Source organism: Giraffa tippelskirchi, chromosome 11 (genome assembly GCF_054371585.1).
Source record: "Giraffa tippelskirchi isolate mGirTip1 chromosome 11, T2T-mGirTip1v1.2.pri, whole genome shotgun sequence".
In the NCBI taxonomy this organism is placed as follows: domain Eukaryota; kingdom Metazoa; phylum Chordata; class Mammalia; order Artiodactyla; family Giraffidae; genus Giraffa; species Giraffa tippelskirchi.
In genome coordinates, this window is record NC_137285.1 from 149,861,799 (window position 1) to 149,922,746 (window position 60,948).

Here is a 60,948-nt window from a genome sequence, read left to right on the forward strand (position 1 = left end):
ATCGCGGACATCATAAAATCCAAATTCTTGGTCCCACCCCACCCCACCCTGCCTGACCTCCAGTAATTTTCACGAAGAACAGTCTTTCAGCTCCAACCCGCAGTTCCCAGCCCTTACACATTCCTTTACTTCGAATGCCCTTCCTCCAGGCAGAATTAGTAGCTCTCTCTCGCACCTATTAGGAGGCTTCCCAGTTGGCACTAGTGGTAAAGAACCTGCTTGCTGATGCAGAAGACACAAGAGATGCAAGTTCAATCCCTGCATCGGGAAGATCCCCCAGAGGAGGGCATGGCAACCCACACCAGTACTCTTGCCTGGAGAATGCCAAGGACAGAGGAGTCTGGTGGGCTACAGTCCATGGGGTTGCAAAGAGTTGGACACGACTGAAGTGACTGGTTGGAAGAGGGGTGTTTGCTACCACCAGTGCGTTCTCTTGGCAAAACTCTGTTAGCTTTTGCCCTGCTTCATTCTGTACTCCAAGCGTGAATTTGCCTGTTACTGCAGGTATTTCTTGACTTCCTATTTTTGCATTCCAGTCCCCTATAATGAAAAGGACATCTTTTTTGGGTGTTAGCTCTAGAAGGTCTTGTAGGTCTTCATAGAACCGTTCAACTTCAGCTTCTTCAGCATTACTGGTTGGGGCACAGACTTGGATTACCTTGATATTGAATGGTTTGCCTTGGAAACGAACAGAGCTCATTCTAGCATTTTTGACATTGCATCCAAGTACTGCCTTTCAGACTCTTTTGTTGACTCTGATGGCTACTCCGTTTCTTGTAAGGGATTCTTGCCCACAGTAGTAGATATAATGGCCATCAGAGTTAAATTCACCCATTCCAGTCCATTTTAGTTCTCTGATTCCTAAAATGTCAATGTTCGCTCCTGCCATCAACTGTTTGATCACTTCCAATTTGCCTTGATTCATGGACCTAACATTCCAGGTTCCTATGCAATATTGCTGTTTACAGCATCGGACTTCCATCACCAGTCACATCCACAACTGGGTATTGTTTTCGCTTTGGCTCCGTCTCTTCCTTCTTTCTGGAGTTATTTGTCCACTGATACAAACAAAGCTAGTGGACGTGATGGAATTCCAATTAAGCTATTTCAAATCCTAAAAGATGATGCTGTGAAAGTGCTGCACTCAATATGCCAGCAAACTTGGAAAACTCAGCAGTGGTCACAGGACTGAAAAAGGTCAGTTTTCATTCCAATGCCAAAGAAAGGCAATGTCAAAGAATGCTTAAACTATCCCACAATTGCACTCATCTCACACGCTAGCAAAGTAATGCTCAAAATTCTCCAAGCCAGGCTTCAACAGTACATGAACTGTGAACTTCCAGATGTTCATGCTGGATTTAGAAAAGGCAGAGGAACCAGAGATCAAATTGCCAACATCTGTTGGATCATTGAGAAAGCAAGAGAGTTCCAGAAAAACATCTACTTCTGCTTTATTGACTATGCCAAAGCCTTTGACTGTGTGGATCACAACAAAATGTGGAAAATTCTTCAAGAGATGGGAATACCAGACCACCTGACCTGCCTCCTGAGAAACCTGTATGCAGGTCAGGAAGCAACAGTTACAACTGGACATGGAACAACAGGCTGGTTCCAAACTGGGAAAGAAGTATGTCAAGGCTGTATATTGTCACCATGCTTATTTAACTTATATGCAGAGTACATCATGAGAAACGCTGGGCTGGATGAAGCACAAGCTGGAATCAAGGTTGCCGGGAGAAATACCAGTAACCTCAGATATGCAGATGACACCACCCTTATGGCAGAAAGTGAAGAACTAAAGAGCTTCTTGATGAAAGTGAAAGAGGAGAGTGAAAAAATTGGCTTAAAACTCAACATTCAGAAAACTAAGATCATGGCATCTGGTCCCATCACGTTATGGCAAATAGAGCGGTAAAGAACGGAAACAGTGAAAGACTTTATTTTGGGGGGCTCCAAAATCGCTGCAGATGGTGACTGCAGCCATGAAATTAAAAGACGCTTGCTCCTTGGAAGGAAAGTTATGAACAACCTAGACAGTATATTAAAAAGCAGAGACATTACTTTGCCAACAAAAGTCCCTCTAGTCAAGACTATGGTTTTTCCAGTAGTCATGTATGGATCTGAGAGGTGGACTATAAAGCTGAGCGCAGAAGAATTGATGCTTTTGAACTGTGGTGTTGGAGAAGAGTCTTGAGAGTCCCTTGGACTGCAAGGAGAGCCAACCAGTCCATCCTAAAGGAGATCAGTCCTGGGTGTTCACTGGAAGGACTGATGCTGAAGCTGAAACTCCAATACTTTGGCCACCTGATGCGAACAGCTGACTCGTTTGAAAAGCCCCTGATGCTGGGAAAGATTGAAGGCGGGAGGAGAAGGGGACGACAGAGGATGAGATGGTTGGATGGCATCACCGGCTCAATGGACATGGGTTTGGGCAGACTCCGGGAGCTGGTGACGGACAGGGAGGCCTGCGTGCTGCACTCCGTGGGGTCGCGGAGAGCCGGACACGCCTGCGCGCCTGCACGGAGGCTTGAGCGCCCCTCGGGCCGGGCGCGGGCCCTTTAAGGGCGGGGCGCGGCCCAGGTGAGGGCGGGCCGCGGGTCGGAGCCGCGCCCCCGGAGTCGCGTCGGGAGCGCGGGCGGGCCTCGCGGGGCCGCGGACGCTCCTCCTCGCCCGGCCGCCGCCTCTTCCGGCCGCTCACCTGGGCCCCGGCCCCGGCGCCAGGATGAAGGACCGGCTGGAGCAGCTGAAGGCCGTGAGTCCGGGGGCGGGCGGGCGGCTTCCTCCGGCCCCGGGTCCAGGCCTGCGCTCCCCGAGCGCGGACGCACGCAGCCCCCTCCCCGGGTCGCCTGCCGCCGGTGCGTCGCCGGGCTGCGCGCTCCCTGGACCCCCCCACCCCGTCCGGTTGGAAGGCGTCTCTCGAGAGCTCGGGCCCGCGGGGGCGTCCGGAGGGGCTCCCCGTGAAGGTCGGGGGCGACGCACCGCCTGCCCGCCGCTGCCTGCCTCCTCCGGGCGCCCCCTAGTCTCTCCCCTTGCGGGGCGCTGAGCCCGCTGCCCTCGCCCCCGAGAGAGCAGCTCCCGTGGGCGACCGCCCGACCGTGAGCTGATCTGGTCCAGCGGATGTCCAGCGCCTCGCCATCCAGCTGTCTGTAATTATTAATACCCCGCCCCGCGCCCCCCATCCGTGGGACCGCTGTGATCAGGGCCAAGGATCTGAAGGGAGTCCGCTTCCAGCCCTGCTGCATAAAAGCGGTGAAACCTTAAGCAACCTTCTCTTTTGAACCTGTCTCCTTATCTGTCAAAGGAAGGTTAATGGTACCTTAGAGACTTGTGTTGAGATCGGATGATGTAATCGGGCTTAGTATAGAGAAGGGTTAAAGCTTAGGTTTTTAAGTGCAATATTCATTGACTCATAGTAGTTATTTATTCTGAGTGTTCTCTGAGGGGCAAACCCAGTGCTAAGCTCTGGGGATTGGGTGACTCAAGGCTCTGTCTTAGGGGAATTTAAAATCTAGCCCTTGATGCAACGTCGTCGCATCTACTTGGGAGCTTGTCAGAGGCGCAGGCACTTAGGCCTCCCTCCAGAGCCAGGGAATCAGAATCTGATTATCCATAATCTCTCCAGGTGATCACCAGCACACTGAAGTCTGAGCAACAGGGGAAGGGCTAGGGCTGGGGTTGCCTCCCTGCTCCACTGCTTACCAGCTCTGCCCGTGATCTTGGAGCCCAAGTTTTGTCATCTGTGAAATGGGTAGTCGTGAGGACTAAGCCCAAGAGAGCACGCACAACCCTTCGTATGGTGCATGGTGCACCCGGGAGTAAGCAGTGGTGAATCTCACGCTAGTCACTGTCAAATCTCTTCGGAAAAGTGGAGACTTGGACAAGCGTGAGGGAGTGCTGGGCTGATGTCGCAGTTGTTTCTTTCCCCGCCCTCTCTGAGCTGAGACCTTCCTGACCCTTTCACCGGCTCTAGTAGGACTGCAGCAGAGGCGGGGGATGGGAGGGGGGTGGGACATGACCGAGGCCAGAGGACGGTCACTGGTCGTGGGAGTCAGCCGCCTTGCCTCCTCCAAACATCCCTGAAATCACAGAGCAGAAGTGGCTGCCTCTGTTTGTAAAAAGGAGGAAACTAGAGCTCAGTCTGGGGAGGACGGATGCCCTGGGTCATGGGACGGACGGGAGCCCGATCCAGGGAGGAGCCAGGCTCCTGACCTCTCCCTGAGCCCTTGCCCCGGAGGCAGAGAGCCAAGCCGAGCGTGGTGTTGAAGAGCCGCCTGTCCAGCACAGCGAGCAGTCATGGAGTGGTGCAGAGCTGGTCGGCAGGAGAGGCAGTGCCCTTCCTTAAGTGAGGAAGTCCATTTCCAGGGCAGGATGCCCTTTGAATAGACAGCAGAGAGCCTCATTTGAGCTCTGAGTCCCAAGTATAAATTCAGCTTGTTGGGGGGAACTCAAGCAAGTCCCTTTGCTTCTCCGAGCCTCAGTGTTACCGTCTATAAAATGGCGCCAATGCTCTCCCTTTTCCTCCCTTCCTCCCGGGAGCATGGCGGGAGTGAGATTGTAGATGGAGCTGTGAGGCTGGGGGAGCGGCCCTGAGCCCACAGGGCTGTTCCAGCCTCGTGGAGCAGGGAGATAGATGGTGGTGCCTTGCAAAGAGGACCGGGCTTGGGTTCAGAAGATTCTGACTGTGGCTTTACCGCCTGAGCTCCTTGGTGTCATTGCACCTCACTGCTCCTCTCACCCCCCTTTGTAACACAGGGAGTTCGGTGGATCTCCAAGTCCCTTCCAGCAATATTAACATTTTCCTTGAAGACTACTGTTAAGGTTTAGGTGGGTTTTGGCTTCTAGCTCACCTCCCCTAGCCTGCCCCTCCCTAACCACCCCCGGAGAAAGAGAGAGAGAGAGAGAGAGAGAGAGAGAGAGCGCCCCTTCAGGGCAACACTGTTACCATCTTCTCTGTCTGATTCCTTTTGTCATCCTTTGCTAACCTGCTCAAAGCCAGTTTCACCCTGAGCGGCAGTGCGATCTGTCAGCCGGGATCTTTCTAAACCCTGGGGCCAGCGGAGTGTTACCCCGCACCACCACCACCACCCCCACCCCCCACTCCGGGGCGTTAGGAGGAGAATTTGTGAAGCCGGGAGGCTGATGGGCAGACCTGATGACTCTAGAAAGCATTTTTTTTTTAAAGTTAGTCTGTGCTAGGCCTTTGTTGCCGCTTGAGCTCTCCTGGAGCTGCCGGCAGCGGCGGCCCCTCCCCCGCTGTGGCACGCGGGCTTCTCACGGCAGTGGCTTCTCTCACTGCAGACCATGAGCTCCAGGAGCTGCAGCATGTGGGTTCAGTATTGTGGCTCCCCGGCTTCTAGAACACAGGCTCAGTAGATGCGGTGCACGGGCTTCGTTGCTCTGAGGCCTGTGGGATCTTCCTGGGTCAGGGATGGAACCTGTGTCTCCTGCATTAGCAGGCGGATTCTTTACCCCAGAGCCACTCAGGGAAGCCCTTTGTGATGGTCAGAGCTGCCCAAGGCGGGGCCGGGCTGGTGGGACCTGGGTGGGAGGCTTGGTGGGATGCTGACTGTTGTAGGAATCTGAGCCTTCTTGGAGAGGGGCCACACAGGAGGAGACTCAGAGTCTCCATCAACCCTGAGGATGTGTGTTTCTAAAAGGGCTTCACTGGACGTCTGTCCCAAGGTCTCAGAATTGCACGGTAAAGTGGCTCACCGCACCCTCCCCTCACTGAGGGTCACTGAGGGTGAAATGAGATAATCCGTTATAATCACCCACTGCAGTCAACTCAGGTTCCCCAAACAGACCGGCCGGGAGCAGCATCTCCCTGAAGGGCGCCCCTTCCTGATGCTGCGGTCACCGGGCCGCGACTCACCCCCCGCGACTCACCCCGTCTCTTGCCCTTCTCCTGGCCGGCCGTCCCAGAAGCCTGCCCTTCCCTGACGTCAGGCTGGCTGGGAGCTGTGGTGCCCACGCCCAGCCTGTCTCACGAGGCTATTTCCTGCCGAGGTCTCAGCCGCTGAACTTTGGATCCGCTGAGTCCAGACCCTTTCCGTCTGGGAGCCTCTTGCCCGGCCGTGTTTCCATTCAGCCAGTGTTCAGCCAGCACCTTCTATGTCCCAGCTCTCCCAGAGGTGCCAGGGCGGGGTGGGAATTGATGCTGACAGGCACACTTTGCTGGGCCTCGGGGATCACAGTCAGTGAGGGAGACACACGAGGAACAGAAACCCCTGGAAGACCCCGTGGGCCAGTCCCTGGCATTGGGGCTTTAGGACCTGGGGGTTCTTCCCAGAAGAAGTGTCCTTGTTGAGACTGAAATCTACTCTCTTCAGAGGCTGGAGAGGCTCCTTAGAAGAAAGGCAAAGATCCTGGAATTTCTCACCCATTCTCCCTTTGGGCTTCACGGAGGCACCACGATTGGTGCTTTTTAACCTCTACCTGCCTCCTGAACTGCTGGGCATCCTGTGATGTAGAGTTTTTTATTTTTATTTTTGGCCATGCTATAAGGCGTGTGGGATCTTATTAATAATAGCTTCCCAACCAGGGATCAAACCCAGGTCACAGCAGTGAAAGCACCAGGTCTTAACCCCTGGACCGCCAGGGAATTCTAGGCAGAGTTCTCACACGAAGTCCTGGGCTGAAAGAACACGTGGTCGTATAGGGAAACCAAAGGGATATGGTCCATGAAAAGCGAGCCCCCAGCATCAAATGGAAACAGCAGCAGACTTTATTTTCTTGGGCTCCAAAATCACTGCAGATGGTGATCGCAGCCATGAAATTAAAAGGCGCTTACTCCTTGGAAGACAAGCTGTGACCAACCTAGGCAGCGTATTAAAAAGCAGAGACATCACTTTGTCGACAAAGGTTCTTACAGTCAAGGCTACGATTTTTCCAGTGGTCATGTATGGATGTGAGAGTTGGACTATAAAGGAAGCTGAGCGCAGAAGAATTGATGCTTTTGAACTTGTGGTGTTGGAGAAGACTCGTGAGAGTCCCTTGGACAGCAAGGAGATCCAACCAGTCCATCCTAAAGGAGATCAATCCTGGGTGTTCATTGGAAGGACTGATGTTGAAGCTGAAACTCCAATACTTTGGCCACCTGATGTGAAGAACTGACTCATTTGAAAAGATCCTGATGCTGGGAAAGATTGAAGGCATGAAGAGAAGGGGACAACAGAGGATGAGATGGTTGGATGGATTCCAAGACTCAATGGACATGAGTTTGAGCAAGCTCCGGGAGATAGTGAAGGACAGGGAAGCCTGGCGTGCTGCAGTCCACGGGGTCGCAAAGAGTCAGACACGACTGAGCGACTGAACAACAGCGACATCGAAGTCGATTATGCTCACAGATAGGCAGCAATGTGTGTAGTGGAGGTCACGGACTTTGGACGCATGTCCAGAGAGCTGGAAACATCTTGGGGTTTCCTGGATCCTCAACTGAGAGCCAATAAGGATGCGCTAATGAAATCAACACCTGAGGCCCTGAAGAGCAGACTGACGTGTTGTTCACTCTCTGTCCTGTCTTTTGTCCTGCAGGGCTTGTCCCTGGCCTCCTTCCGCATTTTTGAAGTTCCCCATGTGAGTTCCTCAGGAGCGCAGTCACATCGGTTGTACAACCATCAGAACAGGGGGCCGTGCTTCCCCTTTGAAGGTTTCTAACTGGTCGTGGTTCCTTCCTGCCTCCCCTGTCTCCCTGGCCGGATTCGCTCCCTGGGAGAGCTGTCCGGGGCTGGGAGAGCTGGCCCGGGGCTGGGAGAGCTGGCCCGGGGCTGGGAGAGCTGGCCGGGGCTGGGAGAGCTGGCCCGGGGCTGGGAGAGCTGGCCGGGGCTGGGAGAGCTGGCCCGGGGCTGGGAGAGCTGTCCGGGTTGAGCAGACGGTGGTGGAGCTGAGGTGGGAGTGACGGGGATTGCGAGGGATTACAGGCCCAGCAGCCAGCGGTCAGAGAGAGAATGTGGGGCTGGGGGAAGGCGATTAATTCTATTTTTACCCCCGTGAGTGGGGGTGGGGGACATGCTTGTGTGTGCTTTCCTCCCTCCCTTCAGGGCTCCCTTCCCCTTTCGGCAAAATTCCTGCCTGTCTTCCCAGGCTTACTCATTACAAGTAAGTTCCCTAAACACAGCCTGGGACCTGTCTCCCTGCCTGCCAGCATCCCTGGTGGGTTGCACGTTGCTTCAGAGCAAAATATTTCTCTTCTATTGTCAGCGGGTTTTTTCTTTTCTTTTTCTTACCATGGCGTGAGCTTGAAAGCACCTTCCATCTGTCTTTTACGAGTTGGGCTCTTGAGTCTCCTAAGTCCTGTTGTCTCTAAGATACATGGGTCTATGACTTGTTGGTGTCACCTCACCGTGTCAACTATGGTAACAATGGTCATTGATTGAGCTGCTGCTTACTGTTAGGAAGGACGTGTGTGTGTCTGATCCTCTCCACCGTGCAAGGCAAGGTGCTGTTCTATAGTATTCCCATCTTACAGGTGAGGGAACTGAGGCTCAGACTGGCTTGAGATCCGAGTGGTGAGATCAAGAATTGAATGAGTCCGCCTTGCTTACCTGTTACACTGTCTTTGATTGCCTCCCCAACTGCACTGTTTGCCCCTTGACGCGGTGGCAGATGGGACCCATACCCTTCCACGTGGTAAACGCTTGTCTGTTTACTGATCAGTAACATCTTGGCCCTTACACACCCCTTATTCTTCACTGGGACTTATTTTTCCGGCTCCATCCCCTTTGGCTTAGTGAAGCTTGACCCGCTTGAAGAGCAGCATTTACTCTGGAACCCGTAGATTTGCTAATGAAGCCAGAGGTCGCTGGTTCCACCTTTAAGGATGAGGATGGGTGAGTTCCAAGGCTCCTACCTGTACCTGAACTTCCAGCCCTACCCCTCATGGAGAGTTGTCCCCTTTCAGGAAGACCACAAAGGAGAAGCTGTGGGTATCACGGTGAGAATCCAGCCACCTCGTTCCTGCCCTGGAAAATCACACACATCCCTCAAGGCTCAGTTCCACTGTCACCGCCGCAGGGAAGGTTCCAGATCTGAGCTGACAGCATTCAGCAGGCCTTCCCGGAGCTTCCACTAACTCTTTATTTTTGTTGATATGTAAAAGCAGCCACGTAATGTTACAGTTTTAGAAGCTGCCTGCCAGTGAAGTCCTCTGTGAGAGCCCAGACCACACTCCCACAGCCCAGGAAGCTGTAAACCTGTGGTTTTTCCAGTAGTCATGTACGACTATGAGAGTTAGACCATAAGGAAGTCTGAGCATTGAAGAATCAATGCTTTCAAACTGTTCTGCTGGGTGAGACTCTTGAGAGTCCCTTGGACTGCAAGGAGATCCAACCAGTCCATCCTAAAGGAGATCAACCCTGAATACTCATTGGAAGGACTGATGTTGAAGCTGAAGCTCCAATCCTTTGGCCACCTGATGCAAAGGACTGACTCACCCTGATGCTGGAAAGATTGAAGGCAGGAGGAGAAGGGGACGACAGAAGATGAGATGGTTGGATGACATCACTGACTCAATGGACATGAGTCTGAGCAAGCTCTGGGAGTTGGTGATGGACGGGGAGGCCTGGCGTGCTGCAGTCCATGGGGTTGCAAAGAGTCGGACACGATTGAGCGACTGAGCTGCAACAACAGATGAACTTGCTGGGAGGTTGGGCAGTCCCGGGGGGCCTTATCTCCAGCCTTTTATATCAGGCCTCTTTGCAGCTTCCTCCCCTCTCTGCTGTTGGGTCAACTTGTTTCCTGGCACTGGGCCATTTCCATGGCAACGTTCCCCTGTCTGCGTGTGGAAACTCGAGTGAGGCTCACCCCCCACCTAAACAGATCAGTGGAGCGTACACTGTCTGGGTTTGTTTAGCTGCCTGGGTCAGGGAACCCGCAGGACGGCAGTGGGATTGCTTTTTGTAGAAATACGTGTTTTATGCTAGACTAATTTTAGACTGACAGAAGGTTACAAAGACAGTACAGAGTCCCGTCTACCAGGTTTCTTCCATTGCTAGCATCTTACGTTGTGATGGAACACGAGTCTAAAATGAAAAACTGACCTTGGTACATCGCTAGTCACTCAACTCCAGACATTTTGTGGATTCCACGTATTTTCCCACGGATGTTCCTTTCTCTGGTCTGGGATCCCACCCAGGATAACACACTGCGTTGAGCTGTCCTGTTTCCTCAGCATCCTCTGAGCTGTGACGGTTTCTCAGTCTTTGTTCATCACGACCTCTTTGATACAGCATCTGTGTGTTAGCGCTTTGGACGTGTATTTCTGGGGGACCAGCGCTGCGTGCTGTGGTTGGGGGGCGGCAGTTATGTTAAGACGCATCTCTCCAGGGTGATGACCACAGGGATCTGCGTCCAGCCGCCCGCTCTCTTCCTGGCTCCGGCACTCAGTCTTCAGGGTCTGGGGAGGCTGCTTGGCGTCTTTATGCTTTGGTTTTCTCAGCTGTAAGGTGGGGAGGGCCCCCAGAAGATTCTTGCAGAGATTAAACGCCTTGGTAAATTTAAGACCTGTCCCTTAGGCTCTGGTCTGATTTTTATTTAGTTATTTTTTGACCACACACTGTGGCATATGGGATCTTACTTCCCTGACCAGGGATCAAACCCGCAGCCCCTGCGCTGGAAGTGCAGAGTCTTATCTACCGGTCCACCAGGGAAGCCCCAGGCCCGTGTCTTAGAGTCCTCCTCACAGGTGGGGTGCCCAGGAACTGCCAGTATTCTTGGGCTCCCCTGGTGACTCAGCCAGTAGAGAATCTGCCTGCAATGCGGGAGACCTGGGTTTGATCCCTGGGTCGGGAAGATCCGCTGGAGAAGGGATAGGCTACCCACTCCAGCATTCCTGAGCTTCCCTGGTGGCTCAGACAGTAAAGAATCTGCCTGCAATGCAGGAGACCTGGATTTGATCCCTGGGTGGGGAAGACTCCCTGGAGAAGGGAAAGGCTACCTACTCCAGTATTCTGGCCTGGAGAATTCCATGGACTATATAGTCCATGGCGTCTCAAAGAGTCAGACACAACTGAGCGACTTTCACTTTCACAACCATTAGTGTGCAGTGTTCTAGGAGCATCCTGGGGGGACGGGCTTGGGGGACAGAGGCTGAAAGCAAGTTGGGGAGGAGGCTGAGGATGAGGGAGGCAGACAGTGTAAGTCCCTTCCTCTTTCCTGTATCCTTGGCAGCTGGATGCTGAGGGCTGTGGGGTGTTGATGGGGTTGGGAAGAGGGGAGGAAGCCAGGGAACCCTGGAGAAGCATAGGGTAGGGGAAGAGGAAGCAGAGGTTCACCTTTGAATCTCCCTGAATGCCCCTGGGGTGAGAGGACCGGCAGGAAAAAGGCATGGCCTTCCCACCCCAAATGCCTTCCTGCAGGCATCCTTTGCAGTTTCCCCGGAAGTCACCCAGCCATCCGGTCTCTAATGCTTCATCTTCCCAGGCTCCGCACCATCCTCACTGGGCGTTCGGTTCCTGGGACTGAGAGCTGTCATCTCCCCCCACGTGGTGACGGAATGGCCTGGGTGCCTCCTGTCTGAGACCATGAGGTTCTGGGGAGAGCAGGGTGCCTAGTGTGGTCTGTGGTATTGGGAGATGAGAGATGTTCAGTAAATACTGCTGGCTGAGTGAGCGGACAGATGGATCTGTGACTCCGGACGGGACCTTGTGGTGAATGAGAAGAATGTTGTGGGCGAGGCCCTTGGTTTTGAGACCCCGGATCTTTGTCTGAAATAATCCACTGTGATCCAGGGGTTGGACCATGCAGGGGTCCATTTGTTCCTGATTAGCCATGTGGTTCTGGGTGAATTAACCTCCCTGACCACAGATTGCTGTCGGTATAGATGGCGTCTACCCTCAGGGCGCTTTTGTCTTTTCCTCCTTCCTCTCTTTAGACGAACTTCCATCTCTCTTCTCTACTCCCGCTCTATATCTTGCTCAAGTCCTGCCAAACAAAAGCAGAGGAACGACGTGGCACGTGGGGGTGAGGCTTTGGTGAGTTTTGTGTCCAACAAATGGAGTGCAGGATCTTTTCAAGCTTCATAGACGATTAAAAAATACTGACCATGTGTTAACACACAAATAAAATGCTAAATTCCACAAAACATTAAGTCATATAGGACTTGTTCCCTGATGACGATGTAATAAAATTAGAAATTAACTATACAATAATAGCTCTCCTTAGGTTTACCCACTTTGAAGATTTAAATTCTTAATGTATTTAGAAAGAACTGATTCATTTGAAAAGACCCTGATACTGGGAAAGATTGAAGGTGGGAGGAGAAGGGGATGACAGGATGAGATGGTTGGATGGCATCACCGACTCGACGGACATGAGTTTGAGTAGGCTCTGGGAGTTGGTGATGGACAGGGAGGCCTGGCGTGCTGCAGGCCAGGGGGTCACAAAGAGTCGGACACGACTGAGCGACTGAACTGAACTGATTTAGAAAGTTTACCTACTTTTCTAAATAATTCATGGGTTCAAAAGAAACCAAAATGGAAATGACAAACTGTTTAGAAATGAATGATGAGTAGTAAAGGTCAACATTTGTGAGGATTAGCAGAAGCAAAATTTACAGAGAGCTCTATCTTTTTAAATGCGTATGTAGAGGGATGACTTCCTTCAAATAAATGAACCACATGTCAGTCCAGTCTAAGGGACCTGCTGTCACCTTCGGAGAACTGGCGATAGAGTTGCATCTCTAGCAGAAACTCATTTTGGAGAAAACTGAAAGCATGGCATGGCCTTGGGAGTTTAATCTGTACCCGCGTTGCTCTAAACACCTCACACACATTCACTAAGTTAATCCTCACAACAGCTCTGGGAGCAGACTGCTCGTGCCGCACGCAGGAAACTGAGCCTCAGAGAGGTTACGTCACTCGTTGAGGTCACACAGCTACTCAGGTGGCAGAGCTGGGCCTTCAACAGAGGCAGTCATATGTGTCTCTACAAACCCGCATGTTTGTGGGATTATGTACACTGGTATGTTTCTTTAAAAAATTAAAAATACTATTTATTTGGCTGCCCCAGGCCTTAGTTGCGGCAGGTGGGATCTGTTAATGTGGCGTGCGAATTCTTAGTTGCAGCCTGTGGGTCTGGCTCCCTGACCGGGGATCGAACCCGAGCCCCTCCCATTGGGAGCTCAGACTCAGCCACCGGGCCACCAGGGAAGTCCCTACACTGGTATCTTTTTCATTCCTGCACGTAGATGAGTCCACTTCAGTTTCACCGACTTTGCAGCGTCCCTGAAATAAGTGAGGGTGTGTTTCTGAGCCTGGGGAGGGCGTCTTCAGACAGAGTGTGGAGGGTAAGAGCCGGGGGCCACGGCTTCCATAGCCCTGCATTTGAGCCCTGACGCTGCTCCTTGTTAGCGGGGTCACCCGGGACTTAACCAAATGAAGCAGTCGTCTCAGCTGTAAAGGGGGTGTCATACGTGTCCCTCCTGGGGTTGCTGTGAGAAGCAAATATTCCATTTGAAACCACAAGAGCCCCGGCAACAAAATACCCTTATTATCGTCGTGACGGTGGACTGCCTAGAGCTCAGTCAGCTGGGACTGGGGCTCTTGTCCAGTTGTCCAGGGGCTCGCTGGCCTTGGGCTCATCTGGGAATGAGTTTATTCCTCAGCGTCTTCATTTCCAAATGCGGCCAGTTCTTGCCTCAGACTGTTCAGCCAGAACCACAGCTTGAAAGTGAGCGCGCGGCTCACCCAGGGTGTCGCTTGGTTTCCTCTTGACTCATCGGGCAGGGTGTTCGTGAAGAGGCAGGAAGGGGAACGGCCCCTCCGGGAGGCTTTCGGTTTAGGAGGGCGAAGGGGCGTTGATGGAGGTCCCTCAGACTCTCAGATGGGGAACAGAGAGCCCTGAGTGCCTGCTGAGAGCTGACACTTACTCAGACTTTCTGGCTCTTTTCACTGGAGGAGAGAGGCTGGAAAAACCAGCCCCTGGGCACAGGCAGGGGTGTGTGTGTGTGTTTTGAGTCCTTGGATGTGATGGTATTTGTCCTTGGGATCCACAACCCCTCATCCTGGAAAGGAGGCTGGGCGGGGGGTGAGGAGGTAGTAAGGACAAGGAGAATCACACGTCCTTGTCTCTTTGAACCAGATTTCGTGGGTGAAGATCTGGGTCTATAAACAAGAGTCTCCCAAGCACAGAGCTCTTTCCACGCAGAGAGGAGGAAGCCGCTTGGAGGGCCCGCCCTGCTGACCACAGTCCTTGCCCATCGGGACCAGACCTGCCTCCCCAGGTCGGACTGCAGGTCCCCCTTTATGTTATCATCTCCTTCACCCCAAAACTTTCCCGAGGGCGCCTGAGTCTCCCTCGGTCTGAGGCCCACTGCGGCAGGGGCGTCGGAGAGCCAGTAAACAGAGACCTCTGCATCTGGGGTGGCCTTTTTCCCGTCTGTTCCTTTGTCCCTTCCACCTTGATGCCCTGATCTGTAAGGATCCTTCAGGAGTTGCTGATGATTTGGATGTACACTGCAGCCATGCTTTACCTTGGAAAGGAGGGAGGGGCCTCCGTCGTCTTCCCGTTTTCTTTAGAAGGCTCCATTCACGTGCTCTGGGGGCTTCCTGCTGGCTAAGCGTGCCTCTTTCTTTCTTTCTCTCATTTTCTCTCTTTCTTCCTTTTTCTCTCTTGGCAACGGGCCTCGTTCTGCAAGTGAAATCGTGTATTCAACCTGTGTAAAAAGCAGATGAAGGTGCAGCTCTGCAGGTGGAAGAGGGGGTGCAGGCTTGACTCCCCCCGCCCGAATTCCCTGGGGGGTTTCTGAGGCATCCCCGAGGTCTCCTGGGGGTCCGCAAAGTCGCATTGGAAAGCTAAGCTCCTTACTTGGTGAGAAAACTGAGGCTTGGTGGGGACCAGTGCTGGCCCGAGGCCCCCACAGCGCCCCTGTCTCAGCCCCGCTGTCTGTGGGGCTGGGCCGCTGGGACCTGGCTGAAAGAGCAGCCAGGGGGTGGTGGCCACCTGGCACCTCCCAGGGGCTCCTCAGGTGGCAAACCCGCCAAGCAGGAGACGTGGGTTCGATCCCTGGATCGGGAGGAGCCCCCGGAGGAGGCCACGGCAACCCTCTCCAGTATCCTTGCCTGGAGAAGCCCACGGACAGAGGAGCCCGGCGGGGTGGCATGGAGGCGGACTCGACCCAGCGACTGAAACGGCAAGGGCTCTGCGGGTGGCAAACATTCCTCTGAGAGGAGCCGACGCAGGGGGACCACGGGCTGAGGCTGACAGAGGAGGCGGCTGAGAGATGCGGTCAGGCTGAGTAGTGGGATGGCGGGTAGCGCTGAGTCCTGGGTCCTCCTCCTTCGTCCTCCTCCCACTGTGTCCAGAGAGGGTGGCATGGCCCTGGCCATCCTCAGGGGGCTCGAGTGCCCGGGTGGGGGACAGACGTGAGCTCAGTGCCGCCCGAGTCACGGCCATGTCTCCGTCTTCTGGCAGGCGAGGAGCAGGAGGTCAGGGAAGAGGAAGTGGGTGGCGGGCGCGTGGTGCTCACAGGTGTTTTCAGCTGCGGCTGCTGTTGCAGCTGCTGTAACATTCCTGTTGCCACACGCCGCGATAACGATGCCCCAGTGCTCTTCCAGGCAGCACGCAGTCCCGCCGGCCAGAGGTAAGGCGCGTCACGTGCTTTGCTGGCCCTTGGCCCCTGTGAGAGCACGAATGTGTCTGCAGGGAAGGACCCCCGCCCAAGACCCGGTGGATCTGCTCTCAGGGGAACCCCGAGGGCAGTGTCACGTGGCTCAGAGACCTGGGCTGAGGGCCGCTTCCCGGAGTTGTCTCATCTGGACTGAGCTTTGTTGCTGTCGTTGTCTTTTCTGGGGGCAGCTCGATGCAGTGGGAAAAACTGTAGAAAAAACTTCTCGTCCTGGGAAGATGGGAGTCAAGGAACCTGGGTTCTATTCCCAGCTCTTCTGATAACTCATGATTTGGTCTTGGGCTTTGGTTTACCCATCTCTTAAGGAGGAGAACTTGATGATAGAATCTGTAGGGTTCCTTTCAGCTCTAACGTTCTATATCTTTTTTTTTTTGGTTCTTTCCTGTTTAAGAGTACTTAGATCCAGATAAAGGCTGCAGAGATGACTTTGCAGATCTTGTGTAAAGTTGTTTTATTGAGATGTTACCATGTGCCAGTATTGTGGTCATCTGATGCAGACAGCTGACTCATTGAAAAGTCCCTGAGGTTGGGAAAGATTGAGGGCAGAAGGAGGAGAGGGCATCAGAGGATGAGATGGCTGGACGGCATCACCAATGCGAGGGACATGAACTTGGGCAAACCTCAGGAGATGGTCAGGGACAGGGAGGCCTGGCATGCTGCAGTCCATGGGGTCACAAAGAGTCGGACAGGACTGAGCGACTGAACAGCAACAACAGCCATGTGCTGTTCACCATGTAAGGAACTTAAAACGATTATCTTATTTAATCCTCACAGAAGCCCTGGTGGACACTGTTGCTCCTGTTTTGCAGGTAAGGAAATTGAGGCTCAGAGATGTTGAGCCAAGTAAATAAGCCTCAGTGACTAGCATGAGGGGGGTTTCCCAGGTGGCTCAGTGGTAAAGATTCCAAACCTGCAGGAGATGTGGGTTTGATCCCTGGGTGGGGAAGATCCCCTGGAGAAGGGCTTTGCAACCCACTGCAGTGTTCTTGCCTGGGAAACCCCATGGACAGAGGAGCCTGGCGGGCTGCAGTCCACGGGGTCACAAAGAATCGGACACAACTGAGCACGCATGCACGACCAACGTGAGATGGAGTCACTCACAGAACCCTGCTGGTCCTGCTGCTGCAGAACTGATCTTGACTGAGCCTTATGTGAGCACTTCCTGTACGTTTAGACCACGCGTCCTTACGATGAGGTGAGGGGGAAACGGACACTTAGCAGGCACTGCTCCGTGCTGTGTGAAGCTTCCCACGGGTGAGCTCTTCCAAGCCTCTGAGAGTCACAGGGTGTGTGGTGTTATGACCACTTAGCAGCAGAAGAACTCAGAGCAGTCAGAGAACTTGTTGGAGGCCTCACAGCAGGTAAGTGACAATAACAGGCCTTGAACCGCAGCTGTGGGTGACCCAAGGCTGCTTTTTTCCCAGTTCGGGCATCCCCTCATTGGAGGCGCCTGCGCAAAGCCAGCAGGTAGGGGGGTCCCTGTCTGAAGGCCAGGGCTCTCATGCGTATCATGGCGGGGGGCTCACGCCTGCTTCCGTGCTCTGGGACACAGTCGTTCCCAGCTTCCAGAAACTTCTCTGAGTCCATCCCATGATGCAGCCTCACCTCACTTGCTTAGCACATTATTTGCCTGTTTGAATAAAACTGAGTGGGCACACTCGTGTGTCTTGTGTGTGAGTTACGTGTGTATTCACAAACCTGAGGTGTTTCCCCTCAGTGGGGGTCTCTATAAGACCTCCTAAAGAGGGACCTCTCAACAGGGGTGCACTACGTCACCTTCCCGCAGGAAGGTCGGGTTTCTGTTTTCTAGTGAGGATCTTGGAGATCCTTCTTGGGGGATGGAGCCCTCTGGAGTCCGCTGAGACGCCCAGGTATTGATGATAGTTGGTAAAAGCAGCATTTTATCTGAAACTTTAGAAACTGCTAGGTGGATCCAGGCTGCTGGTCTCAGCGGGAGTCAGTTATTAAACTAAGTTGATTCGGTTTTCGTTACGTCTACAGCGTATGGTATGTGCCCGGTGTACATTCGGAATAGGTTAATTAATGACAAGTAGAAGTGATTTCAGGGCTTCCCTGGTGGCTCAGAGGTAAAGAATCTGCCTGCAATGCAGGAGCCAAGGGTTCGATCCCTGGGTTGGGCAGATCCCCTGGAGAAGGAAATGGCAGCCCACTCCAGTATTCTTGCGTGGAGAATTCCGTGGACAGAGGTGCCTGACGGGCCACAGTCCATGGGGTTGCAAGAGTTGGACACAACTTAGCGATTAAACCACCACCACCACAGGTCATTTCATTTCAGACTTTTTTTCTCTTTGGCCTTGCCACGCGGCCTGCGAGATCTTCTCTGACCAGGGATTGAACGCGTGCCCGCTGTGCTGGGAGCACGGAGTCTTAACCACTGGACCACCAGGGAAGTCCAAGTACTAGTAATTTTAATTGCAAGTGACAGAAGCTGGTTCTGGCTAAACAAATAAAAAGCAGTATTACAAGAATACTGTTGAAAGAAGACCACAGAACATCTGTAGAACTTGCTCTGAGCCGAGGAGTGGCTTAGGGAAGGTGGAAATGAGGGTAGCATCTCTGTTGGGTGTTGCTAGAGGGCGATTTGGTTCTGTTCATTTCATGATTCAGAATCCTCAGGGAGCCTGGGTGGGCACTGAGAACTTTCCCAGAATCGTGGGGAAGGTGGAGGTTAGGTACCTGCCCGAAGGAAGGTGTTCTGGGCAGGCACACACTCCAAGTGTCCTCTCAGGCGAAGCCCACGGCAGCCCTGACCCTCTGGGAGTTCAGGTCAGTGCGGAAGGATCGGTGAGGGAAGGGGTGATTAATAGTGGGCGGGGTGGGACTGAAGAGGGTTTGCACGGAATGCATTGGGAGCTCAGGGTGGTTTTAAATGTTGCGAGGGGTGAGGATAGGGGAGTGTCAGATCAGGGAGACAGAGAAGTTTGTTTGAGATTGAATTTTAAAGGCTCAATGAAATTTGCCAGCTGGACAAATGCGTTTCAGGAAGAAGTCCTTGGATGACAGTTCAGCGAGATGAAAGCGTGGTGTATCCATTAACATGTTAGAGGCTCCAAGCGCCCAGAGACGCATCATAGAGAAGATACATGTGTACCTGTGGCTGATTGATGTAGAGATTTGACAGAAAACAAGATTCTGTAGAACAGTTCTCCTTGAGTTAAAAAAAAAGAAATGTGAGTGGCAGCCAGATCTTAGGGGGGCCGTGTGCTCTGTTAGGCTTTGGGACTTTTTTTTCCCCTTAGACCATTTTGGGGGCATTTCCCTCTCTTTTATTTTCCTTTTCTTGAACACAAAATCTTAAAGAATACAGAAGGAGGTGACAGTACCTGGTCAAACAATATCTAAATGCCTGACAGTACTTAACTGAATTCTTAAGGAATGACTTTAGTTTCAGGAAAGGGCCTGGGGTTTGCTCGGTAGGAAACATCCTACCTGGGCACAGGCCCACTAGGCTTTGGGACTTTTAATCCTGGGAAGTGAGCTCTCACGGAGAAGGATGAGCTCAGTCCCGAGTGTTAGGAAGATGCTCGCCGGGGCTGGAGCAGCGTCCTCGACGTCCAAGTCTTTGCACGAGGCTGTGACCCTCGCGTTGCTGAGGGCCACAGACACGCCAGAGAACGAGGTGACACGCACTCAGTCCTCACCTGGTCCGACTCTCTGCGACCCCAGGGACTGCAGCCCACCAGGCTCCTCTGCAGCCCACCAGGCTCCTCTGTCCACGGGGTTTTTCAGGCCTGAATACTGGTGTGGGTTGCCGTTTCCTCCTCCAGGGGATCTTCCCCACCCAGGGATTGAACCCGGGTCTCTTTCATTGCAGGCGGGTTCTTTACCCACTGAGCCCTCGGGGAAGCCTGAGATGACGCGGTCGGCAGTCAAAAGTGGCTCCCCTGAGGGCTGGAGAGCCCCCAATTTCAGGGGCAGTTCCAGGAACTCCGTCAGCCGTAGCCCATTCAGAGGATGGTGGCTGGGGAGAGGACAGGAGCCCTGGCGACCTTGCTTGCCCCTGGAGTCCCGTGTTGAGAATGGCACGTCTTGGCTTAGGAGGCCCCAGGCCCCTGAAGTGGGTGGAGAAGCTGGTATTGAGGGTTCACCCCCCTCACCGCCTCCACCCCCGGCAACCCCTTCCCCCCCGTGCCTAGAGATGGGGTGTTGTGTGCAATGCAGCAGTCGTCCGGGGGGACGTCTGGGAAGAACGCAGAAGCAGCTCGGGCCCTTTGGCGGGTGGGAATGGTGGCACTTCCTTTTGCTGCCACTTCGTGGTTCCGCAGGGGTGGTTGAATGAGGTTCAGAAAGCTGGGGTCCCGGGGGTTGCTGGAGGCTGCGGGGGGGGCTTCCTGTTTCCTGTGAACACGAGCTCTGACCGGGAGCTCTGGAGGTGCCGCTTCCTTTACAGCAGACAAAAAACAGGAAAATGTTTGCTTCCACTGTGAGGATTTGAAGCTGGTGCTTTGGAGGAATCGGGACTGTTCTAATATATATATCCCTGGTAGGGTAGGTCATGCATCTGAATGTTGTGGAGAACAGGTTAGAAATACCGGATCCAGATCTAAAGGACGGGCTGGAATCTGCTTGTCTCCAACACTTTAGTTGTGTGATTTTGGCCAAGTTACTTAACCTCTCTGTTTTAGGGTCTCCAACTGGAATAAGTTATAATAACAGCACCAATACCATCATTACCACCCCCCCAAAAAAAACATAATGTTTATTGAGTACTTACAGTATGCCAGGCACTGTGCAAAAGTGTTTTATATTCATCATCTCATTTGTTTTGTAACAAACCTGTGATTTGAGTGGTGTTATGATTAGCACTTTATAGATGAGGAAACCTAGGGTCGATTGATTGATTGGTGTTTTTCTTTTTTTCCCTCTTTCTATGTTTAATTGAAAGTCGCTCAATCGTGTCTGACTCTTTGATCCCATGGACTATACAGTCCATGGAATTCTCCAGGCCAGAACACTGGAGTGGGTAGCCTTTCTCTTCTCCAGGGGATCTTCCCAACCCAGGGATTGAACCGGGGTTTCCTGCATTGCAGGCGGATTCTTCACCAGCTGAGCTACCTGTAGTTGATTTCCAGTGTTGCATTAATTTCTGCTGCAGGGCAGTGATTCAGCTGCACACATATGCATTCTTTTGGGGAGCTAGGATTTAAACTCAGAGTATATGAGAGGTTGATGCATCACAGAGCTGCTCTGAGAGTTGAAGATCGTGTATGTCAGACGCACACTACAGATACAGCTCCTGGCGCTTGGCGAGCAGTCGCTGCTCTTGGTTTTTTCCGGTGGTTTTGGTCTCACCCCGTCCTTCTCGTCCCTCACAGAAGCAGCTGACGCAGGATGACGACGCTGATGAGGTCGAGATCGCTATTGACAACACAGCTTTCATGGACGAGTTCTTCTCCGAGGTGGGTGCCCTTCCGGTGTGTTTCTTCTGAATGGACATAAGGAAACACAACTTCCTTACTCAAGAATAAAGCCCGTAGGTCTTTCAGGGGTAGCAGAGGAAAGTCAGTCTTCTGCCAGGGTGGGGAGCCAGACCGAAAGGTTGCGAGGAGAGTCTCCTATTACTGGGCAGGACGTGGACTTTTGATCTTATGAGAAAGTCAGCAGAAGGCAAACTGTATACATCAAACAGATGCTGTGAGAGTCTGATGCTCATGGTAACAGTTTCATGATGTCCTTTCTTGCCTACAGTACAGAATTTAAGTAGTGAACCAGCCCAGGGGACCCAGCCATGAATGTAAGAAAAACAAAAAAAAATGCATTTCATTGCATTTTTAGGTCTGTAATTGGGATAGATCAGAATTGATGTTACCAAAAATCAGTGCCTTTGACTTAATTCTGGTAATAACTCACAAACCAAGAAACGGCCAGTTTATGTTTTTTGAAATTCAGCAGAGGCAGAAATGGGTGGCCTGTGTGCACAGATTCACATGGTCTTTGAGGGAGAGGGTCCTGCTGGAAGGTCCTCTGAGAGACGTGAGTGATGGAGAGCTTGGGTGGGGGAGCGCATGTATCACGGACAGAAACGCAGGCTTTGGAGCCAGGGAAGCTTGGGTTCGCATCTCAGCCCTGGGGACGTCCCCTGGCGGTCCGGTGGTTAAGATTTTACCTTCCAGTGCAGTGGGGCTGCGTTCGCCCCCTGGTTGGGCGGGGGGTGGGGGTGGGGGGGACACCTAAGATCCACATGCCGCATGACTGAAAAACCAAAACATGAAACAGAAGCAGTATTGTAACAAATTCAATAAAGACTTTAAAAATGATCCATATTAAAAAAAAAAAATCTCAGCCCTGCTCCTGACAGCCTCCATTCTTATGAACATTCCTCCACAGGCTTGCTTTCTTTATCTGTACATTGGGACTGATAATATAATTCCCCAGGGGACTATTAGGAGGATTAACTGGGTTCATGTTTCTGAAACGTTCATGTAGCACCTGCCATATACGTGTTTCAACCAAACCAAACCAAACCGCTGCCAGTTCCAGCGCTGCGGGGCCACCAGACCGGGGTTTCTTTATTCAGGCTTTTAACTGCTGCATCTAAAGACGTGTCGTGTTCTCTCCGCAGGGCAGGGGTGGGTTCTTCTTGGCCTCCGGGTTGTGGGTGTGGAAAAGCCACCGCCTAGCCCTTCTCTAAGCAGAGCGGAGCGGGCTCGATGGCTCCTGCCACTCATCTGTGAGGGTCAGCGCGGGTTTCAGCGTGAACGTGGGCGCGTGCACGCCTGATTGGGAAGTTGGCCCGGACTGTGCCCCACCCTTCCCGGGGGTGGGCCCGTCCCTTTGCTGGAGGAGTCATAATGAGATCAGACGATGCTTGAGTTATTTATGAGTCCAGTGTTGTTCTAGGTGTGGACCCTGGAAGGAAAAGCCCTTTCAGTTCGGTGCTGGGGGTGGACGTGAGGAGCTGTGTGACGCCACTGCAGCTCATCGCCCTGGTCTTGCCTCGGAGAACCAGTTACATTGACTTCTTCCCTAAGATCAGGACTTTCTGCAGTAACGGTGTCCTCCCTTTTCTCTTAACCCAGTAAGAGAGGACCCGAGAGGCACTGTTCCTTGGGAGATGGGCAGATGGGTGGGCCTTGGCTTCCACGACCCGGTCTGTGTCTACCCTCAAGCCTTTAAATAGCAGTTGACCTTGGGCAAGTTCCTGAACCCAGCTGGGCCTTAATCCCTGCTCTGGAAATCAGGAACAGCAGAACTTCCCTTTCAAGCCTGGCCCGAGGATCCCTTGAGATCACATGCGGATTGTACATCTGGAAAGCATTATCTGAGCCGCACATCGCCAGATGGAGGGTGGTTATTTTTGGAGACTTAACAAGGTCTCGGGGGCTGCCGCTTTTCTTTTGCTTTCTCTTTGTTAAATGCTTTTCTATCATAAAAAAAAAAAAGACCCCATCATAGTTAAAGTGGAGAAGGGGACAGCATGCTTGGCTGGAAAGAGCATGATTCTTTTGGACTTAATTCCTTATCTGCCGCTAACTGTGTGATCTTGGGCACGTGTCTTTTTTTTTTTAAACATTTTATTTTGTATGGGGGTATAGCTAATTAATGGGCTTCCCTGGTGGCTCAGAAGGTAAAGAATCTGCCGGCAGTGCAGGAGACTTGGTTCGATCCCTGGGTTGGGAAGATTTCCTGGAGAAGGAAATGGCAACCCACTCTAGTATTCTTGCCTAGAGAACCCTGTGGACAGAGGAGCCTGGTGGGCTGCTGTCCAGAGGGTCACACAGAGTCGGACATGACTGAAGCGACTTAGCATGTATGCATATACACAGGTACATATACATATGCATCACAAAGTCTACTTTAGAGAATGTGGTCCGGAAATACCCTCGAGGGTGGATTGCAGTGCTCTCCAGAGAGTGGGGTTTGGAGAAATGAGAAGGCCCCCCTCTTCGCATGTCTGGGGAGCACACTCAGCACCCCCTGCAGGATGGAGCAGAGGCGATTGCTTGTGAATGCACTCTTGTGATAACAGTACATGAGACTTTTATCTTTTGGACTTTTGGACTGCTTCCAGCAAGTAGGTCACCCTTGGTTATTTGCAAGGACTGACGGTGTGAATCACAGATGGTCAGAGAGGCATTTGCAAGGTGCAGATGCAGTCACAAGACTGGGAGGTTTTCAAAATGTACTTTGCCCTGTGAAACTCAAATGATTTCTCTTGCCTCCCAGTTATTACAGAAAAGAATTGACCCTTGGGTGTTGAGGCCTCACAGGCTGATTAAGCCAGGGTCTAGCAAATGATAAACCTCAGATTTTTGTCTAATTTGCAGTTGTCTGGATATTTTCCTCGTTCTTTTGTAGTGCATGGGGCTTTCTGTTCAGCTGGCAGAGAGTACAAAGTTTTAGAGAAAACAGGACCTACGTGAGAGATGGCGTCTGTTCTGATTGTATCTGCTTATATAACAAATCACTCTACCAGTTAGTGGGGTAGAATAACCTTTCTGTAATACTGATGGATTCTGTGGATTAGGAATTTAGGGGTTCAGACAAGGGCCCAGTGGAGGTTTTTATTTTTTTTCTTTCTGCCCCTGCTGTGTGACTTACGGGATCTCGGTTCCCTGGCCAGGGATTGAACCTGGGCCCCGGCAGTGAAAGCACTGAATCTTAACCACTAGACCACTGGGGAAGTCCCAGAGGTGGGTTATTTTTGCTGCACAGTTTCTGGGGTCTGGACTAGCCCGAGTCTGGAACCTCAGAGACTTTTAACTCAGGCATCTGGTGCCTGAAGGAGACACCAGGGTGTCTCAGAGGAGACCTGTATTTGACCTTTTTCTGTGGTTTGGGCTTCTCAGCACGCTGGACTCAGGGTCATTGGTTTGGTAGAGGTGGCTCAGGGCACCAAGGCAGGCCTGGCAGCTGTGGAAGTCACACCGCCCATCATTGTACTGTACGCTGTTGCTGAAGCAGTCATAAGCCTGCCTGATTCAAGAGAGGACTACACAGATAGCCGCTCCCAGTGAGGAGATGGAAGAGTTTGTGCCGTGACCAGTGGCCCATCGCTTACTGTTGTCTTTGTCTGGCTGCACCGGGTCTCAGCTGCCACACGCAGAGTCCTTCCCTGGAGTGCGTGGGCTCTTCGTTATGCTGTGCACACTTCTCAGTAGTTGTAGCACAACAGGCTGAGTTTCCTTGTGGCATGTGGGATCTGAGTTCCCCGACCAGGGATCAAACCCATGTCCCCAGCATTGGAAGGCAGATCCTTAACCACTGGGCCAGCAAGTGAGTCCCATGCCATGTTTTAAAACCACCAGAGTCACAGCTCCATATGGCATCAACCTACACCAGCATCACATCACATGAGGCCTGGGTTTGATCCCTGGGCTGGGAAGATTCCCTGGAGGAAGACATGGCAACCCACTCCAGTATTCTTGCCTGGAGACTCCCACCAATGGAGGAACCTGGTGGGCTACAGTCTATGGGGTTGCAAAGAGTCGAACACAACTGAGTGACTGAACACACACACACACACCAGCATCACAGGCAATGAGAAAAATTCAGGGAGGAAAACTACCCAAACCCTTCATGCTGACCTTCCTTGTGGCCCATTGGCTGGCAGTGGATCACATGGTCGTGGCCACTCTTCGCTTGGAGATCAGAAAAGTGAGAACTTGACTAAGGGGCAGGATTGTCAGGATTACCATCGAATGAGTCATGATCCATCCTCTAGACCTGGCAACACCGCTGCCCAAAGAAAATCAGTTCTGTTAACACGGAAGGGCAGGGCCGGCCGGGCACGGCTGTCGGGATGGCGGTGTGAGATGCCCAAACTTCTGTGGTCAATTGTGTTTGAGAAATACTTCATACTTTCCCATGGAGGTTGGAAATGCACATGAACTTGTTAAAGGTTCTAAGGAGCCCTACAATGAAGAAACCTGGTTAACTTACCTGTTGCAACATTTATTTTTTCATGGAACCCTTTCTGACATGTAACTTCTGCTAACGAGATGAATGAACTCATTGCCGAGAATGCTGTTGTAAACTTTTCTTTCTTGGATGTGCTTAAAAAGGGAGTGTCATTTTCGCAGTGGTTTATGGAGCAAGCTTGTCTCCAGAGTTACATGTATTCGTTTATTTATTCACTGAACAAACGTCTACTGAGGGACACCATGTGCTTAGCATAGTGATGCGGATCCATGTGAATGAGGGAACAAGACCAGAGGAGCCGTGGCTGCTTAGAGAAGCTTGGAGGTACACAGTCCTGTGACTTTTGTTGAAACAAAGATCCTCAGAGTGGGTGTAACTTGGAAATCTAGGTATTAAGTTGAATCTAGTAGGTTAAATACTCTTCACCTTGTTCTTGAAGTAGCACCTTCAGATGCCTAGTTGGGCTGGAAGGTTCTGTGTTTCTGGGCTCTCTGGATACGCGGGCGGGAAGCCCTCTTTGGTCGTTTGCCTCTTTGCTCTTGGCGTCATTAATTGCCCTTCCTGTGCTCTGCTCTGTATTGCAAGGAACTCCTTGCCCCAGGCCCCTTGCCAACTGGATTTTGGTGTGTCTGACCCAAGGGAGGCACCTCAGAAGATTAAAGGTGGTGGGAATGAGGTCACAGTTTTCCTCCCAGACAGATCTCCTCCGTGACCTCAGCTGTCACTCCATCGGCCCTGCCTCTGTGGTCCCCGTTCTGCTGGTCGACTCCACCATGGTCTGCCTCCACCAGAGGTGCCCTGGGGGCCATGCCTGCCTTTTTTGTCCCTCCAACCTGCTGTTGCTCATTTCCAGGATGCCTCACCGCCCTCTGTTTGGCTTCTTAGCTCTTGCATCTCTCTCTCTCTCTTTTTGGCTGCCTGGGTCTTTGATGCGGTGCACGCGGTTTCTCTGGTTGAGTTGCATGGCTTCTCTTGGGGTGTAAGAGCTCTGCAGTTGCGTGGCTTCTCTTGGGGTGGAAGGGCTCTGCAGTTGACACGGTGCACGGGTTCCCCTGGTTGAGTTGCATGGCTTCTCTTGGGGTGTAAGGGCTCTGCAGTTGCGTGGCTTCTCTTGGGGTGAAAGGCTCTGCAGTTGTGTGGCTTCTCTTGGGGTGGAAGGCTCTGCAGTTGAGTGGCTTCTCTCAGGGTGGAAGGCTCTGCAGCACACAGGCTCAGGAGATGGAGTGTGTGGGCTTAGTTGCCTTGTGGCGTGTGGGACCTTAGTTCCCTGACCAGGGATCAAACCCGCATCCCTGGCATTGGAGGTAGATTCTTAAACACTGGGCCACCAGGGAAGTCCCTCAGCTCTTGTTTGTCTGTGTCAAGAATTCCCTGTATTTTGTTACTTCAGTTAAAATAACTAGATAGATGTCTTATTTTCTTGACCGTATTTGGGTGGCACAAAGCCCAAGTACACTTAATTGATTTGACCCACAATACTAGTTGTCACAGGTCAGTCTAGCTCTGAGATCACACGTCTCTTGTCCTTCATAGAAGGAGGGTCGAAACACTACTCATAGTCTTGGTGAAACCCCCTGAAGGACTTGACTTCTGATGCTTGGCTGACTGAGACCTTTCTCTGTCCCTTGCTGTCAATGTTTGTTTGCTTCCCAAGGCAGAGAAGCAAACAAATCAAAGAGGACTTGCCTTCTAATACAAAGACTTTTGGGGATTATGTGATTTTTGAAGAAAAGGTGTATGCATTGGACAAAGGAAGAATAATTTATTTGACCCTTATGATCCCATTACTTTTGTTGCCTTAAAAAGGTGACATATAATAGATTTCAATAAATAAATATGAAAGATTTAACACCTAACTTAGAAGTATGATGGATGGTGGCGGTAGTTTAGTCATGTCCGATTCTTTGCAGCTTCATGGACTGCAGCCCGCCAGGCTCCTCTGTCCATGGGCTTTCCCAGGCAAGAACACTGAAGTGGATTGCCATGCCCTTCTCCAGGGGAATCTTCCTGATCCAGGGTTTGAACCCAGGTCTCCTGCATTGCAGGTGGACTCTTTACCATCCGAGTGCCCTAGGTAGAATAGACATAGCCTTACGCCCTACCCCACAGCACCTGCCCGTCTCCAGAGTAGTCCTTTCCCTACTTTTAGATTAGATTAGATTTCGCTGGCTAATTAGGTCCACTGGGAAGAGGCCAGCCATGCCGTGAAAATAATTCCCTCCTTTTAGTCAGAAGATGGTGATTAGTACAGTCCTTCTGGGTGGGGAGGGATTGGGTGCAGGACCCTGGTGGATACCAAATCCCTGGATGCTCAAGTCTCTTACATAAAATGGCATAGTATTTGCATATAATCTACACATAGCCGAATACTTTAAATCACTTTAAATCATCTCTAGATTACTTACAATGCCTAATACCAAGTAAATGATATGGAAATAGTTGCCAAATAGTTGGCAAATTTCAGTTTTGCTTTTTGGAACTTTCTGGAATTTTTTCCCCTTGAGTATTTCAGAACCTGAGGACACAGAGCGCGGACCATATACTGTGGTAATTGTGGTTAGTTCCGTGAGGCAGACACCCAACGTGAAGCGCAGTTGACTTGCTGTCCTTCGTGGATTTCCCTGGGTGGTTACTGACATCACAGAGCATTTTGTTAACATCGGGATCGCTGTGAGGCTTACAGCAGACCTGCTTGGAAAGGCTCAGCAGAGCACCGGGCATGCAGTACGTGTGCAGTAACTGCCGGCTGCCTTCATCTTTATCGTCAGCACTGGCCGGCGTTTACTGAGCACGTACTTTGCCATGTCTTATCTCATGAAATGCTCACACCAACTCTAGGAGGTGGGAGATAGGATAATCCTTGTTTCACAGCTGAGAGGACTGGGGCTCGGAGGGTAAGTGGCTTGTTGAGGGTCACAGAACTGCTAAGGGTGGAGCCAGAATGTGAACCTGGTCTGATCCTCACTTATTTTCTTAAACTGTGCTATCTAGATCACTCCACTCCTGACAAATCATTGAAAAGCACATTTAAAATAGTCTTTATTTTTCTTTATTTGGCCATGCCAGGTCTTAGCTGTGACACATGAACTCTTAGTTGTGGTGTGTGCGATTTGGGTCCCCAACCAGGGGTCGAACCTGGGTCCCCTGCATTGGGAGCTCAGAGTCTTAACCACTCAACCACCAGGGAAGTCCTAACAATACATTTCAGAGAGTAACATACAATAAGTGGGCACTGAGGATGTATCAGCTGCAAATTTAGCATGGTGATTGAAAAAAGAAAAATGTTTGGGTTGGTTCCCACGGTCAACAGCATTGCTTGAGCGCTCCTTGGAGAAAAGGTCTGTCCAGGGAGCCTTGGTTAGAGAACAAAGAGAGAAGGCCCGTGACGCCGGTCAGAGTCACTGAGGCGGCCTCACGGAGTGGCGAGCGGATTCCACACCTCCAGCTGACACAGGCTGGACACATGGACCTGGGAGACGATGAGCGAGGGAGGTGGTTCTTGCACCCTCACCTGGTCCGGGAGGCAGGGTTTGGATCTGAGAGGTGCCGCGTTCAAACCTCGGTGTCGCCTCTTTGTCGTTACGCCCTTGACAGACATCCTCGGTCTCGTTGGGCGGCAGCGTTCTCGTGCGTAAAAAGGGTAGCGATGGGGACCTCACTTAGAGTTCCTGCTCGCCCTGCCCTTCCCGGCCTTTGGTTATCTGCCAAATGCACAAAAAGGAAGTGAATTGCATGTACCTGTTACCATGTACTTCATGCTCCCGTGAAGTGCTCAGAAAGTCACCTTTGAGAAAAACTAACACGTCTAAGAAACACAGACACAAAGCTAGAAGAAGAACACAGAGCTCCGCGGTTGGCCAGCTGCCCGCCCTGAAGTCCTGAAGGTGTCCTGCGGTCCTTTGGTGAACTGGCTAAACCGCTGCATTACCTAGAGTCCCTGAAGCACCTCCAGCTGGGGAGGCTACCGAGGACAGAGGGAGAGGGCAGCTGCTGTGGGCGGAGGGTGGCTGGAGGTACCGGTGGAGGCCCCTGGCCTGGGAGCTTCTGCAGACAGGCTGAGGGCGGAGCCCGGGGTCCGGTTCTCCTGTCCGCTGGGCCGGGTGAGCCATGCACTGTCCCGTCTGCTCGGGTGTCTAGAGCGACTCTGAGCTTGGGGTCCGACAGTCTCATCCTACCAACTTCCTACCTTGTCTTCCTGCCACTGAACAGACTTTGAGTCAGGATACTCATCACGTTATGGAATAATAATATTCCAGGAGATATTTTTCGAGTCATCCAGTCCATTGAATGTGCGAAACCTTAGGCTTATGACTTTTTTTTAAAATTGGTGTGTAATTGCTTTACGATGTGGTATTAGTTTCTGCTGTACAACACGGTGGGTCAGCTGTCTGGGTCCACATGTCCCCTCCCTGCTGGGCCTCATCCCATCCCCCCGAGGCCGTCACAGAGCATCAGGCTGACCTCCCTGTGCCAAACACCACGTTTCCACTCGCTGTCTGTTTTACACGAGGTCGTGTATTTTTGTCCGTGCTGCTTTCCCAGTTCATCTCACCCTCTCCTTCCTCGCTCTGTCCACCTGTCCATTCTGTATGTCTGTGTCTCTGTTCCTGCCCTGCAAACAGGTTCATCTATACCAGTTTTTAGATTGCACATATATGCATAGACTTGGATCACTGTGATATTTGATGGTTTGCCTTGGAAACGAACAGAGATCATCCTGTCGTTTTTGAGATTGCATCCAAGTACTGCATTTCAGACTCTTTTATTGGCTGTGATGGCTACTCCATTTCTTCTAAGGGATTCTTGCCCACAGTGGTAGATAGAATGGTCATCTGAGTTAAATTCACCCATTCCAGTCCATCTTAGTTCACTGATTCCTAAAATGTCTATGTTCACTCTCACCATCTCCTGTTTGACCACTTCCACTTGCCTTGATTCATGGACCTAACGTTCCAGGTTCCTATGCAATGTTGCTCTTTACAGCATCGGACTTTACTTCCATCACCAGTCCCATCCACAGCTGGGTGTTGTTTTTGCTTTGTCTCCGTCTCTTCATTCTTTCTGGAGTCATTTCTCCACTGATCTCCAGCAGCATATTGGGCACCTACCGACCTGGGGTGGTCATCATTCAGTGTCCTATCTTTTTGCCTTTCATACTGTTCACGGGGTTCTCAAGGCAAGAATGCTGAAGTGGTTTGCCATGCCCTTCTCCAACGGACCACGTTTTGTCAGAACGCTCCACCGTGACCGGTCTGTCTTAGGTGGCCCTACACGGCATGGCTCATAGCTTCATTGAGTTAGACAAGGCTGTGGTCCATGGGATCAGATTGGCTAGTTTTCTGTGATTGTGGTTTTCAGTCTGTCTGCCCTCTGATGGAGAAGGATAAGAGGCTTATGGAAGCTTCCTGATGGGAGAGACTGACTGAGGGGGAAACTGGGTCTTGTTCTGATGGGCGGCAGAGTCCATCTGGGAATAAGGCACAGCTCCGAGTACTTGCTTTGTTTGTATTCACTTGGCTGCACCGGGTCTCGGTCGCAGCGTGCGGGAGCTTCTTCAGCGGCGGCGTGGAGACTCTTCGTTTCAGCCCGTGGGCTCTACTTCCCCGACCAGGGATTGGACCCAGGCCCCCCGCACGGGGAGCAGGGAGTCCTAGCCACTGGACCCCCCGGGAGGCCCCTGGGACTTTCTCGTGCACACCTGGCACAGCCAGGAGCCCCGGAAAGGAGCGGATATGGCTCCCGGCTCCAGCTCCCGGGTCCCGGTCGTCCGGTAAGCTGGTAAGGGGCGTTTCCCAGAGCACGTGTCGGCGGGGCGCTCCGCGGCTCCCGGCCCGGACGGTCGTTGCTTCGCTGTCTCCTCTCCTCTTCATCTGTTCCCTTCTCCTCCTCTCACTCTTCTCAGTGTTTCTCACTCTCCAGGTTTGTTCTTTCCCGTCCACTGTTTTCCTTTTCCTGTTTCCTTTCTCCCTGCCTCGCTCACTGTGGCTCCCGCTTCCGGAGCAGCAGAGGACCTGCCTGGTGTCCTGACCCTTCCCTCTGACGCTCCCTTGCTTTTCCTGGCTCTTCTTGACTCTGGCCGGGACCCTCCGTCCGAGGTGGGCAGGTGTCTCCTTCCCAGGCAGCAGTGGAGACGGCGCTTCGCGTACGGCTGTTGGCGTGCCTTTCTCTGACTGTGGGCGCGGTGCTCCCTGGGGTCGCTGGTCCTCAGAAGGCTTGCCCAGAGTCATCATCTCCTTCCACGAGCCCCGACTGTGGGCAGAGGGGAGCTCTGCTGACCGTTTCCTCTTGTTTGCGGCCAGGTTCTCCCTCCTGATGCCAAGGCTGTGGTCTCTCTCCTTACAGATTGAGGAGACGCGTGTCAACATTGACAAGATCTCCGAGCACGTGGAGGAAGCTAAGAGGCTCTACAGTGTCATCCTGTCTGCGCCCATCCCCGAGCCAAGTGAGTGCTGACGCAGAGCTCAGTCACCCACCGTGACCCTGGGCCGCCGGGCCGGGCCTCGGTTTCCCTCCGTGAGCAGCAGGGGCGGGGCGTGTTCCGTCACACTGCGTGCGTGCCGTGTCATCGCCCACCGTCCTTGAACCTCTCCTGGCTCACACTGCCTGGCTACTGTCACCTTTAAAAAAAAATTTTTTTTATAACATTTATTTATGTGTTAGGCTGCGCCAGCTCTTGGTTGCAGCATGCGGGATCTTTGCTCTTTGCTGCAGTGTGCAGACTCTTCAGTTGGGGCCTGGAGGATCTGGTTCCCTGACCGGGGATCGAACCCGGGCCCCCTCCATTGGGAACATGGAGTCTTAGCCACTGGACCCCCAGGGACGTCCCCGTCACCTCTGCTTTTCACGGCCCCCCGCTTGGCCAGACTCTCCTCTCCTTCCCAGCTGGCCCCTCCCTTGACTGGCGGGGACTTTCGCTGCTGCTGGCATCCCCGCCCCCGCTTCATGCAGCGTCCCCGACGCATCCCCGCCCCGGCTTCATCCCGCGTCCCCGCCCCCGCTTCGGGCTCTGGAAGGCGTACCTGTGCTGTTTCCTCTGCTTGAAACGCTTCCCTCGTCCCTCCTCTTTTTTCCACGAGGTGTTTTTATCCTGTAGGTCGAGGGCAGGGTGCCTGGAAAGATGCCTTTAAAAAATGAGCTCCCTGCGTTCTAATGATGGATGTCTGGGGAGCCCCTGGGGATATGTACTGCTCTGGGCGCCTGAGAAAGCACCGCACCTCCTCCGGCGATTGTCGTCGCTGACAAAGCATTCAGTCTCCTCTAACTGATCCTGCCGGCCTCTGTTTACCCAGAAACCAAGGACGACCTGGAGCAGCTCACGACCGAGATCAAGAAGAGGGCCAACACGGTCCGGAACAAACTGAAGGGTAAGGGGACTAAGGGAGCAGGCAGCCCTCTGACGTCGCACGCCGGGGTCCGGCCCTCCTGGGGCAAAACCGCCTCACGGGGTGACATCGCGCATGGCATCTTTGCTTGTGATCTGGGCACTGTCTCTGGAATGATGGATTATAGCCCCAGAATTTTGTCTGTGGTTGAGTGAGTTGAGAATTGAAGTCTGGGGACGGGAATGGAAGCGTGTTCTCAGCTGGCGAATGTCTGGGTGGCTCAGGCCTTTCCCTGGTCCCGTTCCCTCCCCCAGCACCTGCGTACATGTGAACGGTGATGTTAGTGATACGAAGGTGCCAGATAGGTTAGTCTGCAGGCATCTCCTGGGGACCAGGTGTATCACCTCCCATCACCCACTCCCACCCCTGAGTTTAGGGCAGTGTTCCGTGAACCACTGTCATAGATTGAGTTCATCTGGGAGCCCAGAATGTTCTTTAGATCCGTGGCTGCCATCTGCATTCTCGCCCCGCTTCCTGTCCTTGGTGGTGAGCGCGCTGTAGGTCAGGGAGAGAGAGCAGCTTTGCTGAGCCTCAGGTATCATTTCTTCGCCCGCTTCGAACCATACTGCCTGTTTTCATGGGGGTGGAGTGGAGGGGATTGGTGGCCGCTCCTAGTCCGGCAGGGAGCCTGTGCCTGCCGTCTGCACGTTCACGTTTGATTTTCACGTTGGCATTGCGAAGGGGGCCCTGCTGCGCACCCATTTTACAGACCAGAGAACAGGAACACTGAGGGCACTGTCTTTTCCAGGGTGGCACGCCGGGATGTGGCAGGCAGGGATTTGAGCCCGGGTGTCTCGGTGATGGGGGCTCGTGCTGTTAACCTCTGTGCTGAGATGTGGCCAAGGGAGGCCCTGGAGTGAAGGTCATGGGGTGCGTGTCCTGGGGCTCAGACGCGAGCCGGCTCTTGAGACAGGACCTGCCTGCTGTTAGTCTCCTGGGCCGGTGTGTGTGTTTGAGAGAGAGGAGGCCGCATCGCGCGGTGAGTTTCCTGGAGGAGAGCAGGGGCTGCGTCGCTGGAATCACCTTCTCTCCCGTCCAGGCATGGAGAGGCACATCGAGGAAGACGAGGTGCGGTCGTCGGCAGACCTTCGGATTCGGAAATCCCAGGTGAGATCCTCCGCGGTCTAACAACCGTCTGCCCCAATCTTTTATTAATTTTTTTTCCTTAGCTGTGGAGTCTTTTTACTTTTTTAAAAATATTTATTGAAGTAGAATTGATTTGCAATATGATGTTAGTTTCAGGTAAATAGCAAAGTGATTCTACTATGACACACACACATGCGCATGTGTATATTTCTTTTTCAGATTCTTTTCCAGGGTAAGTTATCACAGGATATTGAATATAGCTCCTTGTGCTATACAGGAGCCCTGTTTTACAGATAGTAGTGTGTATCTGTTAACCCCATACCCTACTTTATTCCCCCCTCCCCTTTGGTAACTGTAAGTTTGTTGTCTCTCTGTTTTGTAAATACATTCATTTGTGTTAGTATTTAGGTTCCACATACTTCATACCATGGTGTTAATGTGACATTTGCCTGTGACTTACTGCGTTTCGGTGAGAGAATCTCTGGGTACATCCGCGCCGCTGTGAATGGCACTATGTCACCCTTTCCGTGGCAGAGTATTATCCCATTGTACCTGCGTGTCACACCTTTACCTGCTCATCTGCTGACGGACACAAATTGCTTCCATCTCTGGGCTGTTGTAAACAGTGCTCCAGTGAACACTGGGGCGCATGCCATCTTTTCAAATTAGAGTTTTCATCTTTTTCGGATCTATGCTCAGGAGCGGGATTACTGGCAGCTGTAGATCTACGCCCAGGAGCGGGATTACTGGCAGCTGTAGATCTATGCCCAGGAGCGGGATTACTGCAGCTGTAGATCTACGCCCAGGAGCGGGATTGCTGTAGCTGTAGATCATACGGTAGCTCTGGTTTTAGTTTTCTAAGGAACCTCCATACTGTCCTCCATAGTGACTGTACCAATTTACATTCCCGCCAACAGTGAAGGAGAGTTCCCTTTTCTAGCTGCGGATCTTTGAAAATAAACAAACAGAGCTTACTTGGAACTCGGTGTGAAGCACTGGTAGAGGGGAGCTGCCCAGGTTGAAGTGGGGGACAGGGCTGAGACCAGCCCTGGTGGCCCCTCTCACACCGTCCTCTCCGGAGGCGCCCGAGGTTCCCAGAGCACAGAGGAGGGTCTAGTGAGGCTCCTGGGTTTACAGGAGAGGAAACCGAAGTCTTCTCTCTGCAGACTGGTGGTCGTTAGCTGTCCAGCTTGGAGTCAGGCTCTTTGGTGGTCATCAAAGATATGATCCTTGTCACTGACGAACGGGCTCGATGTTCCAGGGTCACAAGGAAGCTATGACATAGGACCCACAGGAGAGAGGGTCGGAGGACGGGGTCTAATCCTCGTGCTCCCAGCATCGGAAGAGCCTGGAAGGACTGAGGTGCCCAGAGAAGGCTGGGCCTTGGATGCGCAGGATGTCGACATGGACAGACTTGGGGAGAGGTTCTCCTTGGAGGCATGCGGGCAGGGGTGGTGTGTGCAGCAGTAGGGTGGTGTAGGGTGGGTAGGGGCAGACATGAAGAGAACAGTCTGTCTAGAGACAAAAGTTTGTCACAGGATAGTGGGCATTGAGTTTTTGGTAGAGAACCCGGTGCCATATTCCAGAGGCCTTTGACTGTGGTCTCGGGAGTTTGGATCTGATCAACTAGCTGGTATGCATTTGCTTTGGGTAAGTGTAGATATTGGTGATTTGGCAAAGAAAAAGCTTTTGTGGAGCTTGATGCTGAGAAGTGGGCAAGGAATAAAAATGATGATGATTTGAGTTCAGGCACCAGGAATGCCTGATGGAATGCATTGGGTTAGAAGTAAGAAAATTTGAAGCGGGAAAAGCTGGGCGAACAGTTTGCATCAGAACGCAAGGGTCTCTGGATGTGGAGGGGAGTCGGGCGGGGCCTCTGGGATTCCCAGAGTATCTCCTTTGGCCTCAACTACTGTGTGAGTTCAGCAAGATGGGTTAACAGGTACTGAAAACATGCTTTGAAAAGGTGAGCTGACTTTCCCAAAGGTGTGAAGTTAGGGAACCAAAAAAACTGAGTCTTGTACCTGGTCTTTGGTTTTTTGTTTTTCTTTTTAATTTCTTTTACAATTTTGAAAGGTTACCTCCCAGTTATAGTTATTACACCATCTTGGCTATATTCCCCCTGTTGTAAAATGCATCCTGAGCCTATGTCACACCAGGATTTTGTACCTCCCTCTCCCCCACCTGTCTGTCCCTCTCCACCTTCCCACTTGTCAGCGCTACTTTATTCTCTGTATCTGTGAGTCTGCTTCCTTTCTGTTATATTCACAGTTTGTTGTATTGTTTAGATTCCACATGTAAGGTGATGTTATACAGTATTTGTCTTTCTCTGACTTATTTCACTTAGCGTAATACCCTCTAGACCAATCTAGGTTGTCACAAATGGCAAGATTTCATTTTTTAATTGCTGGGCAGTATTCCATTGTGTATGTATGTGTACGTGTGTGTGTATCACGTGTTCGTTACCCAGTCCTCTGTTGATGGACACTTGGGGGGCGTCCATCTCTCGGCTGTTGTAAACATTGGGATGCATGTATCATTCTGCATTAGTATTTTTTTATACGTATAGATAGATAGATAGATATAGATATATACACCCAGAAGTGGAGTTGTTGGGTGAAATGGTAGCTCTATTTTTGTTTTAGTTTTGAGAAATCTCCAGTTTCCCAGTGGCTGCACCAGTCTGCCTTCCCACCAGGAGCTGCCCTTGGCCTCGCAATCCCGGGTCTGGTGCTGCCGTGGGTGAGGCTGGGCTGGGGCTCTGAGCCTTTGCCCCCCTCGCCTCCTGGGGGCTCACGGCCTTGACCTTGTCCCCGCAGCACTCCGTCCTGTCCCGCAAGTTCGTGGAGGTGATGACCAAGTACAACGAGGCTCAGGTGGACTTCCGTGAGCGCAGCAAAGGGCGGATCCAGCGGCAGCTTGAGATCAGTGCGTGTTTGAAGCATGTTCTGTGCCCCTCACCTGACCTGTTGGGCGCTGGTCTGTCCGGTCGTCAGGCCCAGGGAGGTGGGGCCTCCGGGTGGCTTCTGCCTTCCCTTTTGCGCCCCAGCCGAGGATGGGGCTCACGGCACTGCTGCCGCCTGGATGTCGTGTCTTAGGCTGAAAGTGGGTGGCTCAGTGTTACCAGGGCCGAGTCATGGGTTGCCATGGGAACCAGCATTTCCGCATCCATGGAGGGAAATACCTGCTACACAGCCCTGCTCCCTGGGGCTCATGGCATCTTTACTGCCTGTTTGACAGCAGAGAACGGTGCAAGGTGCCCTGTTTGTATAAAGGAGTTAATACAGCCTCGCCCTTTAGGAATCAGTAGGAATCAGGGCCCTGCAGGGCGGAACGTGATCTGAGTGCAGGAACTGAATGAACACGGTCACAGGCAGGGAGGGCAGGCCGGCCAGGGCCTGGGAACAGGGCGCGCTTGGGTGGGGCAGGGACGCTAAGACGGTCGGAGGGAGGGCGCTCCCGGGAACTGGCCCCTTGTCCTGAGGACTTTGGACCCCGTGGCGGAGTGGAGGGGGCCAGGAGATGTTCCCAGCTGGAAAGGAATATAATCAGACATGGACTTCAGGAGGGTAATTGCTGATAAGGTTGAGGCTGGATTGGGTTAGGGGAGACATCCGGAGAAAGGCAAGCAAAAGGCATGTAAAGGCCATGGTCTTTAGAGTGAGACTTACTGTGCTCCCACTGGGATTTGTATGTGGTTCAGTGATAAAGAATTGTCTGCTGATGCAGGAAGCACAGGAGGCGTGAGTTCGATCCCTGGGTTGGGGAGATCACTGGAGGGGGAAATGGAAACCCACTCTAATACTCTTGCCTGGAAAGTCCCACGGGCAGAAGCCTGGTGGGCTACAGTCCTCGGGGTCGAAAAGAGTCAGACACGACTGAGCGACAGAACATGGCCATTTTCAGGGAACTTTTGAAATGATGAGCTTTGATCTTCTATCTGACACTCTCTTCCTTTTGTTACAAAGCCGGCAAAAAGACCACCGACGAGGAGCTGGAGGAGATGCTGGAGAGTGGGAACCCTGCCATCTTCACCTCGGGGGTGAGTGATGGTGCAGGGTTGGGGGGCGGGAGCCCCGCAGGGGTGCTGGGGAGGCTGCAGCAGGCCTGGGGGCCGATGGTGCATCTCTCTGCGGCCCGCCGTAGATCATCGACTCTCAGATTTCCAAGCAAGCCCTCAGCGAGATCGAGGGACGGCACAAGGACATCGTGAGGCTGGAGAGCAGCATCAAGGAGCTTCACGACATGTTCATGGACATCGCCATGTTGGTAGAGAACCAGGTACGCAGTGTGTACCGCGTGGGCAGGGAGGGGACACAGCCTGGGGCTTCCTGAGGGGGGCAGGGGGCCCCGAGAAAGCCGCGGGGTCAGGTGGGGAGGGAGAGGCATCGGGAATTGGCTAGTGGAGTCCCAGAGTCCCGGTACCCGGTAAGGGCAGGCAGCTGGGATGCGGACGCTTGGGGCGGCTGCAGCCTCGTCATTCACGCTGGGTACTCTTGCCTGGAAGTCACGTCTCATGAACGTGAGGTTTGAAGTGCTCTGTAACCTACCTCTTCCCTCCGGCCTTGGGATCATCATCATTATTGTTATTTTTTATTAGCGACACGAGTTCTTAATGGTGATGCCTTAACACAATCTCCTGATAGCAACTATCAGCGTTTCACTGCTGACACTGGAAACACGGGGTCTTTCCCCCAGTTTTTGGTGAAAAGTTAGGTGTAACGGAGATTTTTGTTTTTCCATTTTTGTTTTTTCTCCTGTATGAGTTTTTCCAAAAATGTTGACTTTTTTTTTTTTGCTGAGGAACAACAAAAGGAATGAAGGGACAGCAAAAATAATGTTAATGAGAAAACTCAAGTCCCTCACGGTGCTTAGCTTGACAGCCTGTTTGGTTCCGGGTCAGCTTGCCCAGGGACGGACGGCTCTGTTCCCTGCCTGTGGGGTCTGTGCCACATATCACGTGGCTCCTGATTCTTAGGATGCAGTTAAATTCACCAACGTGTAATGGTTTGGAGCCACTCTTACCATGAGCTCCCAGTGGCTCTGCCACCTGGAAAGGATCAGAAACTGCTTCCTGTGTAGCAGGAATCCTAATGGAGCCCGAGCGCTGCTTGGCTGGTTTTGACACCAGTTTCCTGCTCCGGACTCGGGTACCTCTGCTCCATCCCCTTCCGCCCTTGGAGACCATTCCTCCTGTCCCTCCATCCGCACTCTTGTTTTTTCTCCCCACACTGCCTTGCCGAGGAACTGGTTTGAGATTCAAGTGATGGTAAGTGCCATTCTCTCTGCCAGAAAGCCAGGGGTTGCGTGGAATGAAGGTCTAGGTGGGTGGAGGGAATTCCCATCTTAAGATGTGCAGAAGTCAACTGGTAAGACTGAACTTCCGGTCAGGAAGTAACAGCTGGGGAAAGGTTGGGAATCTTACTAAGAGACCATGATCTATTAACCAGATAACTCAGGTAAAACCAGTGTCTTGTTACTTAGAGGGCCTGGGAGCACCTTAGAGAAAGCAGCCGTTCCCACCTCAGCTGTTTCTGAGCCCCTGCCCCGTGCCAGGCACTTTCTGTAGAGCAGGCACTCGGTTCAGACTGAACGAACTGGGTTCAGATCTGAGTGAGCAGGAAGAGGCCAGCCTCCTGGCAGTGCCCGAAGAACATGAGAGAGATGTGCTTCATTTTAAAAAGGGGGCGGGGGAACCCTTCAGAATATTCCAGGCGTCTAGACCACGTGCTTCTGGCATGCAGGGCGCTGTCTCTCACGGAGTAGTAACTGAGTGAATATTTCTGGATGGGTGACAGCCGCCACGGCCTGAGAAAGCACAGGCCATCACGGGGGAGGTGTGCAGGGTTACCCCACGGAAGGCTGCACGGGAAGGTTTCCAGATGCTCCTCGTGGCGCTGAAAAGAAAGGCCTGTTTCCACACGTGAGCTGGGGCCGTCCCGGGGCGCGTGTCCAGGGCGTGACCGGAGCCTGTCCTCCGCAGGGGGAGATGTTAGATAACATAGAGCTGAATGTCATGCACACGGTGGACCACGTGGAGAAGGCTCGGGAGGAGACGAAAAGAGCCGTGAAGTACCAGGGTCAGGCCCGGAAGGTGAGCCCCCGCCGCCCCCGGAGGACGGGGTCCATCGTGTGCGCTCTCTCGCCGTCTCCTCCCTCTCCCTGTCTGTCTCTGCCGCCGCCTCTTACATCCGGGGAAAGGGCGCCATGATTGACCGTATTGAGAACAACATGGACCAGTCCGTGGGCTTCGTGGAGCGGGCCGTGGCAGACACCAAAAAGGCGGTCAAGTACCAGAGTGAAGCTCGCAGGGTGAGCCCCGCATCTCGGCGGGACCGGCCGGCTTCTCCCTTCTCTGGTTGCCCCCATCCATGTCCCTGAGATCCCCGCCCCCCCGCCTTCCCTCTGTCCAGCCTCCTCCAAAAGCCTTTGTCAGCTCTCCCTAGAGAATAGCTCCCCTTCCCTCCCCGGCGTGTCCCGCATGGATCTGGCTCCCACCATCTCTACCCAAGAACCCACACTTGCAGGCAGGTGTGCAGGGTGGACCCATCACTGCCCAGCGTTGCTGCTGATCTGCTGGACAGAGCTCGTGGTCCTTCCAGTGTTACACTTGGCTCCTTTGCCCTTCAGAAACTTCCTCTTCACTGCCTTCCACTCTGATGGCCCACACCTGTCCTCTTTCGTCTCTTTTCCCTGCTGTGAACCCAGTTACGTGCTGATGGCTACGTGAATGCTATCTCTTAGGGCACACCTATGTTTTCTACTTGATAGATGAAACAGTTGAGAATCACTGAAGTCACTGGCCACCTAGAAAGCGCAGGAACCTGGGATTCAGATTCAGGTTCCAGCCCAGCTCTTCCCATCACATCGTCCTGCCCCGCTGCCCGCCCTCGCCTCTCGTTCTGGCGCCTGTTGCTTGGAGCCTCTCTGCCCAGTCTCTGCGGTAGCCAGCCCTGGTGGGGTTTGCTTCTCAGCCTGCTCTTTGCTGACTTTCTCTTGCACTCTGACATTTTCATTCTTCAGTTCTTTTTCTTCCAACTTTACCTGTTGCTTGGGCAGGTGTCTAGGGAGCTGGGAAGTTATTTCACATGATGAATCCTGTGTCGTTCACAACAGGACCTGTACTTTCAGATCCTCAGTTACTGTACTGGGTTTGACAGGTGGGAGTGTTCTTTGGGGGAGAGATGGATGGGAGTTTGCATTTAGGAGGACTCTGTCAAATATGTCTTCATACTCCCCCTTGAAAAGGAAAAACTCAGTCACGTTACATCTTGGCTTATTGCTGCTTAGAGACCCCATGACAGTTGCGGTTACGTCTGTCCACACGTGAGGGCTGCAGTGTGAGCTCGGAGCAGATGGAGGCTCCGTATTTGCCCCTGCTGGCACTGCTAGTGCAGAGGCGACTTAGGAAAGGTTTCCTAGGGAAGCGTCTCTGGGCAGCGCTGTCAGCTTTTCATCGCACGCTGTTTGGGTCTGTAAGGCGCTTCCAGCGCAGAGGTGGTTGGGGTGGCTGACCGCGGCGCTTCGGTGGTCTGTAATAATGACTTGTCTTTCTCTCATCCCTCTCTCCAGAAACTGATAATTGTCATTGTGATAGTAGTTGTGTTGCTGGGCATTTTAGCGCTGATTATTGGCCTTTCCGTTGGGCTGAAGTAAGGGCGGCCTGGAGGCTGATGCGCTGACATGTAAGTAAAGGGAAGGCTCCCGGGGACTCTGGACAGGCTCGCTCTTGAGAACCTGGCCTGCGATTTCCGGTCCTGCTTCTCCCCCCGCAGCCGTCCGTGGGCGCGCCGAGGGCTCCGGACGGTCAGGCCTCAGCCTCCTCTGGTTTCCGTCTCGTGCCGCTCCTGGGTCCTGGCTGCAGCGGGGTTGGGCTCTCGTTGGTTTGCGCCGCGAGGGGTCGGTGTGTTCTTCGTTCCCTGAGCGCCGAGTCTTCACTCCCCGTCCCGAGCAAGCCTGCTGCTCAGTTGGGGGCGGTCTACCACCGGGAGCTGGGGTGCGTCCTCTGAGTTCTCGCTGTCGTTCAGGGGTGTTGGGCTTTGCCTTCCCTTTCCTTTCCTTGTAAGTGGAGCTTTGAATCGGGATTCGTGGCTGTAGGGTTTTGTTAGTGGCTGACTGGTTGGATCTCGAATGATACAGTAGCTAAGGCTTTTTGAGTGGGCAGTTGTGCCAACACCTAATACAGGCATCACGGAGCCCTCACGCCACCTTCGTGAGACAGGCGCTGTTCTCATCTCTGTTCTATAAGTGAAGATGCTCAGGCTTAGAGAAGTGAAGTAACAGGGCCAAGTGTGAGCACACAGCTAATAGCGGACCTGGGGGGATTCTTTGTCCGAGCTACTCTTCATAAAACCAGCTGGCCGTTTCTCATCGTCTGCAAAGTCTAGACAGCCTTAGAGGATGGCAACTTAAAATTTAGGATATTAATTTGTAAACAATCTGGTAAAACAGTGGAGCCACTGAACCAGGGTTTCATGCATGTAGCAGGAGCATGACAAGAGTGATCTGGTTGCTGGGACTGTGAAGACTTCCGTGACTCCTTAAGCATTTTTCTGAATGAAACATAGCACTATGTATGGTTAAAAAGAAGACCGATAAACACGGAAAAAGTGACTAGAATTAACTTTTAGTATTTTTGCCGATCATCCGATGGCATGTTCACACACTCGGATGTGGTTTTACATCATTCAGACTTTGTTATCGACAGTTTGGTACCCAGTTACAAGGTCACAAGCATCATTTCACAACACTCAAATCTCTTTGGGAATCTCGTGTTCAACACAAGATTGTGAATATACTCTCAATTATTTAACATGTTCCCAACGTTGGAGGTTTGCTATTATTGTTTTGCTATGACTAACAGTATGATTAACTTTTATAATGTTTTCCTCCTTTCTGTTTTCTTCTTTTTGCAAATTCTTAGAAGGTAGGTTACTGAGGTAATAGATACGTGGGTGTGATGCCGGCGCTGACCCTTCACTCTTTGCGCCTTTTCTTTCTTCCTCCTCCTCCCATGTGACTAGAGGGTCTCAGATTATTATTTTTAACCCTAAACATTCAACTTCTTGAGACATATATCCATTAGGTGACTGATCTCTCATAAGTAATTAATTGATTTACTTTTTTCCCCTCCTGGTACTTGGACTCTAGTCCTTGACATTTTTTTGTTTGTAGAATTTTGTTCTCTTAACAATCCCCCTGGAAAGGATATTAACATTAAGAAAAGGTATAATAGTCAGTATCTCTCCATATCCATGGATGAAAGATGTCTTCCAAATTCACAGGGCCCCTCACCATTCCTAATTCCAGGAATTCAGAATGTAAACCATTTTGTAAAATGAGGAGGCTGATCAGTCCATTGTTTTTAGCTGCCTTACCCGACTTCTTAGATGCTAAGTTGCCGAGCCCTTGCTGGGTCACTTTCTTATGCCCCGACCAAGTCCACACCAACTGGCACACAGGCCTGGACTCCTGTCTCCTGCGCGTGACCCGAGGAGTCAGATCTCTTAACAGAAGATGCCTGGCATTTGTGCTCACCGGCTGTGCTCTAGGATAACGGCATCACCCCCATTTTCATCGGGGAAGCTCAGTGAAGCTCAGGGGAATTAGGAACTTGCCCAAAGCCTGCTTAGCTCTCAGGGTAGAGCAGCCATAACCGGACTCCTGGGCTTTTCCGTATCCTGTTCACTGTGCCTTTCTGCCTTCTGAGACAGGCTAGGGGGGGCGTAGAGGGAGTGAGAGGACTCCAGTACCAGCATGCCTCTAGCTTGAGTTCGGAAGGAGCTGAGGGGGCCCTGCAGACAGCACGGGTGTCTTTCTCTGGCGACAGTGCCTCTGCACCCACATGTCCGTCCACGGAACTGACAGCCCCTGGGAAGGGTTGTAAGAGGCCCAGGGGTTTCCCTATTTTTTTCCTCTCTCTCTTGTAACAGGGCTTCTGGAGTGCCCCAGGCGGCTCAGTGGTGAGGAGTCTGCCTGCCAAGCAGATGTGGGATTGATCCCTGGGTCGGGAAGATCCCCTGGAGAAGGAAATGGCAACCCACTCCAGTATTCTTCCTTGGGAAACCCTATGGACAGAGGAGCCTGGCGGGTTACAGTTCATGGGGTCACAAAGAATTGGACACAACTGAGCGCCTCAATAAGAACAGGATGTTTGGTTTCTTTTTTGCTGGGTGTTGACTCCAGGCCCTGTCGTGGGACGCCTGTCGGGCGTGTCGGGGGCGTGTTGACTTTTCCGTGGTTCTCTGCTTGCAGCTCATCTCTCCTCTCCACCTTCCAGGTGTGTGGCTGAGTCTTACTGTCGCTCTTCGCCGTCACCCTGGTGCTGACCCGACCAGCATCTCCTCCCCCTGCCTGTCGTAGAGCCCGGTTTCACCCCAGCCTGGTGTGGCCACCACCCCTGTCTTCAGATGGGAGCGGAGTGTGAATGGCCTTCCTGGGAGAGTGAGCCCCGTTCCTATGTTTCCCTGTAACCACCCCTGGACCCGACCCAGCAAATGGTCCTGCCCGGGAGGAGCCTCCGCTCCCGATGCAGCCCTCGCCACCTTTCCTGCCCCACCAGCTCTGAAGCACCTCCTCCTGGACTGTAGGAACCAAGCCAGCTTCTCTGTCTCCCCTCCGACGCGTCCAACTACGGCCTGTGCCTTGGAGAGCCTACCTGAGCCCTCCCCAAGGGCTGTGCTGTCTACCTCACGGAGTGGTCTTCTCCCCAGCATTGGAATGGTTTTGTTTTTTGTTTTTTTTTAAGTGGGATATCTTTAACAAAACAAGGGGATTCTTCCAAGTTTGGCAACAGTAAGACATGGGCCCGGTCTCCCGCCTGGCAGGAGCCCAGTCCTCCCAGCTTACTGTCCTTGCCTGAAAGCAGGAGGTGCTGGCAGAGGTCGCTGCGGTCTCGGAAGCTGACCTCCCTGAGATGCAACCTTGGAACGAGGCTCTCAGTGTGCTGAGCTCCGTGGCCAGCATCCACCTCGTCTCTGTTGCGCTTCCTCACGTGGACTCAGGGCGGCACCACCGGAGACCGTCCTCTGAGGTTACTGTCTGTCCAGCCTGGGGTGTGGGGTCACCGTTCCCACGTCTGGGTCTGGGGAGCTGGCTGTTTACTGCTAGCGTGATGGTTGAGAAGCCTCTGCGGGGAGGCCCAGAATGGCCAGGCATGTCAAGGCAGCCGGGGCTGAGGTGCTTGAGGCTCAGGCTGTAGGGAGCTTTCAGATGGGGGTAGCGGTGAATCTTCAGGCATTTCATGTGTTCCAGATGTATTTTTATAATCGTATATGTGACATGTATGTACATATATGCATGGGTCTCTCAGGAAGTAGGGAACTGGAAATGAGGATCTTCTAACCTCAAAAGAATAACTTGAGCTAGGCTAAAAATCAGGTAAGAGACATTCACTTAGCTGTAGATGAATCATAGTAGCAATGTGATCTTCTCATGTCATTGGGAAACTTGCTGTTTTCTGCACAAGTGCCCAGAGAACCCAGATGGCTGGGCTGGGCACCAGACGGGTCCCCATTAGCAGACAGAAGGGGGGTGAGCTCCACACCCCTGCCCGCTTGCTGCCTGGGCTAAGCTTGTCCTGAGAACATCCCATTGAAGTTTGGTATTGTTCGCGTGACCGTGCGGGTGTCCTGTGTCCAGGACTAAGCCAGCTCGGGAAGCCAAGGTCCACTCAGCAGTTCTTCCTGCTCCCAGGTTAATGGATTTGATAGAGTCCTTGTCGCCCCACTTGTCATGGAGGAAACAGCAGTTGGGAAATTTTTAAGCGTAGTTTCTGTGCTGGGCCAGTGTGAGCCTCCGAGACTCCCGGCTGGTCCCGGCCAGGCTCCTGATTCATATTTCAGCTTTGACTTGAATGCTTTCTAGGATAGGGGAGCAGCCTAACCCAGGCACCCCGCCTTCCTGTGCCAAGGCTACTCACTCAGCCACCGCCCAGCACTTGGACAGAGCCAAGGGGACCCCCCATCACCTGTGGCTGTGATGTCCGACTCAGGCCTGGCTCCAGCAATGAAGGCAGCCAAGCTCCAGTCACAGACCTTTGCTCTCCTGAGACTGAGGCCCAGGCTTATCATTTGGATACAACAAGTGAAGGGTTTTTTGTTCTTTTTTTAAAATGTAAACTGGATAATTTTAATTGCTAATTTAAAAATAAATGACTTTATCTATTGATTGTGAAGCAGTTCTGGCTCCATGTCCCTGTGAAACACTTAGTGATGGGCTGCCCCACGTGGTGACTTTTGTTTAGGCTTTGGAAAGGGTGAAAAAAATGTTTAACCGTGTGCTAGAGCAGGTGGATCGAAAGTTCTAATTTTTGAAAATGGTTTAACTTCCGAAGAATGCACTGTAAAGATCCATGTATTTGGATCTTAGATTTCAAGGGATTCCCCCCAAAAGACTTTGGTTTACTCACTGAGAATATCTGTGGCTCTGGGGGGGAAGTGGGGTGAACCTGATGTGATGGCAGCTGCAAGGCAGAACGGAATATGAAAATACGAATCATCCTCTGAGCTTGCTGTTGCTCAGATTTGTGAGTCTCTCACCGAGAGGTGATGTGTCTCTTAGCATCCTGGGTTCTAGAAGCCAGATCCATCCTCCTTTCCCTTCGCGTCCGCTTCCGCCCAGACCCATCCCTGTCCGCCTTCCTCTGAACCCCCTCTGCAGCGACGTCATTTCTCACGTGCATTTTCTTTCCTCGTCTGGACGGACAGAAGAAGATCATGATCATGATCTGCTGTGTTATCCTTGCGATCATCTTAGCTTCCACTATTGGGGGCATATTTGCCTGAAAAAAAAACAAAACAGGTGAGCCATCTCTGGGGGCCAGGCTGGGGTGGGGGTCAGACCTGTTTTCACTTGAGATGCTTGTGTCCTGAAGGCTGTTTGTCACCCGGTGCCTTAATCGGCGTGGGATTGGGCGCTGGAGTTACGGTTGGAGAAAACCGAGGAACAGAGGGAAATGAGTGAAGGGGGGCTGGTGGAGCAGAGGTGGGTGAGGAGACAGGGGTGGTCTGTCCTGTAAGCGGGCCCGGCAGCAGAGGGCTTTGTTGGGAACCCTTTGCCTAAGGGTGTCGGCTCCCTGTAGTGAAGGCTCCCTGTAGTGAAGGCTCTGGCACATGCGAACGGCGGAGGACAAATCCGTCGTTGACTAGAAGCACCCTGAAACTCTGGAAGAGGGCCACAGGGTGAAGCCAAAGTAAGGGACGTTCTCCCTTACGAGGTTAGGAAGGTTTTCGCAGCCGAGTCGTCCTTCACGCCTGTGGACGGGAGTGGTGACCCTGGCCGCGGCCACCCTGCCGTATGACCTAAGATCTCACCTCCATTTCTGTCGTCCCTTCAGCCCTCACAGATGGACCCTCACCTGCTTCCTCAGGCTTTCTTCCACCTCGGTGGGGCCGCCACTTCGCTGCTGCAGACTCCTCCCAAGTTCTTCTTTCCATTGTGAAACCTTCTATGACACGGGACCTCGACCGTCTCCCCATTTAAAGTGACGCAAAGGGAGACTCAGAATACGGACTGGGCTGCAGGCAGGGGTGACGGAGCGGGGAGTACGGCTCTTTGTAGCGGGTTAGGAAGGCAGTTCACGGAGAACGTAGGAGACTGTTCAGGAAATGGACTTGGAGTGGGAGCCCACTGACCTCAGCTGTTGGGGGCGGGACTTCACCGCGGGGGGTGATCAGATCCCGGTGCTGCTGCTGCCTCTGCGCTTCTGGTTCCAGGTCTCACCTTTGACCCACCCTCTGTCCCCTTCCTTCTTCAGAGCCTCCCAGTCTCTGGGGCGATTGTCCAGTGATAGACCCCGGTGCTCAGCACAGCGCCTGCCCCTTACAGCTGCTCAGTCTGCCCACTTTACTAAGCTGATTTCTGCTACAGACGAATCCTTGGATTTGACTCTTCAACACTTTAAGGCATCGGTGGGAAATGATCTATATCAGTCTGTATAAAAACGCGCCGGAGTGGGTTGATCCACTTATGCAAAAGTACACCAGTGCCCCCTCACCCCCCATTTCCACAACATACACTTTAAAGACTTTTATCTACGGGAGGTGGTGATAGGAGAGTTTTGTCAACAGCCTGTTACTTTGTGGAGATGGCCGGCTCCAGGACTGTGGTTCAGTGATTAAACGTGGACCCCAAAAGAAACAGGTTCACGCTGTGACTGAGTGCCCGTCATCGCCACTCTGTGAGCCCCGACGAAGAGGTGGTGCGGTCGGGTCAGAAGGCGGTTCCGATCCATGCGGTCAGCTGAGACGGGCCGCGCCGGCCGCGTGTACAACAGACTGCTCCCAACACTGTCCTCCAGTCAAGGTCCAGGTGCGTTCTAATGCAACTTGGTGATTAGTGACTGTGCAAGAGATTCACTAGAAATACATTAAAAATCACAGTATGCGATTCTCGAGGACCACTCAACTGCTTTGATGAATCTGTACTTTGGGAGGTAAATTATTTTGCCATTAAGTCTAACTTTTTAAGAAAGTGGGGTTAAAAAAAATTGACACTTCAGTCAGTGTGCTGTTTTCTGCACTCTTTCAAAGCAAATGGTTTAACATTTCTATCAATCTGTATCCGCTTTGGTTTGCACAAAGGATAGCAACCACTGCTAGCTAGCTCTGAAAAACAGACAAACTTTGTTTAAGGCAAACACGGAGCTGGAACCACGGGGCTCTGCATGACCCGGGCCCTCGCTCATTCAGCAGTAGGGATCTGAGCGCCGTGTGGCCCCTGCACTGGGCTAGGACCTGTAGGGACACAGACGCAGAGCCAAACACCCCCAGAGCGTTTCAGGCCTAAAGACCACACCATTCAGCTTTTCTGTCAGTTCCTTTTGCTACAAGGTAAGGGTATGTCTCTTGCCACACTGTCCAACACCCCCCTTCGGTGACTGAGAGATGGGCAGCCGGGCATAAATAAATACGTTGAGTCAATTATTCTGTGTGCTGCTGTTTTTTGTTTTTCCAGAAACAGTAAAAGTTTGTAACTAAGTAAAACACTGTAACTAAAATGGCATAAAAACTAGCTCCTGAAGTGTGTATATGTAAAAGGGTGACTTGTATCAGAGGTGGAAAAGGAAGCATGTGATTTAGCCTTGAAGACATTCCTTTTCCAGTTGAGAACCAGTCAATCAGGTCTGGTTCTTAATCATTTAACGGACTGAGTGACCAATGAGAAGGTACATCATCTTGAGCTGATGCTCAAACTTTAATCTAATGCACTTAAAAGAATCCGACAGGTGATGTACAGTTTTTCAGAGAGCATCTGTTCATATGCCGCTCCTCGGTTATGACATCAGAGGTACCCGAAGGCCTGGCTTCGGGGCATAAAGGTGCGGGTCCCCGGCCCTGCAGCCTCACTACACGCGCTCGGGCGTGTAGAACTTGCCCCAGTACCGCCCCCGGTGGACCAGGTCGTAGGGGCTCAGCACCCTGCGGATGCCCAGCATGTTGGCGGTGGCGATGCGCTCGAAGGTCCAGGGGTTCTGGTTGTTCCGCTCCCGCTCCTCCTGGTCTTTCCGCATCTTCTCTAGAGTCGCACGGCTCACGGCCTTGGCAGGGAAAGGCAACTTGTGGGCAACCTGGTCAAGGATGCCTTGTACCTCCTGGAATTCACAACGCCCGCCCACCTCGACTATGAGGCGGCCCGCCTTCACAGGAGTCACGTAGTGGTCGATGGCACCCTTACCGCCCCCCATGCGCTGCCCCATACCCTTGCGGGTGATGGCTTTGAATGGGGCTGGTACTCGCCATAAGGCAAACATGTTCTTGGGGTCCATGGAGCGGTTGATTGTCAGGCGCATCATTTCAAAATGCCCCCAATGGAGGTAACCGCCACCCAGTGCCTAGAAGTGAATGGAAGAATTAGAAACACATGGAAATTTAGAGAGCCTTCATTTGTGTTTTAAGAGGTGGCAGTAGTGTTAAAGAACCCTCCTGCCAATGCAGGGGACATAAGAGACATAGGTTTGATCCCTGGGTTGGGAAGATCCCCTGGGGGAGGCCATGGCAACCCACTCTGGTATTCCTGCCTTGAGAATTCCATGGACAGAGGAGCCTGGCAGGTTAGAGACCACAGGATCGCGAAAAGCTGGGCATGACCAAGTGACTCAGCACGCTGGGGTGTGATTCTCACGTCTCTCATGGTAACTGGCTTCAATGATACACATGAAAGTAAAAACATAAATTCTAACCAGAATTGAAAGAGACACGTGTACCCTGATGTTCATCGCAGCACTGTTTACAATAGCCAGGACATGGAAGCAACCTAGATGTCCATCGGCAGACAAATGGATAAGAAACTGTATATATACACAATGGAATATTACTCAGCTATTAAAAAGAATGCAATTGAATCAGTTCTAATGAGGTGGATGAAGCTGGAGCCTGTTATACAGAGTGAAATAAGTCAGAAAGAAAAACACCAATATGTATACTAACGCATATGTATGGAATTTAGAAAGATGGTAACAATGACCCTGTATGCGACACAGCAAAAGAGACACAGATGCATAGGACAGTCTTATGGACTGTGGGAGAAGGTGAGGGTGGGATGGTTTGCCAGAATAGCATTGAAACATGTATATTATCATATGTGAAATGAATCGCCAGTCCAGGTTTGATGCATGAGACAGGGTGCTCAGGGCTGGTGCACTGGGATGACCCAGAGGGATGGGATGGGGAGGGAGGTGGGAGGAGGGTTCAGGATGGGGAACACATGTACACCCATGGCTGATTCATGTCAATATATGGCAAAAACCACCACAACACTGTAAAGTAATTAGCCTCCAATTAAATTTAAAAAAAAGAAAAAATGTAAGTACTATGGAGGAAAAGCCTAGGCTATGATAGATGATAAATGAGAACAAGTGTGGACCCACTTCAATGGGCAGCCAGGGAGGACCTCTTTGAGGAGGTGATGTTTATAGCTGATGCCAGAAGGGAACGAAGCAGCCAAGGGAAAAGAGATGAGCGTTCCCGGCAGAGGAAAGGCACACGCGGAGCCCATGTTGAGTCTGAGCAGAAGCCAGACTGGCTGGGGTGGACAGAGAGGAACGCGGAGCAGACCAAGGTGCTAGAAGGCTGGCAGGGGCTGCTGGGCAGGCTTTGGGAAGCAGACTTGAAAACCACTCTGGCTGCTTGGTGGGAACCAAACCGGTGTCCACAGCCATTTGTGTAGGTAAGGACGTCAAGTCTTCACAGAAGCTACCTGATGAGTAGGAAACGTCTAGACATCCCATATACTAAATAATGGATAATCTTGATCAGAGGTTTGAGTAGATCTCACTGACTGACTTAAGAAGAGGTGGCAGGAATACACAGAAGAACTGTACAAAAAAGATCTTCATGACCCAGATAATCACGATGGTGTGATCACTCACCTAGAGCCAGACATCCTGGAATGTGAAGTCAAGTAGGCCTTAGAAAGCATCACTACGAACAAAGCTAGTGGAGGTGATAGAATTCCAGTTGAGCTATTTCAAATCCTGAAAGATGATGCTGTGAAAGTGCTGCACTCAACATCCCAGCAAATTTGGAAAACTCAGCAGTGGCCACAGGACTAGAAAAGGGCAGTTTTCACTCCAATCCCAACGAAAGGCAATGCCAAAGAATGCTCAAACTACTGCACAATTGCACTCATCTCACATGCTAGTAAAGTAATGCTTAAAATTCTCCAAGCCAGGCTTCAGCAATATGTGAACCGTGAATTTCCAGATGTTCAAGCTGGTTTTAGAAAAGGCAGAGGAACCCGAGATCAAATTGCCAACATCTGTTGGATCATCGAAAAAGCAAGAGAATTCCAGAAAAACATCTACTTCTGCTTTATTGACTATGCCAAAGCCTTTGACTGTGTGGATCACAATAAACTGTGGAAAATTCTGAAAGAGATGGGAATACCAGATCACCTGACCTGCCTCTTGAGAAACCTGTATGCAGGTCAGGAAGCAACAGTTAGAACTGGACATGGAACAACAGACTGGTTCCAAATAGGAAAAGGAGTCCGTCAAGGCTGTATATTGTCACCTTGTTTATTTAACTTATATGCAGAGTACATCATGAGAAACGCTGGGCTGGAGGAAGCACAAGCTGGAATCAAGATTGCTGGAAGAAATATCAGTAACCTCAGATATGCAGATGAGATACCACCCTTATGGCAGAAAGTGAAGAAGAACTAAAGAGCCTCTTGATGAAAGGGAAAGAGGAGAGTGAAAAAGTTGGCTTAAAGCTCAACATTCAGAAAACTAAGCTCATGGCATCCGGTCCCATCACTTCATGGCAAATAGGTGGGGAAACAGTGGAAACAGTGGCTGACTTTATTTTTCTGGGCTCCAAAATCACTGCAGATGGTGACTGCAGCCATGAAATTAAAAGACGCTTACTCCTTGGAAGGAAAGCTATGACCAACTTAGACAGCATATTAAAAAGCAGAGACATTACTCTGTCAAGAAAGGTCTGTCTAGTCAAGGCTATGGTTTTTCCAGTGGTCATGTATGGATCTGAGAGTTGGACTATAAAGAAAGCTGAGCGCCGAAGAATTGATGCTTTTGAACTGTGGTGTTGGAGAAGACTCTTGAGAGTCCCTTGGACTTCAAGGAGATCCCACCAGTCCATCCTAAAGGAGATCAATCCTGGGTGTTCATTGGAAGGACTGATGCTGAAGCTGAAATTCCAATACTTTGGCCACCTCATGCGAAGAACTGCCTTATCTGAAAAGACCCTGATGCTGGGAAAGATTGAGGGCAGGAGGAGAAGGGGACAACAGAGGGTGAGATGGCTGGATGGCATTACCGACTCAATGGACATGGGTTTGGGTGGACTCAGGGAGTTGGTGATGGACAGGGAGGCCTGGCGTGCTGCGGTCAATGGGGTTGCAAAGAGTCGGACACGACTGAGCGACTGAACTGAACACCGTCTGACTATGGTATAAATGAGGTCACCTCTCCCGCCTCCTGTTTTTACATTATTTTCACTCTACATTAAAAATCATTTATGACTCAATGCTTACTGGGTGCTGGTGGCAGTTGTAGTGAAAGCTGTGGAGGAAGAGACCAGAAGGAACCCAAGGCGTCTGTCTGAGCCCCTGGCTTCCGCCCCGTAGCCATCTGACGCTGGACTCACCAAGATCGCAAAATTGCCTTCTGTGAACTCAGTGGCTTCGGTAGAAGGACCTCGTATGTCACGCAGGTTTTTAGGCTCTCTTCTCACTTTTGGCACAAGTGGTGCCCTTTCAACAAATCTCAGCTTGGGCTTTTCAGGAATGGAGACATCTAAAAGGGGCATAGACAACCAAGAATAAGTCAAACCGAAGGATTTGACTTCCGTCAATGTTGAAGGATTCATTCTTTCTCTAGAAAGATTCATAAAGTCTTAAAGTTACCACTCAACAACAATTTCAAAAGTGTGTCAGATTTACCTTGTGGATACTTTCATTGACACTGGAATCTTTTAACTATGATAGCTGTTGATAGAAATGTTTTTGAACCTTTTGTTGAAGGATTCATTCTTTCTCTAGAAAGATTCATAAAGTCTTAAAGTTACCACTCAACAACAATTTCAAAAGTGTGTCAGATTTACCTTGTGGATACTTTCATTGACACTGGAATCTTTTAACTATGATAGCTGTTGATAGAAATGTTTTTGAACCTTTTAAGATAGCAAAGTTTTAAGTTGCCAACCAAAATACCTTTTTAAAATGCCTACGGTTTTAAAATGCCTACCCTAAAGGGACTGTAGGGAAGGTACAGAGACACGAGACAGTCACAAGATAACACGAGGTAACATTTTTTTGTGTACGTGAATGGTTTGTGTGCTGCAATTAAGCTGAATTCTTTACATGCATTATCTCATTTAATCTTCAAAACAACTTTATAGCCCTGGTTTTTTTTTTAGGGCTTCCTTTTTAAATTTTTTAAACGTTTAAAAGTTTAACACGCATATATTAAAGGGCCCAATAAAAAATGTGAATTATCACAAAGTGAACAGACAAACATATGCACATAACTATCATCCAGATAAAGAAATGGAAAGTAGTAATTTTAATCTCCATTTTACAGAAGAGGAACTTCAGGCCTGGAGACATTTTATAATTTGATCTGGGCCAATCAGTTAAAACAGCAAAGCCAGACAGTATGATACTATATTGTACATAAAAGTAGCTAAGTTCTCCTGCTTGCCACATTCTTGCTGGGAAACTTACAACCTAGTACTCCTTTGATCAATGCTGTTTCCTTTTATATATTCCAGGGCAGTTCGATGCTGAGAGCTGTATATATCCTACCATGTGCTTGCCGGGTGAAGGCAGGTGGGCTGAAACCCAGGCCACACATACTACGTCTTTATCAGGTCTGACACTTTGACATTATGGAAAAAAATTAACTTGTACGTCATTTAAAGTTATTTCCATAGTAAAATAGACATGGGTCTGTGATGGAGTCAAATATAAAACAGGAGACTTTAAGGGCTATGAAAACTGTCCCCTGCCACTTCTATATGCCTAGGGCTTCCCTGGCAGCTCAGCGGTAAAGAATCTGCATGCCAATGCAGATGTGTGTTTGATCCCTGGGTCAGGAAGATCCCCTGGAGAAGGAAACGGCAACCTACTCCAGTATTCTTGCCTGGAAAATCCCACTGTCAGAGGAGCCTGGCGCAGTGTCAGAGGAGCCTAGTCCAAGGGGTCGCAGAAGAGTCAGACACGACTGAGCACACGACAGAGAAACTGAGTAATATCCTCTCCGTCTCCAGGGCTGTATGCACTCCAGTGCGTGGAGCAGTTTCACAGTTACGTGTACAAGATGAGGCCTTCAGAAGTCCAGGCCTCTTTCATATTTTTGAGATTTCCAATATATTTTAAAAAGTGTAAGATTTATCAAATTGTGGCTTACCTTAACTGTTTAACAAAATAACGCTTTTCATACAATAGGTACATGCACACATGTAACCTCATTTGGAGCAAACGTGAGAAGTCTAAACTGGAGGCCGATCAGGTGCCGCTGAGAAGGGGACGGCGGGTCTCGCACCAGCGGTAGGCCACAGCGGAGATAATCCATCACGGATTTCCCTCCGGCATTTAGAACACTGCCTGGCACAGAGTGTGCCTTCAGTACACGACTACTGAGAGATGAATGGCAACGGAGGCACAAGGAAACGCCTGCTCTTCACCTACCCCCGCTGGGTTCCATCACAGAAAAGGCTTACAAACCAGGAGACAGAGAAGCTCTCACCTTCAAACGTTGGCACCGGGAGCAGCGTCTTCAGGCCGGCACTGGCGGGCGGCGCTGCCCACGAATCTACAAAGAAAGGTCAGATTAAACCCCGAAGGCGACAGGGCCAGGGCCTGACGCGCTCTGCGCCTGACGCTCCCGACAGAGCTGTCCTGTGGGCCGCGGGCTCCACTCAGGGAGACCAGAGGCTCTCGGCCCCCGAGAAGGACCGGCCGGGGACTCGGGGGCGACCCCACGTCGAGCGGCCGCTCCTGCACGAGTCTCTCGGCGTGAGTGGCGGAGGACGCTGCAGGCCCAACCGCGCGGGGGCCTCAGCCGGTACCCAACAGGGGGTGGGGTGGAGCCTGGGGGAAAGGGGACAGCTGACCTGACAGGGACGCTCGCAGGAGGGGCGCCCGGGCGCCACTCAGCAGCCGCCACATGGCCCCTCGGGCGCGGCCGCCGAAAGCGACGCCCGGGAGGTATAACCCAAGCTGCTTCCGCCTGCGCTCCGTCGGGCCGGAAGTTGCGTTTGCGCCGGTCCAGGCCTCAGAGAGTCCCGGGTGGAAGCAGAGGAAACTGGAGGCTCGGGACCTGGGTTCCGGCCTGGCGCCCGCGGGGCTGGCGGTCCGTCCCGAGATGGGTCCGGCGGGGACGGGGTGCTGTCTCCGCGGAAGACCGCGCGGAGAGGGCCGGGCGCGCGTGGTGAGGTGCTGCCGCGCGGTTCACTGCAACCCGCCGCCTCTCGCCCCGCCTCCCTCCCGGGACAGTGAGGCGCATGATTGCCTTAACGTTTCCCGGGCGCTGCACTGAATGCGCCTCGTCCTGGCGTTGAGTCCTCAACAAATCTCTGCGACAAGCGCGTCCTTACGCCCACTTCGCAGATCCCCTCTCCAAGGCCCAAGGTTTAACGCCCCAAGCCCCACACCCGGAAAGCGGTGCAACCCGAATTTGAGCTTAGTCTGCGACTCCGAAACGCAGTGACCGCACAGTGTCCAAGCCTGGTATCCAGTCAAGGTGAAAAACGGTGTGATTATTCTGAGAAAGCGTTGGGCAAATCATCTTTATGGGCCCGGAGCTTTTTCATATTTAGAAGGAGGCTCTTTCTCAAGCTTCTAGACGGAAAATGGGATTACCAGTTGAGGCTGATGTCTGCTGTACTTAAATCCTGCTAAATCCGCGCGTGGTCTTTCTCCGAGGATTAATTTCGTAAACGGCAACAATAAAACCTGTAATCTCGCAGAACTATTGGGAGAACCCTCCCTGCGCACAGTTTTATGTACTTCTTGACTATTTGCACGCTGAACCTGTATCGGAGGAGTTAGTGGGTTTTATTGCAGCCAATCATTTCTGTCCCAAGGACGGCTCTGAAAGGGTTAAACTGCCCCGCACCCCCACCCGCCTGGCCTGGGTCAGATTTTGGGCAGCTCTTCTGTGCTCACCCTGCCTCTCCACAAAAAGTGGGCGATTCCCGTGTGCTCAGGCATTTAAAAGTCTCAAGCCGAAGCTACATAATATCGTTTTGAGTGGAGAATAAACCTGCAGTACAGGCACTCGTTGATTGGACTCTGAAACGTCTACCTCATTACTTATTTTAAAAGAACTAAACATTAACTCAAATTTCTGCATTTAAGTAGTAAGTGTAATGTCTATTTTTTTCTTTGTAAGAGTTAAGTACAGTGGAGGCTACAAATATGAAAATCCAGTGATCATATCTTTATGAATTTATGTAGAGACGATATGATGGGAATACAAACAGCTAACGCTGAGATATGAGAAGAATAAATAAAGGGTGTGAAAAATGGAAGGATGGACCTGAGGTCTTCCCTGATCACAGAAAATGATTTTTCCCCTCATATTTTTCACAGCTGTTTATTTACGCTTCTCTTCTGATAGTTCAGGGCTAGTTCTTTGTAGGAAAATGAGGTTCGGGGATTAAATGATTTGCTACACAGCTAGTATGGTGCAAAATAGGGAATCTTAACACTTAGTTTTACTGGAATGTTTGCTAGCATCTCCCAAAAGTTGGTTTTCAGGCTTTCCTCAGGCCTTTGTTAAACATGTAAATATCCGGTTTCTACTTATTAAGAAACTCTAAAGATGGGGTTCAGGAATTCCTGTCATGAACTAGCCCTACCAGTGATTCTAATACCTAATCAAGTCTGGGAATCTGTGCTCTGTGAGCACTTTGAAAGTTTAAAAAGTAGAGTATAGGCACAAGGCATTGTTTCTGGATTATCCAGGCCAGTATCCACTGAGATTTATAATTTTCCTATCTGTATAAAAATTATCTAACACCTCAGTTTTTAATTTCTTATTTTAAACTCCAGAGATGGAGATAACAAGTCTGTACCCCAGGCCCAGGCCCAGGTGTTGACTGAACACAACATGCATGGCACACATAACGTGTGTGTGTGTGTGTGTGTGTGTGTGTGTGTACGCTCTCATTTAAATAAAAATATTGGATTTTTGCTTATCAGATTCTAATCAGGATATCATAATGTAATAAATAACCATGGAGTCTCTTCACTTCAGGAAGCCCACAGAACCTTCTCAAGGGGCTAGTTAATATTAGCTTTTTTTTTTTCTTAAATAAACCAATTTAGCTTCCAAATGGTGTAGAGCATTTCTAAAAGGGCAATGGTACCAGTTTTTTCCACAACAAAAACAACATACTGGCAACTTCCCTGGTGATCCAATAGTTAAGAATCCACCTGCCGATGCAGGTGACACAGGTTTGATCCCTGGCCTGGGAGAATCCCACACGCCGCAGAGCAGCTGAACCCGTTCACCACAAGTATCGAGTCTGTGCTCTGCAACGAGAGAACCACTGCAGCGAGAAGCCTGTGCACGCAACCAGGAGCAGCCCCTGCTTCCCGCAAGCAGAGAAAGCCCGTGTGCAGCAACGAAGACCCAGCGCAGCCAAAACGAGTACATTAAAGACACGATGTGCTCTAACACAGTATTAATAATGAACATACTGGAGTGATCTGCTGTTTACCAAGGGCTCTCATGTACGCAGAGGTTACCGTATTAGAGACTTTTTTTTTGTAGATGATGGTGGAATAGGCTCAGAGAGGTCTTCCTTCACCGCACAGTGTCTACTGAGCATCCACCTTACTGCCATGAGAAGCATGAGAGCGTCTAGACATATTCCAGAGCTTTCCAGCTAAATTAGAGTCAGCCAGACTCCTGAGGAGTTACTAGAGTTTTACAAGGGAGTTATTTCCAGCATTTCTCATGGAGTGAGTCAACAGGCACGAAGAATGGATCAACTCCTAACTGTCTGACCAAGAAGAGGGAACAGTGACAACTGCTGTTCTTGCTTTTGTCTTGGAATTTATAGACAAGATCCATGGCGTTTCTGTGAATGGTTTCACCATAATAAATGAATCCCTACTGTGGCTTAGTCAAGTTATTGATGAGTCTGTTATTATAGACCATGCTGTAATAAACATCCTTATTCATACCATTTTGGTACTGTTCTGGTATTTCTATTGGGCAAATTCCAAAGAACAATCACTGGACCAAAGGCATGTTCATTTAAAATAATTTTGCCTCATAAAATTGCATAAAACTAGCCTTCACCACAGAGAAGGCAATGGCACCCCACTCCAGTATTCTTGCCTGGAAAATCCCATGGACGGAGAAGCCTGGTAAGCTGCAGTCCATGGGGTCGCGAAGAGTCGGACACGACTGAGCGACTTCACTTTCCCTTTTCACTTTCATGCATTGGAGAAGGCAATGGCAACCCACTCCAGTGTTCTTGCCTGGAGAATCCCAGGGACGGCAGAGCCTGGTGGGCTGCCGTCTATGGGGTCGCACAGAGTCGGACACGACTGAAGCGACTTAGCAGCAGCAGCAGCAGCCTTCACCAACAACAGTATATGAGCACGTCTGTTTATATACACCCTTTCTGAGAAAGGATATGAAAGTTCTTTTAGAGCTTTTCCAATATGACAGGTGAAAAACCACATCCAATGTTATGTTTATAACAGGACTTTAACACAGAATTGCCTCTGACTCAGTTTGGCCTGAGGCCCCAAGGTATGTGATAATTCCTGTAACTCAGATTGAGGAGTTGAGCTTCCTAGGCTGGACTTATTAATATAAAGGAGCGGATAGGGATCGGCTTTGCTGTTCTTAGCTACTCTCCTCTAGTCTGTAGTTCGTTCCTCAGTCGTGTCCAGCTCTTTGGGACCCCATCGACTGGAGCCCGCCAGGCTCCTCTGTCCATGGGATTCTCCAGGCAAGAATACTGGAGTGGGGTGCCATTTTCTTCTCCAGGGGATCTCCCTGACCCAGGGATCGACCCCAGGTCTCTCGCCTTGCAGGCAGAGTCTTTGCCATCTGAGCCACCAGGGAAGCCCCAGTCTGTAAGAAGCCCTGGAAAAATCAAAACAGGAAGAGGACACTGGCGGTGACAAGAAGAGTTTCTCTGGACAGAGCTGGTCAGGGAGGAAGTGCTCCGTGGGGCTCAGTGAGAGACATTTCAAGATCATCCCGCTGACACAGAGCTGAGGAAGCCTATGTTCGGAGGCTGACCAAAGCAGCCTGCGGCTTCAGGGTAGGAGGGAGGAGCCGCGTTTGCACTGACGTCAAGTCAAAGCGTGACTATGCTGCTGACCGGAAGTGGGGCCCGTGCAGTGGGCAGGTTTACAGGTTTCTTGTGTCCTGGCCGGCAGGACCCCTTGGAGAGGTGAGGAGAAAGAAGCCAGAGGGGTGGTAACGGTGGGTGGCCAGGGCCTGCGAGAAGAGTTACAGGCAACAGTCAGCTGTTCAGCAGAGGTGAATTTGCCCTCATCAAGGCACTGAGATGTCCTCCGCAGTTAGTGTGGGGGTGTCCTCTGCAGACCCCATGAAGCACCATAGGGAGAAAGAGTATACTTTAAAGTGTACCCAGGGGACTTCCCCGGTGGCCCACTGGTTAAGAGTTTGCCTTCCAGTGCCGAGGGTGTGGGTTTGATCACTGGTGGGGACTGGAGATTCCACATGCCTCAGGGGCCAAAAAACCAAAACATAACATGCAGGTAACATTGTAACGAATTCAATAAAGACTTTGAAAATGATCCACATTAAAAAAAATCTTGAAACAACTATCTCCGGACCCAGCGGAATGCTGCAACAAAGTATCCCAGACTGCCTGCAGAAACAATAGGAGGGTGCTGCCGGCAGTTTCTGGGGCCCAAGTGTGAGGTCAAGACGTCGCGGCATCGGTTTCTCCTGAGTTGTGGGAAAGGGTCTGCTCTCAGCGTCTCCGCTGGGCGGGTAGATGGCCGCCCTCTCCCTGTGTCTCTTCAGGTCGTTTTCCCTCTCCATTGATCTGTCATGTGTCCAAATCCCCACCTTTTATAAGGACACTAATCTTATTAGATTAGGGCACACCTTGGTTACCTCACTTTAACTTGATTTCCTCTGTGAAGATCCTCGCTCCAAATAAGGCATTTTTAGGTATTGCTGGTTAGGACTCCAACTTACCTCTTCTCGAGGGAGAGGAGGGTACAGGTCAACTCCTAGCAGGTGCCATGACTGTAAGCTGTCCCAAAAGGGTCAGAGGTGAAGGGTCAGGGGCAGGAAAGGTCTTAAGTGTTGGTAAATGTGCAGAAATGAGAGCCAAAGACCCCTCCCCTTGCCTCCATTTTTGTTTTCACTGCTCTCTCTGGCTGAAACTGGAAGAGGAAGGCAGGTTTACTTGTAAATGCAATTCCAAGTTTCAATTATTACACAGTTTGGGACACTTTAGTTGCTGAAGTCAATGTTTTCTGTGGCTGGAAGTGCCAATGCAACTT

The 60,948-nt window shown here is 51.5% G+C and overlaps 2 protein-coding genes and 1 long non-coding RNA gene across 6 annotated transcripts; 1 reads left to right on the forward strand and 2 right to left on the reverse strand.

Moving 5' to 3' along the window:
- Nucleotides 1–2,519: 2,519 nt before the first annotated feature.
- On the forward strand, nucleotides 2,520–46,150 carry STX3 (syntaxin 3). 3 transcript variants are annotated; one of them, XM_081544592.1, is made up of 12 exons: nucleotides 2,631–2,752; nucleotides 16,397–16,431; nucleotides 20,959–21,042; nucleotides 31,847–31,946; nucleotides 32,794–32,868; nucleotides 33,926–33,993; nucleotides 36,792–36,900; nucleotides 37,941–38,014; nucleotides 38,119–38,253; nucleotides 39,956–40,066; nucleotides 41,545–41,657; nucleotides 44,252–46,150. In XM_081544592.1, exons 3-11 carry the CDS (start codon nucleotides 21,022–21,024, stop codon nucleotides 41,626–41,628), a joined length of 777 nt encoding a protein of 258 aa, XP_081400718.1. In that variant the 5' UTR covers nucleotides 2,631–2,752; nucleotides 16,397–16,431; nucleotides 20,959–21,021; the 3' UTR covers nucleotides 41,629–41,657; nucleotides 44,252–46,150. The 3 variants fall into 3 exon arrangements, with proteins under 3 accessions (XP_081400717.1, XP_081400716.1, XP_081400718.1); XM_081544591.1 differs by lacking the exon at nucleotides 16,397–16,431 and having other exon boundaries at nucleotides 2,520–2,752; XM_081544590.1 differs by lacking the exons at nucleotides 16,397–16,431; nucleotides 41,545–41,657; nucleotides 44,252–46,150 and adding an exon at nucleotides 41,089–41,225 and having other exon boundaries at nucleotides 2,520–2,752.
- LOC145527126 (uncharacterized) lies at nucleotides 42,580–47,398 on the reverse strand. Its single transcript, XR_014069510.1, has 2 exons — nucleotides 47,286–47,398; nucleotides 42,580–46,753 (listed from the first exon to the last, which is right to left on the reverse strand). It is a non-coding gene; the product is annotated as an uncharacterized LOC145527126 (long non-coding RNA).
- A 1,745-nt stretch (nucleotides 47,399–49,143) lies between these two features.
- On the reverse strand, nucleotides 49,144–55,661 carry MRPL16 (mitochondrial ribosomal protein L16). Of its 2 annotated transcripts, XM_081544595.1 has the most exons (5): nucleotides 55,548–55,661; nucleotides 55,181–55,246; nucleotides 53,079–53,227; nucleotides 49,672–49,804; nucleotides 49,144–49,510 (listed from the first exon to the last, which is right to left on the reverse strand). In XM_081544595.1, the coding sequence occupies exons 1-5, from the start codon at nucleotides 55,600–55,602 to the stop codon at nucleotides 49,182–49,184; spliced, it is 732 nt and encodes a 243-aa protein (XP_081400721.1). In that variant the 5' UTR covers nucleotides 55,603–55,661; the 3' UTR covers nucleotides 49,144–49,181. The 2 variants fall into 2 exon arrangements, with proteins under 2 accessions (XP_081400721.1, XP_081400720.1); XM_081544594.1 differs by having other exon boundaries at nucleotides 49,144–49,804.
- Nucleotides 55,662–60,948: the final 5,287 nt, after the last annotated feature.

What these genes read in the sequence shown, in the direction of transcription:
- STX3 (XM_081544590.1), top strand. Translation starts at nt 2,723, where the DNA reads ATGAAGGACCGGCTGGAGCAGCTGAAGGCC. An exon ending in CCATGTTGGTAGAGAACCAG is followed by an intron (nt 38,254 to 39,955) that starts GTACGCAGTGTG and finishes TGTCCTCCGCAG; the next exon opens with GGGGAGATGTTAGATAACAT. An exon ending in ACCAGGGTCAGGCCCGGAAG is followed by an intron (nt 40,067 to 41,088) that starts GTGAGCCCCCGC and finishes CGTTCACAACAG; the next exon opens with GACCTGTACTTTCAGATCCT.
- MRPL16 (XM_081544594.1), bottom strand. Translation starts at nt 55,602, where the DNA reads ATGTGGCGGCTGCTGAGTGGCGCCCGGGCGCCCCTCCTGCGAGCGTCC. An exon ending in CCTGCGAGCGTCCCTGTCAG is followed by an intron (nt 55,247 to 55,547) that starts GTCAGCTGTCCC and finishes CTTTCTTTGTAG; the next exon opens with ATTCGTGGGCAGCGCCGCCC. An exon ending in CCCGGTGCCAACGTTTGAAG is followed by an intron (nt 53,228 to 55,180) that starts GTGAGAGCTTCT and finishes TGCCCCTTTTAG; the next exon opens with ATGTCTCCATTCCTGAAAAG.